The 71004-nt window shown below is 45.7% G+C and overlaps 3 protein-coding genes and 1 long non-coding RNA gene across 4 annotated transcripts; 1 reads left to right on the top strand and 3 right to left on the bottom strand.

Annotated features, from left to right (window-relative positions):
- Positions 1-1181: 1181 nt before the first annotated feature.
- LOC306975961 (dehydrogenase/reductase SDR family member 13-like) lies at positions 1182-20915 on the bottom strand. Its single transcript, XM_079573792.1, has 6 exons — positions 20767-20915; positions 18039-18157; positions 5792-5915; positions 4519-4691; positions 1886-2039; positions 1182-1574 (listed from the first exon to the last, which is right to left on the bottom strand). Exons 1-6 carry the CDS (start codon positions 20891-20893, stop codon positions 1315-1317), a joined length of 957 nt encoding a protein of 318 aa, XP_079429918.1. The 5' UTR covers positions 20894-20915; the 3' UTR covers positions 1182-1314.
- Positions 20916-29157: 8242 nt separating this feature from the next.
- Positions 29158-33252, top strand: hikeshi (heat shock protein nuclear import factor hikeshi). The gene is made up of 2 exons (XM_079574098.1): positions 29158-29641; positions 32914-33252. Exons 1-2 carry the CDS (start codon positions 29309-29311, stop codon positions 33175-33177), a joined length of 597 nt encoding a protein of 198 aa, XP_079430224.1. The 5' UTR covers positions 29158-29308; the 3' UTR covers positions 33178-33252.
- Positions 33253-34791: 1539 nt separating this feature from the next.
- LOC306976406 (protein NLRC3-like) lies at positions 34792-40901 on the bottom strand (the record flags this gene model as incomplete). Its single annotated transcript, XM_079574323.1, has 6 exons — positions 40798-40901; positions 40692-40732; positions 40496-40629; positions 38673-40327; positions 36706-36879; positions 34792-35002 (listed from the first exon to the last, which is right to left on the bottom strand). The coding sequence occupies exons 1-6, from the start codon at positions 40806-40808 to the stop codon at positions 34792-34794; spliced, it is 2226 nt and encodes a 741-aa protein (XP_079430449.1). The 5' UTR covers positions 40809-40901.
- A 51-nt stretch (positions 40902-40952) lies between these two features.
- LOC306976184 lies at positions 40953-47881 on the bottom strand. The gene is made up of 3 exons (XR_013793753.1): positions 47790-47881; positions 41114-41206; positions 40953-41046 (listed from the first exon to the last, which is right to left on the bottom strand). It is a non-coding gene; the product is annotated as an uncharacterized lncRNA (long non-coding RNA).
- Positions 47882-71004: the final 23123 nt, after the last annotated feature.

The raw sequence follows: 71004 nt of genomic DNA on the forward strand, positions 1-71004 counted from the left end.
ACACCTTGTTCTTATATGAAAAGATAAAATGACAGAAAACTTGCCATGTATTTTTTTCTCACATTTATGCCAGTGATCGACAGTTTCAAATTGATATCTGTAAATATACATTTTTCCCTGTTCACATGCAGTGTCTCACCTTAAGAGTTTTAAGGTAAATCTGTTTTGAAATAAAGTAAAACAGCCAAAGGAACCAGAGCAGTGGCCTGACCTCACAAAGAACATGACCTGAAATCAAGATTAGATGATTCTGAACTCATCAACTCACATTTGTTTTATGCTCAAACTGACACATTTAACCCCTTAACTCCCACCTGAACCGAGCACATTTTCTCCAGTTTGGCTTTACCCCAATCCAAAAGCTTCTGGGAAAAAGCTGTGAAAATAGCGACAAAACTGAGACGAAAACAATGATGGAAATGTGACAAAAACGTAAGAAAATTTTGACGAAAAAGTGACAAAAAAGTGACAAAAAAATGGACAAAAATGAGACGACTGCCCAACAAAAAATCTGATGACGTGAGGAAAAAGATCAATTTAGTTTTGTAGGTCTTAGCTTTCAAATGAGGCATTACACTGGCCTACAGGATTTGGGTAAAGCTGAATGCTCTCGGTTCAGGCGGGAGTTAAGAGGTTAAACTCCTCTAGTGACTTTGTGCTTATTTCACACATACTGTAGCAGGTATAGGATCTCTATTTCTCAAAATAATCTTTAGTGCCAGAGGTTTTGTGCTGGAGGCCGGCTTTGGCCCAAAAAATCCGAGAAAAATACTTTTTTCAAAAAAGAAGTCTGTTATTTCATAATAGGGTGGGATTTATTTTGAAGGCTGTGTCTGTGCTTTTATTGTGAAGGTCTTTGTCAGAGTCAGATCCAAAACAGACGAGACTTTTACAAAAGGAACCGGTTTATTCATAAAAACTGTCAATAAATACAAACCATTAAATAATGTGAGAGAAATGTTCGTACAAAAGAGACTCATTCATTTCAAAAATCACACATTTATAAAACCTACAGTAAAAACAGTCCCACAGTTAGAATAAAATAATACCAGGGTTTAAGCAGCAGGTCCTGGAGGAGCCGTCGGTAACGAGGGGGAAGAAACTGGGCGGAGGTTTGGGGATAAATCTGTAAATTATTTCATTTAAATTCATTTAATGCCCTGCAGGAACAAGGCCACACGTGAGGAGCAGGGGGCGCTCTTTCTACAAAGTCCGACCTGCTGCACCCAGGCCCCGCCCCCGGCCCCGCCTCCTCAGGCCAGGCCGCAGAAGCGCTCGCTCTCCTCCCACAGCCCCGCCCCCGGCCCCGCCTCCTCAGGCCAGGCCGCAGAAGCGCTCGCTCTCCTCCCACAGCTTCAGCGCCGCCTTGTCGTCCTTGGCGTGCGGCGCCGGGTCCTGCTCGCCGCAGCAGCAGAAGTATCTCCCGCTCAGCTCCTCCAGCCCCTCCTGCAGGGCGCAGTGCAGCGTGGTCTGAGCGCCCTCTTCTGGGCTCAGGAAGAACACCCGCGAGATGGGCTCCACGATGACCTTCTGCCACAGGGAGATGTTCCTGGCCAGCTCCGTCCGGATGACTCCTGGGAAACATTCGGGTCATGAGGAGGATTCACTCAGAGCTTTAAATGATTAGATGGTTTTATTTCTACTGCCTTAATGTTTCATTTGCCCAGAGGGTGGGGGAAGGGTCACATGGGTGGGGGCGTGTCCTGTGAGTGTGGGCGTGTTCTCACCAGGGTGGGGGAATGTCCTGTGAGCGTGGTCTCACCAGGGTGGGGGAATGTCCTGTGAGTGTGGGCGTGTTCTCACCTGGGTGGAGGTGTGCCCTGTGAGTGTGGGCGTGGGCTCACCTGGGTGGGGGCGTGTCTTGTGAGTGTGGGCGTGGTCTCACCTGGGTGGAGGCAGAAGCAGCTGACGCTCGTCCCTCGGAGGCGGCGGCTCAGTTCTCTGGTGAACAGGACGTTACAGAGTTTGCTGTTGCAGTACGCCGCGAAGAACTGCCAGGAATACGAACCCGTGCCCAGGTCCCGGGTCTGAGACAAGACCTGAGGAGACGAGGAGACAAGTCAGGAGACGAGTGCAAACTATCATAGCCACTTTAGCATAGGGACCTCTGATGCTAACTATCATAGCCACTTTAGCATAGGGACCTCTGATGCTAACTATCATAGCCACTTTAGCATAGCGACCTCTGATGCTAACTATCATAGCCACTTTAGCATAGTGACCTCTGATGCTAACTATCATAGCCACTTTAGCATAGCGACCTCTGATGCTAACTATCATAGCCACTTTAGCATAGGGACCTCTGATGCTAACTATCATAGCCACTTTAGCATAGGGACCTCTGATGCTAACTATCATAGCCACTTTAGCATAGGGACCTCTGGTGCTAACTATCATAGCCACTTTAGCATAGGGACCTCTGGTGCTAACTATCATAGCCACTTTAGCATAGGGACCTCTGATGCTAACTATCATAGCCACTTTAGCATAGGGACCTCTGGTGCTAACTATCATAGCCACTTTAGCATAGGGACCTCTGGTGCTAACTATCATAGCCACTTTAGCATAGGGACCTCTGATGCTAACTATCATAGCCACTTTAGCATAGTGACCTCTGGTGCTAACTATCATAGCCACTTTAGCATAGGGACCTCTGGTGCTAACTATCATAGCCACTTTAGCATAGGGACCTCTGGTGCTAACTATCATAGCCACTTTAGCATAGGGACCTCTGGTGCTAACTATCATAGCCACTTTAGCATAGGGACCTCTGATGCTAACTATCATAGCCACTTTAGCATAGGGACCTCTGATGCTAACTATCATAGCCACTTTAGCATAGCGACCTCTGATGCCAACTATCATAGCCACTTTAGCATAGGGACCTCTGATGCTAACTATCATAGCCACTTTAGCATAGGGACCTCTGGTGCTAACTATCATAGCCACTTTAGCATAGGGACCTCTGGTGCTAACTATCATAGCCACTTTAGCATAGGGACCTCTGATGCTAACTATCATAGCCACTTTAGCATAGGGACCTCTGATGCTAACTATCATAGCCACTTTAGCATAGCGACCTCTGATGCCAACTATCATAGCCACTTTAGCATAGTGACCTCTGATGCTAACTATCATAGCCACTTTAGCATAGGGACCTCTGATGCTAACTATCATAGCCACTTTAGCATAGGGACCTCTGATGCTAACTATCATAGCCACTTTAGCATAGTGACCTCTGGTGCTAACTATCATAGCCACTTTAGCATAGTGACCTCTGGTGCTAACTATCATAGCCACTTTAGCATAGGGACCTCTGGTGCTAACTATCATAGCCACTTTAGCATAGTGACCTCTGATGCTAACTATCATAGCCACTTTAGCATAGGGACCTCTGATGCTAACTATCATAGCCACTTTAGCATAGCGACCTCTGATGCCAACTATCATAGCCACTTTAGCATAGTGACCTCTGATGCTAACTATCATAGCCACTTTAGCATAGGGACCTCTGATGCTAACTATCATAGCCACTTTAGCATAGGGACCTCTGATGCTAACTATCATAGCCACTTTAGCATAGTGACCTCTGGTGCTAACTATCATAGCCACTTTAGCATAGTGACCTCTGGTGCTAACTATCATAGCCACTTTAGCATAGTGACCTCTGGTGCTAACTATCATAGCCACTTTAGCATAGTGACCTCTGGTGCTAACTATCATAGCCACTTTAACATAGCGACCTCTGATGCCAACAATCATAGCCACTTTAGCATAGGGACCTCTGGTGCTAACTATCATAGCCACTTTAGCATAGGGACCTCTGGTGCTAACTATCATAGCCACTTTAGCATAGGGACCTCTGGTGCTAACTATCATAGCCACTTTAGCATAGGGACCTCTGATGCTAACTATCATAGCCACTTTAGCATAGGGACCTCTGATGCTAACTATCATAGCCACTTTAGCATAGGGACCTCTGGTGCTAACTATCATAGCCACTTTAGCATAGGGACCTCTGATGCTAACTATCATAGCCACTTTAGCATAGGGACCTCTGGTGCTAACTATCATAGCCACTTTAGCATAGTGACCTCTGATGCTAACTATCATAGCCACTTTAGCATAGTGACCTCTGATGCTAACTATCATAGCCACTTTAGCATAGGGACCTCTGGTGCTAACTATCATAGCCACTTTAGCATAGGGACCTCTGGTGCTAACTAGCATAGCCACTTTAGCATAGGGACCTCTGGTGCTAACTAGCATAGCCTTATCATAGCCTAGAATAAAATAAATAAATCAATAAATAAAAGAGCAAAAAAACCTTATTATTAAAAACAGTTAAATAATAATTTGTAAAAGGGAAATATATGCGTAAAATACAGGGAAAAAAACAATGAAAATGTGAGCTCTCAGTCGTACGAGGGACAGAGAGCAGAGTGTAAGTGTTCTGGGGTGTGTGTCGGGGGGTGAGTCTGGGGGTGTGTCGGGGGGTGAGTCGGGGGCGAGTCTGACCTGGAAGTCCACGCTCCCCCAGCGATGGGCCATGGACGACACGGTGATGACTCGAGCCGCCGGACTCTCCTTCAGTTTGTCCAGGAGCAAAACCGTCAACAGGAAGTGACCGAGATGATTCACCCCGAACTGGATCCCGAACCCGTCCTCCGTCCGACCGTCCCCCACCAAACCTGGGGGGGGGGGAAACGTCATACTCGTGATTATTTCCCAAATTTTTCCGTATTTTGTTTCCCAATTTTGCCCCTATTTTGTCCACAAATGTCCTCCCTGAGCAAAGTGGGCGGAGTCACCTGAGCGAAGTAGGCGGAGTCACCTGGAGCTACCTGAGCGAAGTGGGCGGAGTCACCTGAGCGAAGTAGGCGGAGTCACCTGGAGCTACCTGAGCGAAGTCACCTGGAGTTACCTGAGCGAAGTGGGCGGAGTCACCTGGAGTTACCTGAGCGAAGTGGGCGGAGTCACCTGGAGTTACCTGAGCGAAGTGGGCGGAGTCATCTGGAGTTATGAGCGAAGTGGGCGGAGTCACCTGGAGCTACCTGAGCAAAGTGGGCGGAGTCACCTGGAGTTATGAGCGAAGTGGGCGGAGTCACCCGGAGCTACCTGAGCAAAGTGGGCGGAGTCACCTGGAGTTACCTGAGCGAAGTGGGCGGAGTCATCTGGAGTTATGAGCGAAGTGGGCGGAGTCACCTGGAGCTACCTGAGCAAAGTGGGCGGAGTCACCTGGAGTTACCTGAGCGAAGTGGGCGGAGTCATCTGGAGTTACCTGAGCGAAGTGGGCGGAGTCATCTGGAGTTATGAGCGAAGTGGGCGGAGTCACCTGGAGCTACCTGAGTGAAGTGGGCGGAGTCACCCGGAGCTACCTGACCGAAGTGGGCGGAGTCACCTGGAGCTACCTGAGCTGAGTGGGCGGAGTCACCTGGAGCTACCTGAGCGAAGTGGGCGGAGTCACCTGGAGCTACCTGAGCTGAGTGGGCGGAGTCACCTGGAGCTACCTGAGCGAAGTGGGCGGAGTCACCTGGAGCTACCTGAGCAAAGTGGGCGGAGTCACCTGGAGCTACCTGAGCGAAGTGGGCGGAGTCACCTGGAGCTACCTGAGCGAAGTGGGCGGAGTCACCTGAGCGAAGTGGGCGGAGTCACCTGGAGCTACCTGAGCGAAGTAGGCGGAGTCACCTGGAGCTACCTGAGCGAAGTAGGCGGAGTCACCTGGAGCTACCTGAGCTGAGTGGGCGGAGTCACCTGGAGCTCCCCGAGCGAAGTGGGCGGAGTCACTCACCTGCGTTGTTGATCAGCAGGTCGATCCGAGGCTCCGTCTTCAGCAGGTTTTCGGCGAAGTCTCGGACCGAGGTGAGACTGGCCAGGTCCAGGCGTCTGTAGACCACGTCCGAGCTCCCCGTTTCCTAGGCAACAAACGCATTTCCATCAGCCACGCCCACAAACACTTTCACGCTGATCAGTGAAGAAATCAACTTTATATTTATAGTTTTTAAAGAGGGGGTGTTCTGCTTTTTTCAGTCCCACAGCACCAGTCTATATCTCACTACAATGACAAACCTTCTGCTGGTCTGTAAATGCAGTAAATTAGAATAACTGCCTTGTATAAAATGTCTCTCTCAAAATGGCTGTAGTGAATGTCTTGAAATAGGCCTCTGTCTCTTTAAGAACCTGTGAGCCTTTAGACACGCCCCCTCCACACGCTGTCTGTGGCATCAGTGGGGAGGGGGTTCTGCTGAGGAGCAGTGGTTGGTTACTCGGCTGGTGACCAAAGCTCGGAGGCGTCTCCAGGAGGTGGGGGCGTTCCTAGGAGGACTCAGGCAAACCTATCCCTAAAATGGCCGCCATCAGAGTTTTTACAGATTACTCAGAAATACGTGAATGTGCCAAGGCAACACTTCAGCCATGTTTTTAATGAGGGAGTGACAGAATAACAGGATGGAAAGCTTGAAAAAGTCCATTTTGCAGAATACCCCCCCTTTAAAAGAACTTCGTGGTTGTATAAGCTACACAGCGGCGGAGTGATCTGCTAGAAAATAGTCCCTCAGGTCAGTTATATTCCAAACAGACATGTATATGGTTAGTCTGGTGTTATAAGTGATTTGCCTCAGGTGCTCTGTGGAGCGGGTCACACGGTTTTTAATGCAGGCTAGCTGATACCTGCACTAGCTTAGCATTAGCCTAGCGCCACGAAACTCTTCAAATATAAGAACTGCTTCAATTACAAAAAAAAATATCTCCAGAAATCAGCAACAGGAAATGAGGCCCTATGTCCGAAATCCTGAAATATCCCTTTAATCACCTAAAAGCTTCTCAAATGGAGCTTGCAGCCTCATTTGAAAGCTAAGACCTACAAAAGTGATCTACACTATTGTCGTGTTTTCATCACTTTATTGTTGCTTTTTTCGTCATGTTTTCATCACTTTTTGGTTTTATTGTTTTCTGTTGTTTTTTGTTGCTTTTTTGCCTTTTCATCATGTTTTCGTCACATTTTTGCCACTTTTTTAAATCTCTTTTTTGTTGTGTTTTTGATGTTTTCTGTTGCTTTTTTGTGTTTTTGTCACACTTTCCTCACTTTTTTGATGCGTTTTCATCACTTTTTGTCCCTTTTCGTCACTTTTTGTAATTTTTCGTCACTTTATCACTTTATCACTTTGTCACTTTCCGTCACTTTTCGTCACGTTTTTCGTCACGTTTTTTGTCACTTTTTCGTCACTTTTTCGTCACTTTTTCGTCACGTTTTTTTGTCACGTTTTTTGTCACGTTTTTTGTTGCATTTTCATCACTTTTCGTCACTTTGTCACTTTTCGTCACATTTTTTTGTCACGTTTTTTGTCACGTTTTTTGTCGCGTTTTTTGTTGCATTTTCATCACTTTTCGTCACTTTTTGTCACTTTTCGTCACGTTTTTCGTCACTTTTTCGTCACGTTTTTTTGTCACTTTTTTGTCACGTTTTTTGTTGCATTTTCATCACTTTTCGTCACGTTTTTTTGTCACTTTTTTGTCACGTTTTTTGTCACGTTTTTTGTCACTTTTTTTGTCACGTTTTTTTGTCACGTTTTTTTGTTGCATTTTCATCACTTTTCGTCACTTTTTGTCACTTTTTTGTCACGTTTAATTTGTGCTATTGCTACTTTTCCGGCACGTTTTTGATGCTTTTTTCAAGACGCTTTTAGATTTGGGTAAAGCCAAACTGGAGAAAACGTGCTCGGTTCAGGTGGGGGTTAAGAGGTTAAGCTTTAACAAAAAAATAAATAAAAAAATCTACAAAACAGCAGCAAAAATGTGCTGGAAAAGCAACACGAAGCTTCCGTCGGTCTGAGCTTTCAAATGCTCCTCCAGACTCTAAACTCAGCCTTTAGATTTGGGTTGTGCCGGGTTTAAGGCGAGGTTAAAGAGGTTAAAGCGCCTCATTGTTGTTTCTAAATCTGTTTGAAAAGCCTGACGCCTCGGCCTCGTTCCGGGAGCCGGATTTTCTGGTTCCTCGGCTCTTTTTTAGCCCGTGTTTTTACCCGTGTTCTGGCTGGCGTGTTCTGGCTGGCGTGTCCTCCTCGTCACACGTGTCGCACGTTTCCCCGACGGTAAAGACACGAACACGTCGCCTTAAAGGAACATTTCTGAAGCTTTTGAATACGTCTTAAAGTCACAGACACAAAGCTTCTCCACGGCAGAGCTCGGCCACAGAAACGCCTCATTTGAAAGCTAAGACCCGCAGAACCTTCCAGAACTTTATGGTTGTGTTGTCGCAGTGTTTGATCACATTTCCACCACTTTCTAAAACCGACACGAGTATTTACTGATATCGAATACTGACGCGAGTACAAGGCACTTTCTTCAGACTGTTTCACACAGATCGGTTTGTAATGAGTTCATTTACTCTTTTACATTTCCTTAAGAGAAGTTACATCAGAAATGAACAGATGACTTTTTATTTTTCATTCAGTATTATTTATTATTCTTATTCCTCTGTCCATCACAGACAGAACAGCTCATGCCTAAAGCTCCTCAGTGCCTGTGCTTTATTCATGTATGTATTTGTATTTAACAATAGTACTGAGATGTTACCATAGACTGTAAAAAATAACGTGCGTCTCCTCCTCACTCCTCCCCGTTTACCAGAATGACCACGGTCGAGGGGGAAGTTATGGCGGATTTACAGACTCCGCCTCCCCAGCTCTGATGAAGCATGTTCCTAAAAAGGGCATAAGGGCGGATCTTCACCGTAGACTCCGCCCTTGTGTGACGTGTAGCTCGCGCTGCTCCAATGCTAACAGACCCTCATTAAGTACCAGATTTCTGAAATTCTTCTTACGAAAACCAGCCTGGTTTCTTTAACTGTGACACAGCGTTATCTCAGGAGGAAGATCGAGCCTAGTCTAGAGTTGAAAACATTGAAACCAGGCGTTAAAGTTGTTTTTAAAGAGGGGGTATTATGCTTTTTTCAGCCACATAGCACCAGTCTATATCACACTACAATGATGACGAGACCGTCTGTTGGTCTGTAAATGCAGTGAATTAGAATAACTGCCTTGTATAAAATTGCTCTTTCAAAATGGTGGTAGCGAATGACTTGAAATAGGCCCCTGTCTCTTTAAGAACCTCTGACCCTTTGCGACACGCCCCCTCCACACGCTGTCTGTGGCATCACAACAACACTGCGCTCGTTGTCTCAACTGTATTGAAACTACGATCGGTGCATTTTACTTTTTATTGTTGGAAAGGAGCTACTGTTTATCACTTTGTGAACAATGGCCACACAGGATATTATTTGGAGACAAACCTTCCACACCGGACGCTTGGAAGGGGCTCTTGCCTGAAAAATAACTGCTGTTTGGAGGCTTCTCTTTGCATCTGCCCTATGGATCTCTAACTATACCCCCATGGACGACACCAGGATCTGCAGGAGCCCAGACCATTCAAAGACGGACATTATCTGTGCAGGTGGACAATGGTTTTTCGAGGTTACCCGTTAGCTTGTTATAATCGACTACAGCTCATTGTTGATGAAAAGTCTGCAATAAACCACAAATGTGTAAAGCCAGGCTCATTGTGTGATCATCGTAAAGGCTGCTTCGAGTAGTTGCTGCTTTATTGACGTTATTTGTGCATAATATGCTGCCTGTTTTCAATGAATGTTGTGAAGGTGAAGGTTGTTAGCTTGTCGCGGCTAATAGTGCCTTAGCTCCGGGAGAAACCACTCGGCTACGACTCACTGTAGATGAAATGTGAGCAATAAACTACGAAATCAACAAGCCAGGCTCCGTGTGTGATCACCATAAAGGCTGCTTCAAGCAGTTGCCTGTTTTAGTGACGTTTTCAATGCATAATATGCTGCTTGTATTCAGTGAATTTTCCCGTTAGCTTGTCGCGGCTAGCTTGTTAGCTCCGGGAGAAAACCACTCGGCTACGACTCACTGTAGATGAAATGTGAGCAATAAACTACGAAATCAACAAGCCAGGCTCCGTGTGTGATCATCGTAAAGGCTGCTTCAAGCAGATGCCTGTTTTAGTGACGTTTTCAATGCATAATATGCTGCTTGTATTCAGTGAATTTTCCCGTTAGCTTGTCGCGGCTAGCTTGTTAGCTCCGGGAGAAAACCACTCGGCTACGACTCACTGTAGATGAAATGTGAGCAATAAACTTCCAAATCAACAAGCCAGGCTCCGTGTGTGATCATTGTTAAACGGTTCTTCATGTGTGTGGTGGTTTTATTGACTTTATGTGTGCATATTTCTCGTTTTCACGTGATGACTCGAGGTTTAGCTTAGCATTAGCTTTCTCCGGAGGCTCTGTGCATCATCAAGGCCCAGCGCAGAACCAGACACTGAAATAAGTGTTCTTGTCACCAGGGCCGTAGCCAGGATTTAAAAAACAGTGAGGTCCGGATAATTCTTTAAACCGGGGGGTCTGGGGGTCCTCCCCCAGGAATTTTTTAAAGAAGGCTGTGGGTGTGAATGTGTAAAGCTGAGGGTTTTGGCTCATTCTGAACATCAGACTCTGGTTTGGACTGCGCTCTGGCCCCGCCCCCTCTGCGTCACCCTCACTGTCAAATCACTGGGAGCTACAAAGGTGAATGCGCTGGTTTAAGCTCATTAAAGCGAAGATCATTTATACGCAGGACAATCTTTGCATGAGACAGAAACAAAGTGAGCAGCAGAGGAGGAGCAATGATGAGGCACAGACGCTTCTCCTTCTCCTCTCGCTCCTCAGATCAGAATGAGGAAAACTCCTGTTGTAAATCGAGGTCACCGTGACGGCGCGTGCACTGGCTCCTCTCTCTTTATGACAGAGAGCATAGAAATTGCATCTCAATCAAACTTTGGCGCGGTTCATGCGCTGCTGTTGTAGTGAGGCTGACGCACAGCCGCGCCCCCGCCCCCGCCGAGTTTTACGCACTCGGGTCCAAAGCGGCTCATGAGGTTCGGTTTCAGAGTGGACACATTTAGGTTCATAACAAGCTCATCCACGTCTGAACTAGAGGCTCTTCCGCCTGTAGAAGCGCGTGTTTACAACATTCATTTGCGCAGGATTCAATGTGTAAAAAAAAAAAACAAAAAAAAAAAGCTAAAATTTTACCGAGGTCCGGACCTCGGTGACCTCAATGGTAGATACGGCCATGCTTGTCACCGGTTTTAATCCTGGGTGTTTCGGTAACAGAAACACTGATGTGTCTTTGTAAAAGTCTGCTGTGGCTCCGGTTCACAACACATGAAGCTAATCCTCCATGATGACTCTGTTTACATCTTAGGGCTGGACACTGAGGGAGGGGGTTCTGCTGAGGGGCAGTGGTTGGTTACTCGGCTGGTGACGAAAGGTTGGAGGCGTATCCTGGAGGTCGGAGGCGTTTCCTGAAGGAATCAGGCGTTTTATCCCTAAAATGGCCGCCATCAGAGTTTTTACAGATTACTCGAAAATACGTGAATGTGCTAAGGCAACACTTCAGGCATGTTTTTAATGAGGGAATGACTTAATAACATGATGTAAAGCTTGAAAAAGTCGATTTTGCATAATAGGCCCCCTTTAACATGTCTAAAGTCCAATGCTTTTCAATGGGGGCCTAGTGGCGATATGGAGGTACTACAGCAATGGCGGCCCCCAGTGCAGTGGTCAAAAAGCAGAGCAGCCAGCGCTAGGGATGCACCGATACCAATACCAGTATCGGGTATCGGGCCGATACCACATGCTTGTACTCATATTCGTACTCATTCATGAGGAACCGATACCATTTGACGTCCGTCCAGCGCAGCTACGAGGCGCAGCTCTCAGCTGAGGAGAGAAGAAGCAACAAACTGGAGAATAGTTTAGTGTAAACACAATAATCCACATAGAGCTGACTTTATTACAGACTGCGCTCTCTAAACCAGAGTCTGAGCTGGATTTAACCAGAGCTTAATGTTGTTAGCGCTGCAGCGTCTGCAGTGTTTACAACATACAGGCTAACGATGCTAACTCGCTGCAGCGTCTGCAGTGTTTACACAGTGGGGGGGTCCGCCCCCTTCACTCTGAAATGAGTACGTGCTAGTGGCAGGCCGTGGTATTGCAGCCAGCAGCCCAAAAAGCCCTTTTTGTCATAGACACTCATGTAAAAGGAGCAGCCTGTAAAATGGTCCACAGGGCATCTGGAGTTTCAGACTGAGGCAAATATATTTCTTTAAAATTACTATTTTTAGGACATGGACTTTTTTTCTTCGAAAAAAAATTGTAAAGCATCAAAAATACATTTTTAAAAGTGTTCTAATGACGTGACGTCACCAGGGCCGCAGACGTGCGCGAGCGTGTGCGTGATGACTCATGAACGAGCAGATTCTCCCTCGTGTGATTTAGCGGCTGAAGTCTGAGCAAAACAAATGAACTGGACTAAAAACAAGGATAAACGCGAAATAACAAACATCTCAAGTAAGTATGAATACTAGCCTACATGTTATTAAACTAATTTCTGAAAATTAAATAATGGCACTAATAACCTGTAACTGTTTTATTAATTAAAAAAATACTAGCAGCATTTAATGTACTTATGTACTTATTTGCCATTATTTGTGTAAGTAGAATGAAACACAAAAAAATGCATGATTTCTGCATCTGTCCTGGATCCAGTACAGTACAGTACAGTACAGTACAGTACAGTACAGTACAGTACAGATAAATGCTATATAAAAAACAATATCTCACATTTTACCAATGAAAATGTAATATAAAACACTTTTGCAGTGCTCATTCTTTGTATTTCAGCCAAACAATTCTAGTTATGATGTTATACAAGCAAATACAGTGAAGTAACAACTCGATTTTTATCAATTCTACCACAATATCAAGACTTCCAGCACTTACGAAACTTCCCAGAAAAGTGACCGAGCGGAAGTTCATGAGCGCGGCTACGTACGTTGGAAGGGCCGCTAAGCGCCCGGTTGTTCCAAGAGCGGCTAAACGAGCTTTTTAAGCCCCGCCCTGACAAACTAACCCCCAAAGTCATCGTAGCATGGCAGCTTATTCGCCTGAAATGGCCTTAAAAAAACATTTTGTGTTTAAAGAACGATGATATTAAGAGATTTGACTTTTTGCGTAATGGCGTCCGCTCCGCTCTGAGGCTTCGTCGGCCGCCGTGCGCTCACGCTGCTTTCACCCACTTGGGCCGTGGGAGCATAGATACAGGTGACGCGTCATACGGGTACTTTGGGCCGCAATGGCGGACGAAACTGGTTTCATGCGCCACTGAGCACCTCTATGTAAAGAGACAGGAGCTGGGACAGCATGCCTTATCCAGTTTATAATAGATCCATGTGTTTACAACATACAGGCTAACGATGCTAACTCGCTGCAGCATCTGCAGTGTTTACAACATACAGGCTAACGTTGCTAACTCGCGGCTAGCAGTTTAGGCCATTCTGACGCCGTTTTATGCCCAGGGGTTTATTCATCTGAAAAACTAACCCAGCGACTAAAAAGTCCTCAGAAAATCCAGATTAAAGACATACAGCATGTTTATATTGAGGGAAAATGAGCTGCAGCAGAACAATGAAAACGCTGTAGCTTCTCGCTAAGTTACTACAAACACACGAGAAAATCTACAGGAGCTGAAGTAAAGGAGAAAAGAGACCATTTAAGTCACACCTCAATACTATTGTTAAATAAAAACACATAAATGAATAAAGCTCAGGCATTGGAGCTTTAAGACATGGGCTTTTCTGTCTATGATGGACAGACATAAATAAATAAATAAAATAAAATTAAAAATGATATTGAATGAGAATAAAATAAATGTCATCAGCACAATTCTAATATAACTGCTCTTAAATGTGTCGCCGGCTTTACTTAAGGAAATGTACATGAGTAAATTAACTAATTACAAACCAATCTGCTGTGAAAAAAGGAAGAATGTTGAAGAAAATGCCTTGTACTCGTATCGGTTTTAGAAAAAGTGGTATCGGTGCCTCCCTAGCCAGCGCCCATTGGATGTTACTTATTACTGCAGATAAATGGTCTCTTTCCTCCTTTACTTCAGCTCCGTGTGGATTTTCTCCTGTGTTTATAGAAACTTATCCAGAAGCTTCAGCATTTTGATTGTTTTGCTCATTTTGGCTCAATATAATAATAATAAGAAATCGGTTTTATACAGCGCTTTTCTGACGGGATTGGGCAGAGCAAAGGGGGTGTGGCCACTAAAAACATGCTGTGTGTTTTATTTTGGATTTTATGGCGCCTTTTTAGTCGCTGGGTTAGTTTTTCAGATGAATAAGAATCACCGGAACTGTTAGCCGTCAGTTAGCGGCTAGTTAGCATCATTAGCAACATTAGCCTGTATGTTGTAAACCCTGCAGACGTTTAGCTCTGGTTTAGGGAGAGTCGTCTGTAATAAAGTCAGCTCTATGTGGAATATCAGATTTGTTTGTTGTTGAATTAAATTGACAAAAGTGACAAAAATCCAGCAAAAAAGCGACAAAAATCCAGCAAAAAAGCGACAAAAGTCCAGCAAAAAAGCGACAAAAATCCAGCAAAAAAGCGAAAAAATCCAGCAAAAAGCGACAAAAATTCAGCAAAAAAGTGAGAAAAATCCAGCAAAAAAGTGAGAAAAATCCAGCAAAAAAGTGAGAAAAATCCAGCAAAAAAGTGAGAAAAATCCAGCAAAAAAGCGAAAAAATCCAGCAAAAAAGCGACAAAAATCCAGCAAAAAGCGACAAAAATCCAGCAAAAAAGTGAGAAAAATCCAGCAAAAAAGTGAGAAAAATCCAGCAAAAAAGCGAAAAAATCCAGCAAAAAAGCGACAAAAATCCAGCAAAAAAGTGACAAAAATCCAGCAAAAAAAAGACAAAAATCCAGCAAAAAGCGACAAAAATCAAGCAAAAAAGTGACAAAAATCCAACAAAAATGTGAGAAAAATCCAGCAAAAAAGTGAGAAAAATCCAGCAAAAAAGTGACAAAAATCCAGCAAAAAAGTGAGAAAAATCCAGCAAAAAAGTGACAAAAATCCAGCAAAAAAAGTGACAAAAATCCAACAAAAAAGTGACAAAAATCCAGCAAAAAAGTGACAAAAATCCAACAAAAAAGTGACAAAAATCCAGCAAAAAAGTGACAAAAATCCAACAAAAAAGTGACAAAAATCCAGCAAAAAAGTGACAAAAATCCAGCAAAAAAGTGACAAAAATCCAGCAAAAAAGTGACAAAAATCCAGCAAAAAAAAGACAAAAATCCAACAAAAAAGTGACAAAAATCCAGCAAAAAAGTGACAAAAATCCAACAAAAAAGTGACAAAAATCCAGCAAAAAAGTGACAAAAATCCAACAAAAAAGTGACAAAACTCCAGCAAAAAAGTGACAAAAATCCAACAAAAAAGTGACAAAAATCCAACAAAAGTGACAAAAATCCAACAAAAAAGTGACAAAAATCCAACAAAAAAGTGACAAAAATCCAGCAAAAAAGTGACAAAAATCCAACAAAAAAGCGACAAAAATCCAGCAAAAAAGTGACAAAAATTTAGCAAAAAAAGTGACAAAAATCCAACAAAAAAGTGACAAAAATCCAGCAAAAAAGTGACAAAAATCCAACAAAAAAGTGACAAAAATCCAGCAAAAAAGTGACAAAAATCCAACAAAAAAGTGACAAAAATCCAGCAAAAAAGTGACAAAAATCCAGCAAAAAAGTGACAAAAATCCAGCAAAAAAGTGACAAAAATCCAGCAAAAAAAAGACAAAAATCCAACAAAAAAGTGACAAAAATCCAACAAAAAAGCGACAAAAATCCAACAAAAAAGTGACAAAAATCCAGCAAAAAAGTGACAAAAATCCAGCAAAAAAGTGACAAAAATCCAGCAAAAAAAAGACAAAAATCCAACAAAAAAGTGACAAAAATCCAACAAAAAAGCGACAAAAATCCAACAAAAAAGTGACAAAAATCCAGCAAAAAAGTGACAAAAATCCAGCAAAAAAGTGACAAAAATCCAGCAAAAAAAAGACAAAAATCCAACAAAAAAGTGACAAAAATCCAACAAAAAAGCGACAAAAATCCAACAAAAAAGTGACAAAAATCCAGCAAAAAAGTGACAAAAATCCAGCAAAAAAGTGACAAAAGTCCAGCAAAAAAAAGACAAAAATCCAACAAAAAAGTGACAAAAATCCAACAAAAAAGCGACAAAAATCCAACAAAAAAGTGACAAAAATCCAGCAAAAAAGTGACAAAAATCCAACAAAAAAGCGACAAAAATCCAGCAAAAAAAAAAAAGACAAAAAAGTGACAAAACACATTAGGGAAATAAAAAGTGACGACAATGGCAAAGAGGAGAGAATGCGTTTGGTTTTGGCGGGTGGTCAGAGGTTAATGAGTACGAGCATGTGGTATCGGCCCGATACCTGACACTGGTATCGGTATCGGTGCTTCCCTAGTTTTCATCACATGTTTCTGTGTCGCTTTTTCATCCTCGTTTTGTCTCCGTTTTGACCCTTTCTTCAGTCATTCTGGTTAAACCTCTCTTCCCGTTTTGCCTGATCTCCTTGTGAATAATAAACCTGTGAACTCGTCTCTGAAATGTGGCCCGGTCTGTTTCTCTCAGAAATGTTTCCTCCGGGCGAAACGTACAGAATGTTCCGACGCAAGTGAAACCACAGAAACTAAAACGTGTCAAAGTTCAGCCTCGTTTTGGAGCCGTCGTTCTCTCTGCACTTTTAATAATATTGATGATTTTCTTTTATTGATAAAGTGATGTAATGATCTGGTTTATGTAACGGAACAAACCGAGTGCAGCGGTTTAAGAGAAACATAATAAACCATTGTGTTGTTTCTGCGGCGTCTTTTCTATTTAAACATATGGACCTAATGCTGGGATTCATGGCTCTTTTCAGGAGCCGAGTCTTTGGGATCTGTTTGTTTCAAAGAGCCGTTCAAAAGACTGGCTCTTTTTAAAGGGGGGGTATTATGCAAAATTGACTTTTTCAAGCTTTCCATCATGTTATTCTGTCATTCCCTCATTAAAAACATGGCTGAAGTGTTGCCTTGGCACATTCACGTATTTGTGAGTAATCTGTAAAAACTCTGATGGCGGCCATTTTAGGGATAAAAACTGATGGCGGCCATTTTAGGGATAGGTTTGCCTGAGTCCTCCTAGGAACGCCCCCACCTCCTGGAGACGCCTCCGAGCTTTGGTCACCAGCCGAGTAACCAACCACTGCTCCTCAGCAGAACCCCCTCCCCACTGATGCCACAGACAGCGTGTGGAGGGGGCGTGTCTAAAGGCTCAGAGGTTCTTAAAGAGACAGAGGCCTATTTCAAGACATTCACTACAGCCATTTTGAGAGAGACATTTTATACAAGGCAGTTATTCTAATTTACTGCATTTACAGACCAACAGAAGGTTTGTCATCATTGTAGTGTGATATAGACTGGTGCTATGGGACTGACAAAAGCAGAACACCCCCTCTTTAAAGCAGAACACCCCCTCTTTAATCTAAAATGTAAAAACTTCTGTTTGTGAATCAGATCTAATAGACAAAACATGCAGAAAAAAATGGGGAAAAAAATTACAAAATATGGACTAAATGTGGTTAAAAGTTGGAACAATTTGAATAAATAAATAAATAAATAAAAATTAGGACAAAATGTGAAAAAAGCTGAGAAAAGTTGTGAAAAAAATATGAAAAAATATTTTAAAAATTGGGGGAAATTGGTTAAAGAGAGGGTATTCTGCTCGGAGGCATCTCCAGGAGGTGGGGGCGTTCCTAGGAGGACTCAGGCAAACCTATCCCTAAAATGGCCGCCATCAGAGTTTTTCCAGATTACTCAGAAATACGTGAATGTGCCAAGGCAACACTTCAGCCATGTTTTTAATGAGGGAGTGACAGAATAACAGGATGGAAAGCTTGAAAAAGTCAATTTTGCATAATACCCCCTCTTAAATAGTTTGGAGAAAAATGTGCAACAGTTGGACTCATTCCAAAAGAGCCGTTCTAAAGAGCCGTTCTAAAGAGCCGTTCTAAAGAGCCGTTCTAAAGAGAGAATCACACGCTTCACCCTCTGTTACCGCCGTGTCCGAGTGACCTCTGACCTGTTGGATTTCCAAGATGGCCGCGTCCGCCGTGCTCTGGTTCCGACAGCCCATAATGACCCGCGCTCCTCGCCGAGCCAGACCCAGCGCCGTGGCTTTACCGATGCCGCTGTTTCCCCCTGGAACAAAACACAACGGCAGCGTTTTAGATCGAGTGAAAATATCAAAAACAGAACCCGACATATTTACATATTCTGTATCTTTAGATTTAGTTTCTCTCCTGAAGGACACGGAGCTTCACCAGACACGTCTCACAGATCCAGGAAACATCTTTACATCTTCATTATCTCACTTTTTAGGAATGTTCGAGTCATTTCTGGTCATTTTCTCTGGTCGTCTCATGAAGTTTTTCTTTCATTTCTTCTTAAACTTCATTGTCACGTTTTCAGAGTTTTCTTGTTGTGTTGCTTTAACGTCACTGACACTACGACACTTTAACCTCTTAACTCCCGCCTGAACCGAGAGGATCTTTTTCCTCACGTCAGATTTTTTTCCCATCATTTTATTCAACTCATTTTTGTCATTTATTTGGGCAATTTTTTGTCATTTTTTTTTGTCATTTTTTGTCATTTTTTTGTAATTTTTGTGTCACATTTTTATCACTTTTTTTTTTTTTTTGGTCACATTTTTTTTCATTTTTTCTTCAACTTTTTCTTCAATTTTTGAACATTTTTTTTGTCACATTTTTGAATTTTTTTTTTTTTTTATCTTCAATTTTTTAATCAAATTTTGTCAATTTTTTTACTTTTTTTGTTGTCATTTTCTCTCAAATTTTTGTCATTTTTTCGTCAATTTCTTGTGACATTTTTGTGACATTTTTCGTCACTTTTTTGTCACATTTCCATCATTGTTTTCGTCTCAGTTTTGTTGCTATTTTCACAGCATTTTTCCAGAAGCTTTTGGATTGGGGTAAAGCCAAACTGGAGAAAATGTGCTCGGTTCAGGTTTGAGAGTTTACAGTGCCTCTCGAAAGTATTCATACACCTTGAACTTTTGCACATTTTGTCATGTTTACAGCCCTAAACATAAAGATTTTATTTTGATTTTTTTACTGAACGTTCACACACAAGTAACAGACAACTGTGAAGTGAAAGCGAAATGATACATGATTCTGTTATTTTTCAAAAAATAGAAAAGTGAAAAGTGGGGCTTGCATAAGTATCATACAGCATTTTCTGAGTGCATTAAATTGCCTTTAAAACATTCCTAATGACTCCAGAATGTTCACTCCTTGGCCTAACGGTTAAATAGAGGCACCGGTGTGTAATCTACTCTCAGTATAATTACAGCTGTTCTTTTAGGCCCTCAGAGCTGTGGTCACTAAACAACATCATGAAGGTCCAGGAGCACCAGAGAGGTCAGGGATAAAGCTGTGGAGAAGTTTAAAGCAGCGTTAAGTTATACAAAGATTTCCCAAAATTTAACCTCTTAACTCCCACCCGAACCGAGCACGTTTTCTCCAGTTTGGCTTTACCCCAATCCAAAAGCTTCTGGAAAAAAGCTGTGAAAATAGCAGCAAAACTGAGACGAAAACAATGATGGAAATGTGAGAAAAAAGTGAGAAAACATTGACCAAAAAAGTGAAGAAAAATTATGAAAAATGGCAAAAATGTCAGAAAAATGTCACAGAAAATTGACAAAAAAATCGGCGAAGAAAATGACAAAAATTTGATAAAAAATTGACAAAAAAATGATTAAAAATTGAAGAAAAAAATGACAAAAATGTGACAAAAAATGTGCAAACAAAATGACAAAATTTGAGAAAAAAATGAGAAAAAATTAAGAAAAAATGGACGAAAAATTGACAAAAAAGTGATAAGAATTTGACAAAAATGAGACGACTGCCCAACAAAAAAAGGGTCAATTTAGTTTTGTAGGTCTTAGCTTTCAAATGAGGCGTTAAACTGGCCTACAGGATTTGGGTAAAGCTGAACTGGAGAAAATGCTCTCGGTTCAGGCGGGAGTTAAAGAGGTTAAACATCTCCCGGAGCAACTGTTCAATCCATCATTCAGAAATGGAAAGAGTAAAGCACCACTGCAGACTTACCAAGACGTGGTCGTCCACCTAAACTAACAAACCGAACAAGGAGACACTGGTCAGAAATACAACCAAGTGCCCCAAGATAACTCTGGAGGAGCTGTGAAGTCCTGCCGCTGAGCTGGAGGAATCTGTACATGGGACAACTATAAGTCGTATCTACACAAATCTGGCCTTCATCTATATATAAATATATATATACACATACTCCATCAATATATCACATTATATATATCACAGTCAGTCTAAAGAGGGAAAACTACTGCATATTTTCACATCACTATGTTCACCTCAGACAGAACAACTTTAAAGCTTTAAATCAGAAACACCACTCAGACTAAACCCTATATATATATATTATAAAGCATCTTAAGTATATCTTAAGTATATGTGAAGTATCTGAAGTATATGTGAAGAATGTATGAAGTATCTAAAGTACATCTAAAGTATATCTAAAGTACATCTAAAGTATATCTAAAGTATATCCGAAGCATCTGAATTATGTAACTATACATAAAGTGCTCCTCACCGGTGATGACCACGGTCTTCCCGGCCATGTCTGAAGTATATAAAGTATATAAAGTATATCTAAAGTATATAAAGTGCTCCTCACCGGTGATGACCACGGTCTTCCCGGCCATGTCTGAAGTATATAAAGTATATATAAAGTATATCTAAAGTGCTCCTCACCGGTGATGACCACGGTCTTCCCGGCCATGGGCAGGTTCCCTCTGCAGCGCGAGCGCCTGAACAGCGTCTTGTTGAGGAGCAGGTAAACCCCGGCGACCGCGGCCACGAGGAGCACGAACTGCAGCATGGTGTCTTCACTGTGAGGGAGAGACGCGCAGCACAGGGATTTATCACCTGAGCCCGGAGCCTGGAGCCTGGAGCCTGGAGCCCCGCCCAGACCGGTCGCTCCGGTCGGGCCTGAAACCGTCGCCGTGTGACGTCACGGAGCAGCTGAGAGGAATGTTCAGACCTGAGGAAACGTCAGCGCTGCAGAATGTTCTTCAGGAGGACGAGGCTGAGGAGGAGCAGAGGTCAGAGGTCACGACAAACATTACATCACACACACACGGAAACCACACTGCAGCCTTTGTTTGATATTTCACCATCAAAGCTCCGCCTTCACCGCCGCGTCTCCTCACCTACAGCGGATTTATTCATTTATTACTTCTGTAATTCAGCTTAAAGTGTGAAACTAATACACAGGGCAGTTAAACCTCTTAACCCCCACCTGAACATGTTTTCTCCAAATCTAAAAGCTTCTTCAAAACAGAGGCAAGAAACGAGACGAAAATGAGGATGGAAATTGACAATAATGACAAAAATCCATCAAAAAAGTGACAAAAATCCAGCAAAAAAAAGACAAAAATCCAGCAAAAAAGTGACAAAAATCCAGCAAAAAAATGACAAAAATCCAGCAAAAAAGTGACAAAAATCCATCAAAAAAGTGACAAAAATCCAGCAAAAAAAAGACAAAAATCCAGCAAAAAAATGACAAAAATCCAGCAAAAAAGTGACAAAAATCCAGCAAAAAAATGACAAAAATCCAGCAAAAAAGTGACAAAAATCCAGCAAAAAAATGACAAAAATCCATCAAAAAAGTGACAAAAATCCAGCAAAAAAGTGACAAAAATCCAGCAAAAAAGTGACAAAAATCCAGCAAAAAAAGTGACAAAAATCCATCAAAAAAGTGACAAAAATCCAGCAAAAAAGTGACAAAAATCCATCAAAAAAGTGACAAAAATCCAGCAAAAAAAAGACAAAAATCCAGCAAAAAAATGACAAAAATCCATCAAAAAAGTGACAAAAATCCAGCAAAAAAAAGTGACAAAAATCCAGCAAAAAAGTGACAAAAATCCAGCAAAAAAGTGACAAAAATCCAGCAAAAAAGTGACAAAAATCCAGCAAAAAAAGTGACAAAAATCCAGCAAAAAAGTGACAAAAATCCAGCAAAAAAGTGACAAAAATCCAGCAAAAAAAGTGACAAAAATCCAGCAAAAAAGTGACAAAAATCCAGCAAAAAAGTGACAAAAATCCAGCAAAAAAGTGACAAAAATCCAACAAAAAAGTGACAAAAATCCTGCAAAAAATGACAAAAATCCAGCAAAAAAATGACAAAAATCCAACAAAAAAAGGACAAAAATCCAGCAAAAAAAGGACAAAAACACATAAGGGAAATTAAAAGTGAGGACAATGGCAAAGAGGAGAGAATGCACTTGGTTTTGGCGAGTGGTAAGAGGTTAAAGCACCTGATTCTTTATTCTTTGCTTTGGCCCAAACTTGTTTCTAGCTCTCACAATGGAGAAACGTACTTGTTCTACTCAGCTCTCAGAAAGAGCTCTCCGGAAACAGGCGGGAAAAGTGAGAAGAATAAACAAAAAACAAATAAAGAGTAAAACAGTGCTATCTTATGTACAATGACGACCAAGGCCTGATGTTTGACCCCTGACCCCTGACCTTAACAAGCAGTTTCTCCACTTCTGGACTGGAGTTACAGCCAGAGCCGCTTTGTTTGTTTGTAATGAACCGAAACCCCCGCCTGAAACCAGCTTATTTAGCCCAGTTCAGCTTTAACCTCTGAACTCCCGCCTGAACCGAGAGGATCTTTTTCCTCACGTCGTCACATTTTCCATCATTTTTTTGTTGGGTATTCAACTCATTTTTGTAACTTTACTGTCATTTTTTTGTCAAATTTTTATCACATTTTTGTACTTTTTTTTGTAATTTTTTGCCACATTTTTGTAATTTTTTCATCATTTTTTAATCAATTTTTTTGTCTTTTTTAGTCAATTTTTTATCACATTTTTGTCAATTTTTGTAATTTTTTTGTCCATTTTTTTATCTAATATTTGTCTTTTTTGGTCATTTTTTTATCACATTTTTGTCATTTTTTCATCCATTTTTTTATCAATTTTTTGTCTTTTTTTAGTCAATTTTTTATCACATTTTTGTCAATTTTTTCGTTAATTTTTTTTATCTAATATGTCTTTTTTGGTAATTTTTTTGCCACATTTTTGTATATTTTTTGTAAATTTTTTGCAATTTTTTCGTCAATTTTTTATAATTCTTTTGTCTTTTTTTTTTGTTACATTTTGGTCATTTGTTGGGTATTCAACTCATTTTTGCAACTTTTTTGTCATTTTTTAAAATTTATTTATTTTTTTGTACATTTTTTATCAATTTTTTTATAATCTTCACAATCTGTCACATTTTTGTATTTTTTTGGTAAAATTTTCATCACATTGTCGTCATATTTTTGTCACTTTTTGGTAAATGTTTTGACAATTTCTTGTGACATTTTTGCCACTTTTCTGTCAATGTTTTCTAACTTTTTTGTCACATTTCCATCATTGTTTTCGTCTCAGTTTTGTTGCTATTTTCACAGCTTTTTGGATTGGGGTAAAGCCAAACATGTGCTCGGTTCAGGTGGGAGTTACGGGGTTAAACCAAATCTAAAAGCTTCTTGAAGAAAGCGTAGCAATAGTGCCGAAAACGAGGATGAAAACGCAACAAAAAAGTGACAATATGTAAACGTGGCGCCGCAGAAATGTGTGATTTGTTGTCCTGAGCTTTCAAATGAGGCGTGACTCTGACCTCCCCAGTGCAGAAGCTTTACAGAGGTTAATAAGAGGTTGAGGTTTGTGCTTTAGGCGAGAGCTGGTTTCTCGAGTCGGTTCATTCTTGTCTGAGAAGCCGGTCCGCTCACTCCTGTCGTTTCTCACCAGTGACTATAAATATCTCTGCAGCTCCTCCTCCTCCTCCTCCTCCTCCTCTTCCTCCTCACGCTGCAGTGACCGCCCCCCCGCCCTGCCCCCGCCCCCCCCGCCCTGCCCCCGCCCCCCCGCCCTGCCCCCGCCCCCCCTTGTGTGGCTCGTCCCTGTGCACGTGAGCAGGTAGATCAGACACCGGCACAAAATAGATTTAACTTCTCAGATTCTCCACTTCAGCTTTACCTCAGCTAAAGCTCCTCCACTGTCGGCCAGAGCAGCGCCTCATTTGAAAGCTAAGGCCCTTTCAGCTCTGTGTCTCCAGGGTCTCTGTCACAGGGGTGGGAGTCTGTGTTTCTGCAGGGGCGCTGCTGACACACCCGTGGGCTTGGGCAGGTGTTTGATGGAAATGGGACAAAAAATGTGAGAAAACATTGACAAAACATTTACAAAAATGTGATAAAAATTGGACTAAAAAAAGACAAAAATGTGATAAAAAAATTACAAAAAAATTTACAAAAAAATGACCAAAAAAATGACAAAAAAATGACAAAAAAGTGACAAAAATGTGACAAAAACTGTGGCAAAAAATGACCATAATGTAACAAAAAAGACAAAAATTTGATAAAAAAAAATACAAAAAAATACAAAAATTTGATAAAAAATTTACAAAAAAATGACAAAAACATGACAAAAATGTGATAAAAAATTTACAAAATGTTTTACAAAGTTACAAAAATGAGCTGAATACCCAGCAAAAAAATGATGGAGAAAAAAAATGTGCTGACGTGAGGAAAAAGATCCTCTCGGTTCAGGCGGGAGTTAAGAGGTTAAAGCTGAACTGGGCTAAAAAAGCTGGTTTCAGGCGGGTTTCGGTTCATTACAAACAAACAAAGCGGAGCCGGTGAATCAAACTGTCGACACATTTGCAGCATCAGCTTTTCACAGGAAACAGTTTCACTTTATCATAGTAGATATCAACCTCTTATTAACCTCTCTAAAGCTTCTGCACTGGGGAGGCCAGAGTCACGCCTCATTTGAAAGCTAAGGCCAACAAATCACACATTTCTGCGGCGCCACGTTTACATATTGTCACTTTTTTGTTGCGTTTTCATCCTCGTTTTCGTCACTATTGTTACACTTTCTTCAAGAAGCTTTTAGATTTGGGTAACCCCGTAACTCCCACCTGAACCGAGCACATGTTCTCCAGTTTGGCTTTACCCCAATCCAAAAAGCTGTGAAAATAGCAACAAAACAGACGAAAACAATGATGGAAATGTGACAAAAAATGTGAGAAAACATTGACAAAACATTTACAAAAATGTGATAAAAATTTGACAAAAAAAGTACAAAAATGTGGCAAAAAATGACCATAATGTAACAAAAAAGACAAAAATTTGATAAAAAATTGACAAAAAATATGGACGGATGGAGCGTGAGGTCGACAGACGGATCGGTGCGGCGTCAGCAGTGATGCGGTCGCTGTATCGGTCTGTCGTGGTGGTCATGTGATCCTCACCTATGGTCATGTGATCCTCACCTATGGTCATGTGATCCTCACCTATGGTCATGTGATCCTCACCTATGGTCATGTGATCCTCACCTATGGTCATGAGATTTGGGTCATGACCGAAAGGACGAGATCGCGAATACAAGCGGCTGAAATGAGTTTCCTTCGCAGGGTGGCTGGAGGAGCTCAGTGACCCGGGAGGAGCTCGGAGTAGAGTCGCTGCTCCTTCACGTGGAACGGAGCAGCTGAGGTGGCTCGGGCATCTGTTCCGGATACCTCCTGGCCGAGGTGTTCCAGGCATGTCCTAGTGGGACAAGGCCTCGTGGACCCAGGACACGGTGGTGGGACTATGTCTCCGAGCTGGCCTGGTGTCGCCTCGGGGTCAGAACAGCTGGAGGAGGTGTCGCCTCGGGGTCAGAACAGCTGGAGGAGGTGTGGCCTCGGGGTCAGAACAGCTGGAGGAGGTGTGGCCTCGGGGTCAGAACAGCTGGAGGAGGTGTGGCCTCGGGGTCAGAACAGCTGCAGGAGGTGTGGCCTCGGGGTCAGAACAGCTGGAGGAGGTGTGGCCTCGGGGTCAGAACAGCTGGAGGAGGTGTGTGTGGATCGGGAAGTTTGGGCGTCTCTGCTGAGACGCTGCCCCCGCGACCCGGCCCCGGATAAAGAGGAAGAAAATGGATGGATGGGACAAAAAATATGACAAAAATGTGACAAAAATATGACAAAAAATAACAAAAATTACAAAGTTACAAAAATGAGCTGAATACCCAGCAAAAAAATGGAGAAAAAAATGTGATGACGTGAGGAAAAAGATCCTCTCGGTTCAGGCGGGAGTTAAGAGGTTAAAGCCGAACTGGGCTAAATATGAATTAAACTGTCGACACATTTGCAGCATCAACTTTTCACAGGAAACAGTTTCACTTTATCAGCACATGCATCAAGAATCATGGTATTTTTTCCACAAATAAGTGTGTATATATATATAATACTACAGGAGGACAAAACAACAACAAAAATGAAAAAGGCCAGAGTCACGCCTCATTTGAAAGCTGAGTCCTAAAAAAAAATAATCTAGGTTTATTTAAATAACACCGACTGATAATTTTTTTGTGCCTTGTTCATTACTCTTTTGTCTCTGTTTTGGGCAGGAGCACAGGGGAGGCTCTGCAGATTCAGGGTTAGTGTCTCTAATTCCTGAACCAATCCACAAACCTGACTTTAGCACCTTCTCTGAGGCACAAATGAAACTCAGGTGAAATCTCAGACTTTCCTGTTTGGTGAGATTTGTTAAAAACTCTCAGAAACTTTAGCACCAGGACATGAACGACACCACCCCCTGCTGGACACCGCCTCTCACTGCTCCACCATCAGCCCGGCGCTTCTTCTGGAAAATTACTCACATTTTATTATCTTTCTTAAAGTGAAAATAACCAAAATATCAATAGGTGGCTCCATGTTTAATGAACAACATGCAAACATTATCAACAGGCCTTTAAACACTGCTTTATTCTGTGTAATTTACGTAATCTGTTTTAAAGCAACTAAATAAAAAACATTATTAAAACAAAAGATTATTTTATGCCCCAAATATATGGATTTATTTAGGATTTGCATATTTGTTTGTAATTATTTATTTCAAACTATATTGTTGCAAAGGACCAAAATGGCTGTACAAATTATGAATAGTTAAATCTATTGAACATTTTCTCCAGTTTGGCTTTACCCCAATCCAAAAGCTTCTGTAAAAAAGCTGCAACAAAACTGAGATGAAAACAATGATGGAAATGTGACAAAAAAGTGAGAAAAAATTTATGAAAAAAGTGGCAAAAATGTCACAAAAACTGATAAAAAAAGTGACAAAAAAATGACAAAAATGTGACAAAAAAATGACAAAAATGTGACAAAAAAATGACAAAAATGTGACAAAAATGTGACAAAAATGTGACAAAAATGTGACAAAAAATGACAAAAAATTGATAAAAAAAATTGACCAAAAAATGACCAAAAAATTGATAAAAAATTGACAAAAAAATGAGAAAAAATTTATGAAAAAAGTGGCAAAAATGTCACAAAAACTGATAAAAAAAGTGACAAAAAAATGACAAAAATGTGACAAAAAAATGACAAAAATGTGACAAAAATGTGACAAAAAAATGACAAAAATGTGACAAAAATGTGACAAAAATGTGACAAAAATGTGACAAAAAAATGACAAAAAATTGATAAAAAAAAATTGACAAAAAAATGACCAAAAAATTGATAAAAAATTGACAAAAAAATGACAAAAAAGTGACAAAAAATGTGACTAAAAAATGACCAAAATCAAACAAAAATGTGACAAAAATGTGACAAAAAATGTGACTAAACAATGACAAAAATCTAACAAAAATGTGACAAAAAATTGACAAAAAATTGACAAAAAAGTGACAAAAAATGTGACTAAAAAATGACCAAAATCTAACAAAAATGTGACAAAAAATTGACAAAAATGTGACAAAAATGTGACAAAAAATGACAAAAAATTGATAAAACATTTATGAAAAATTGACAAAAAAATGACAAAAAATGTGACTAAAAAATGACCAAAATCTAACCAAAAATTGACAAAAAATGGACAAAAAATGACAAAAAAAATTGACATTTTTTTTAAACACTGCTTTATTCTGCGTAATTTACGTAATCTGTTTTAAAGCAACTAAATAAAAAACATTATTAAAACAAAAGATTATTTTATGCCCCAAATATATGGATTTATTTAGGATTTGTATATTTGTTTGTAATTATTTATTTCAAACTATATTGTTGCAAAGGACCAAAATGGCTGTACAAATTATGAATAATTAAATCTATAAATGAATTGAATGCTGATTTCTAGTAAATGTATCCATCAATTAAGCCTTTACTCGGCTTTCATTAAAAAGTACACAAAAAAAAAAAAATTGCACATAATATACCTCTATAATATGCTGTTCTTTGCACATTTCCCTGACCCCCATTATGAGGTCAATAAAGTCCCACCTTCTCTTTTATATGGAGCATTTACTAAATATAAACATAATTATAGAAAAGATGTGACATTAGATCTAATCATTTATGTATGATACATTTCAGATGGAGTTATTTTTGGTCCTTCGCTGTGAACTAGTGAGCACTGCCCAAATTCCTCAGCTGCTCCAGGGTGAAGAACCATCCAGAACCCGGGGAGTTCACACCCTGAGCTGCTGGAACTTTCCACGGCCACAGGTCCAACCTTTAGCCGCAGGAGGAGCTCTGAGACCGGGCATTAAACCCCACAGTCCCCGCTGGGATTGAGGCATTTACAGCGAAGTGAACAAGAAAGTTTGGGAGGCTAACAACAGCTAACGGCTAACGGGCTAAGCTAAAGCGGTGGATGCTAATATTTAAAGCCGACGGAGGTGTTCGGTAAGCGGCTTGACACTTCAAAACCCGGCTAACAGTGCTAACAAGCTAAGCTAAACGAGTGTTTATCTCTGTTCTTTCAGAAAACAGTTCGATTAAATTAAGACATTTTGCTTTTGCAGTTTACTTAAGCGGACAAATCCGCAGCTACAGTGGGAGCTCCAGAACTGACGCCCGGGTGGAGGCTGCTGCTGCTGCTGACGGGGGACTAGCTGCTGGAAGCCCGTTAGCCGCTAGTTAGCAGCTAACGCTAAGCTAAAGCTACAGCGGTGAATCCGAACGTTTAGAGCCCGCGGAAGTGTTCGGTAAGCGGCTTAATACTTTAGAATCCTGGCTAAAATGCTAAGAGGATAAACTGTACATTCTTAAAAGTTCTTAAAGAGAACATTTCGGTTTAATTAATACATTTACTTTTACAGTTTACTCTGGAGTTTGCAGCTACAGCGGGAGTTCCAGAGCTCTCGCCCGGGTGGAGGCTGCTGCTGCCGGGGGGAGACTGGCCGCTGAATGCCCGTTAGCCGCTAGTTAGCAGCTAACGCTAAGCTTAAGCTAAGCGGACTGTGTGGCCGCGTGTGCCCGTGTCTGAGTGAGGATGTTCGGCTGTATCGTGGCGGGAAGGCTGGTGCAGACCGACGCCGTGCCGGTGGCGGGGGATAAGTTCGTGTTTAATTTACCGGACTTTGAGCAGGTGAACCATGTGGTGGTGTTTATGCTGGGCACCGTGCCGTTCCCCGCGGGCATGGGCGGCGCGGTCTACTTCTCCTTCCCGGACCCTGCGAGCGGAGGAGCGGTGTGGCAGCTGCTGGGCTTCATCACCAACGACAAACCCTCCGCCATCTTCAAGATCTCAGGCCTGAAGCCCGGGGAGGGGGGCGCGCATCCCTTCAGCTGCATGGGCCCGGCCGCCTCCGCCACCTCCGCCCAGGTGAGACAGAACCAGAACCAGAACCATAGTTTGTTTTGTTTTTTATTAGGCTACAGCTAATGCACAAGAAATTGACAAAATTTGACGAAATAATGATAAAAAATGTGACAGAATAAGACCAAAAAATGACCAAAATGTGACAAAAAAAATGACCAAAATGTGACAAAAAAATGACCAAAAAAATGACAAAAAAATGACAAAAAATTGACTAAAAAATGACAAAAAATTGACAAAAAATGTGACAAAATGTGACAAAATGTGACAAAAAATGACAAAAATGTGACAAAAAAATGACAAAAAATTGATTAAAAAAATGACCAAAAAATGTGACAAAAAATGGATAAAAAATGACAAAATTGTGGAAAAAAAATGACAAAAATGTGACAAAAAAATGACAAAAAAATGTGACAAAAATGTGACAAAAAATAACAAAAATGTGATTAAAATTTGACCAAAAATTGATAAAAAAATGACGAAAAAATGTGACAAAAAATTGATAAAAAATGGACCAAAAATGACAAAAATTGATAAAAAATTGACGGAAAAATGACAAAATTGTGGAAGAAAAAATGACCAAAATCTAACAAAAATGTGACAAAAAAATTGATAAAAAATTGATGAAAAAATGACAAAATTGTGACAAAAAATGACAAAAAAATGACAAAATTGTGACAAAAAATGACAAAAATGTCACAAAAAATTGACGAAAAAATGACAAAAATGTGATTAAAATTTGACAAAAAAAATACAAAACTTTTGACAAAAAAATTACCAAAAAAAAGACAAAAATGTGACAAAAATGAAAAATAAAAAAGCTACAAAAATGAGTTGAAAACCCAACAAAAAATGATGGAAAAAAATCTGACGTGAGGAAAAAGATCCTCTCGGTTCAGGCGGGAGTTAAGAGGTTAAGGACGATTTATTGTTTCAAAACTCTGTGTTCTCTCTCTCTGATGGACATATCTCCTCTCTCTCTGATGAACATATCTCCTCTCTCTCTCTCTCTGATGAACATATCTCTGTGTTCTCTCTCTCTGATGGACATATCTCTGTGTTCTCTCTCTCTGATGAACATATCTCCTCTCTCTCTCTCTCTAATGGACATATCTCCTCCTCTCCTCCAGGTGGGCGTCTCCGTGGAGCCCTTGTTCTCTCTCTCTGATGAACATATCTCCTCTCTGCTCTCTCTCTGATGGACATATCTCTGTGTTCTCTCTCTCTGATGGACATATCTCTGTGTTCTCTCTCTCTGATGGACATATCTCCTCTCTCTCTCTCTCTGATGGACATATCTCTGTGTTCTCTCTGATGGACATATCTCCTCTCTCTCTCTCTCTCTCTCTGATGGACATATCTCCTCTCTCTCTCTCTCTGATGGACATATCTCTGTGTTCTCTCTGATGGACATATCTCCTCTCTCTCTCTCTCTGATGGACATATCTCTGTGTTCTCTCTGATGGACATATCTCCTCTCTCTCTCTCTCTGATGGACATATCTCCTCTCTCTCTCTCTCTGATGGACATATCTCCTCTCTCTCTCTCTCTGATGGACATATCTCCTCTCTCTCTCTCTCTGATGGACATATCTCCTCTCTCTCTCTCTCTGATGAACATATCTCTGTGTTCTCTCTGATGGACATATCTCCTCTCTCTCTCTCTCTGATGGACATATCTCTGTGTTCTCTCTGATGGACATATCTCCTCTCTCTCTCTCTCTGATGGACATATCTCCTCTCTCTCTCTCTCTGATGGACATATCTCCTCTCTCTCTCTCTCTGATGGACATATCTCCTCTCTCTCTCTCTCTGATGGACATATCTCCTCTCTCTCTCTCTCTGATGAACATATCTCTGTGTTCTCTCTGATGGACATATCTCCTCTCTCTCTCTCTCTGATGAACATATCTCCTCTCTCTCTCTCTCTGATGAACATATCTCCTCTCTGCTCTCTCTCTGATGAACATATCTCCTCTCTGCTCTCTCTCTGATGAACATATCTCCTCTCTGCTCTCTCTCTGATGGACATATCTCTGTGTTCTCTCTCTCTGATGGACATATCTCCTCTCTCTCTCTCTCTGATGGACATATCTCTGTGTTCTCTCTGATGGACATATCTCCTCTCTCTCTCTCTCTGATGGACATATCTCTGTGTTCTCTCTGATGGACATATCTCCTCTCTCTCTCTCTCTGATGGACATATCTCTGTGTTCTCTCTGATGGACATATCTCCTCTCTCTCTCTCTCTGATGGACATATCTCCTCTCTCTCTCTCTCTGATGGACATATCTCCTCTCTGCTCTCTCTCTGATGGACATATCTCCTCTCTCTCTCTCTCTGATGGACATATCTCCTCTCTCTCTCTCTCTGATGGACATATCTCCTCTCTCTCTCTCTCTGATGAACATATCTCTGTGTTCTCTCTGATGGACATATCTCCTCTCTCTCTCTCTCTGATGAACATATCTCCTCTCTGCTCTCTCTCTGATGAACATATCTCCTCTCTGCTCTCTCTCTGATGAACATATCTCCTCTCTGCTCTCTCTCTGATGGACATATCTCTGTGTTCTCTCTCTCTGATGGACATATCTCCTCTCTCTCTCTCTCTGATGGACATATCTCTGTGTTCTCTCTCTCTGATGGACATATCTCCTCTCTCTCTCTCTCTGATGGACATATCTCTGTGTTCTCTCTGATGGACATATCTCCTCTCTCTCTCTCTCTGATGGACGTATCTCCTCTCTCTCTCTCTCTGATGGACATATCTCCTCTCTCTCTCTCTCTGATGGACATATCTCCTCTCTCTCTCTCTCTGATGGACATATCTCCTCTCTCTCTCTCTCTGATGAACATATCTCTGTGTTCTCTCTGATGGACATATCTCCTCTCTCTCTCTCTCTGATGGACGTATCTCCTCTCTCTCTCTCTCTGATGAACATATCTCCTCTCTCTCTCTCTCTGATGAACATATCTCTGTGTTCTCTCTGATGGACATATCTCCTCTCTCTCTCTCTCTGATGGACGTATCTCCTCTCTCTCTCTCTCTGATGGACATATCTCCTCTCTCTCTCTCTCTGATGGACATATCTCCTCTCTCTCTCTCTCTGATGGACATATCTCCTCTCTCTCTCTCTCTGATGAACATATCTCTGTGTTCTCTCTGATGGACATATCTCCTCTCTCTCTCTCTCTGATGAACATATCTCTGTGTTCTCTCTGATGGACTTGTCTCCTCTCTCTCTCTCTCTGATGGACGTATCTCCTCCTCTCCTCCAGGTGGGCGTCTCCGTGGAGCCCCTGGACCAGCTGGCCCAGCAGAGCCCGGTCTCCAGCGCCGCCGTCTCCTCCGTGGACTCCTTCCTCCAGTTCACTCAGAAGACGCTGGACAGCCTGTACAACTTCGCCGCCTCGTTCGCCGTGTCCCAGGCCCAGATGGTTCCCAACCCCTCGGAGACCTTCATCCCGTCCAGCTGCGTCCTCAAGTGGTACGAGAACTTCCAGAGACGCCTGGCGCAGAACCCCAACTTCTGGAAGAGCTGAGCGGGGACGAGCCGCGGAGCCAGAGCTGCCTCACGGGCTCACGAGAGGAGGAGCTGATGGAGGAACCGTGATGATTCTACAAACTCGTGAAGACTCTGAAACTACGGACAAAACGAGCTTCAAAACGGACTCGACGTGTGAAGTGCGAGAAATATGAATAAAAGCGTTTGTATAAAGTGCCATTTTGTCTCGGTGATCCAGGAATCGAACCCGGGACCACTGAGGAACATTTTGTGTCTTTTAAATGAAACAAAGAAGATCAAGTTTGTCGTTTGTGAAATAAAAGAAGCTTTAATTCTTTTTCTCATGTTCAGAAACCACCAGAGTTTGTCACAGTTTAACAGAGTCACAGATCTCCCTTTGACCCCTTAACTCCCACCTGAACCGAGCACATTTTCTACAGCTTTACCCCAATCCTAAAGCTTCTGGAAAAAAGGTGAGAAAATAGCAACAAAACTGATTAAAACAATGATGGAAATGTGACAAAAAAGTGGAAAAGTGAGAAAACATTGACAAAGTGACAAAAAATTGATGAAAAAGTGGCAAAAATATCACAAAAATGTTTTAAAAAATTGACAAAAAATGTCACAAAAAATGACAAAAATTTGATAAAAAATGACAAGAAATTGATGAAAAAATTGATGAAAAAATGACGAAAAAAAAAAAATGTGACAAAAATGAGTTGAAAACCCAACAAAAAATGATGGAAAAATGACAAAAAATGTGACAAAAAAATTACAAAAAATGTATGAAAATGTGACAAAAAAATTAGAAAACATTGAAAAAAAAGTGACGAAAAATTGATGAAAAAGTGGCAAAAATATCACAAAAATGTTTTTAAAAAAATGTGACAAAAAATGACAATTTGATAAAAGATGACAAAAAATTGATGAAAAAATGATGAAGAAAAAAAAAAAATGACAAAAAATACATTGATAAAAAAGTGACAAAAATGAGTTGAAAACCCAACAAAAAAATGATGGAAAAATGACAAAAATGTGACAAAAATTACAAAAATATGACAAAAAATGTATGAAAATGTGACAAAAAATGACCAAAAAAATGTGATAAAAATGTGACAAAAATGAGTTGAAAACCCAACAAAAAAAGTGACAAAAAATAACAAAAATGTGAGAAAAAAATTACAAAAAAATGACTAAAACTTGACAAAAAAGTTACAAAAATGAGTTGAAAACCCAACAAAAAAATGACGGAAAAAAATCTGACGTGAGGAAAAAGATCCTCTCGGTTCAGGCGGGAGTTAAGGGGTTAAGAGGTTCACAGTCACAATAATAAATAATACATTTTATTTGAGGCGTCTCTCAAGACTCACTCGTCACCGTACGACAAAAGACAAAGGAAATAGAAGATTAAAAACACAATCACAGCACAATATAAAGATAAAGCCTAAAACACAGTGTAGTGCATTCACTTATATGGACAGAACATGTTTATACTTCAAAGATTATTTAAAATAAAACTCATACACTAAGGGTGGATTAACTTATAAACTTATAAAAATATGAACATAATGAAGGACGTAACAGTGGTTAATCAGTAGCAGATGAAAAAGACAACGATAATAATAATTGAGAAATAAAAAAAAGCAATTCTTCAGGATTTCGGACATAGGGCTTCATTTCCTTGTCCAGAGTGTTGTTGCTGCAGCTCCTCCAGCCTGTAGGGGGCGCTCTGCAGCTGCTTCAGCTCCTGCACGTGGCGCTTCTGCAGCCTGTTCTCTCTCAGGTCCACTTCTCTGAGCGAGGGGCGGGACCTCAGCGCGGCGAGCAGCGGCGTGATGTCCGTCAGGCCACACCCCCTCAGGCTGCGGCGACAGAGAGAGAGTTAAGGACAACCCATGAAGAAGAGGAGAGGGCGGAGTCAGGAGGAGGAGAGGGCGGAGTCAGGAGGAGGAGGAGTCAGGAGGAGGAGGGGGCGGGGTCAGGAGGAGGAGAGGGCGGAGTCAGGAGGAGGAGAGGGCGGGGTCAGGAGGAGGAGGGGGCGGGGTCAGGAGGAGGAGAGGGCGGAGTCAGGAGGAGGAGGAGGAGAGGGCGGAGTCAGGAGGAGGAGAGGGCGGAGTCAGGAGGATGAGGAGGGGGCGGAGTCAGGGGGAGGAGGAGAGGGCGGAGTCAGGAGGAGGAGGGGGCGGGGTCAGGAGGAGGAGAGGGCGGAGTCAGGAGGAGGAGGGGGCGGGGTCAGGAGGAGGAGGGGGCGGGGTCAGGAGGAGGAGAGGGCGGAGTCAGGAGGAGGAGGAGGAGAGGGCGGAGTCAGGAGGAGGAGAGGGCGGAGTCAGGAGGATGAGGAGGGGGCGGAGTCAGGGGGAGGAGGAGTCAGGAGGAGGAGAGGGCGGAGTCAGGAGGAGGAGGAGAGGGCGGAGTCAGGAGGAGGAGGAGGAGAGGGCGGAGTCAGGAGGAGGAGGAGTCAGGAGGAGGAGAGGGCGGAGTCAGGAGGAGGAGGAGAGGGCGGAGTCAGGAGGAGGAGGAGGAGAGGGCGGGGCCAGGAGGAGGAGAGGGCGGAGTCAGGAGGAGGAGGAGAGGGCGGAGTCAGGAGGAGGAGGAGGAGAGGGCGGAGTCAGGAGGAGGAGGGGGCGGAGTCAGGAGGAGAGGGCGGAGTCAGGAGGAGGAGGGCGGAGTCAGGAGGAGGAGGGCGGGATTAGGAGGAGGAGGGGGCGGAGTCAGGAGGGGAGGGCGGAGTCAGGAGGTGGAGGGCGGAGTCAGGAGAAGAGGGGACAGGGCGGAGTCAGGAGGAGGGGGCGGAGTCAGGAGGAGGAGAGGGCGGGGTCAGGAGGAGTCAGGAGGAGGAGGAGAGGGCGGGGTCAGGAGGAGGAGGGCGGAGTCAGGAGGACAGGGCGGAGTCAGGAGGAGGAGGAGAGGGCGGAGTCAGGAGGAGAGGGCGGAGTCAGGAGGAGGAGGAGAGGGCGGAGTCAGGAGGAGGAGGAGGAGGAGAGGGCGGAGTCAGGAGGAGGAGGAGTCAGGAGGAGGAGGAGAGGGCGGAGTCAGGAGGGGGCGGAGTCAGGAGGAGGAGAGGGCGGAGTCAGGAGGAGGAGGAGTCAGGAGGAGAGGGGGCGGAGTCAGGAGAGGGCGGAGTCAGGAGGAGGAGAGGGCGGAGTCAGGAGGAGGGGGCGGGGTCAGGAGGAGGAGGAGGAGGGGGCGGGGTCAGGAGGAGAGGGCGGAGTCAGGAGGGGAGGGGACAGGGCGGAGTCAGGAGGAGGAGAGGGCGGGGTCAGGAGGAGAGGGGACAGGGCGGAGTCAGGAGGAGGAGAGGGCGGAGTCAGGTTGAGGAGGGCGGAGTCAGGAGGAGGAGAGGGCGGAGTCAGGAGGAGAGGGCGGAGTCAGGAGGAGGAGGAGGAGAGGGCGGAGTCAGGAGGAGAGGGCGGAGTCAGGAGGAGGAGGAGGAGAGGGCGGAGTCAGGAGGAGGAGAGGGCGGAGTCAGGAGGAGGAGAGGGCGGGGTCAGGAGGAGGAGAGGGCGGAGTCAGGAGGAGGAGGGCGGAGTCAGGAGGAGGAGGGCGGAGCCGGCGCAGCACTGACCTGAGCGTCTCCAGTCCACAGTGCGGACTCTGCAGGGCCTCACTCAGATCCTCCAGGTCCGAGTCCAGGACCCGGTTCTGACTCAGGTCCAGGACCCGGAGGTGGGACGGACTCGAGGAGAGGGCGGAGCAAACCACGGCGAAGTGGGCGGAGTCTAACTGCAGGTCGCTCAGACTGAGGAGAGAGAGATTTAGATTCATGTTTTGTTTCTTTCCAGTAAAGGAAGTGATTTTTTTTTCATTTTTTTTTTCAAATGTTTTCAAAAACATCTCATTGAGAGTTTTACATAAATTACAACATCTTGAACAACATAATTGATAAAGTCCATAAGGTCCAAAGCTGTTTTCACATTATGAAGGGACTGTAGGGGGGTTTCAAGTTAAACAAAACAAATATTTAGATTCTTCTTCACACAAACAATAATGTTTTTACTCGAGTCTTTGTCGAGTCAAGGAAGGAAAGTCTTCACTCAGTCACAGTTAGGCCTGTTTCACGCCGCACGCCGAGCTCAGAGCCGAGCGCCCTTTGCAGCAGAACCACCTCGCGGCGAGCGGCGTGTGTTCATACGCCACGGAGCGGGCGAAGCGTCAGAGAAGTACTGGACTCAAAACAACGTCTCGTGGTTCATTCTAAAGCAACGCTAGAATAATTATAAGATAGAAATACAACTGATCTGTCTCCTTAACGTGCAAAATGTGTTTTAAGCACAATAAAAAAAAGAATGAAAAAAAGTAGGCATGGAAAATTATGTTATTAATACGCTTAAAGTTAGATTTAAGCGTATTTTCCTGGCGCCGCCTCGTCGCCGTCGCCGTGCCGTCGCCGTGCCGTCTCTACACACAAGAGCTTTCCCATCTGAACAACTGGGCGCGACTTGAAGCGCGGCGAATGCTGGCGCCGGCTGGTTCGCTCGTCAATTCGTTGAGGAATCCGCGTGCGATGTGAAACAGGCGTTAGGGACGGATTCTGTTTTATATGGTATTTGCTAATGATTATTATTATCCTGCTCTTCACAGCGTCAGCAGAAGCTCCGTTGATTTGAATGGGATTTCCCAACGTTCTCCCGGTCATTATTTCCTGATAAAGCACGTCAGAGTTGGTGTTTTCATATCACTCTGCACGTACGTAGTAGCGACACTTTCTGTCCCGTCACTGAGAGAGAAGTCGGGGAATCGTGAGTCTGACTTTCAACTTACCCAGAGATTCACCACCTCCTCCAACTGCACCTTCAGCTAAGTAGCTAGGCTAGCTGCTAGCCGTGCTGCTTCTAGCCTAGCCAAACGATGCAGAGCAACGCGCAAACTTTTGGGAACTATTTGTCGCGGAAGTCATTAAATAAACCTTTCGACCTTCATTTAAGTGTACGAAGTTTATGTTGTGTGTGTTCAGTTGCAAATGGCCGAATAATAAGCGGATCATGTATAGAACGCTGGTCATTATTGGGAAAATAAGCAGCTTCAGGGTGAAACAAAGTTCGCCCTGAAGGTGCTTATTTTCCCGATAATGACCAGCGTTCTATACATTATCCGCTTATTATGATATTGTAAATTCTGAAAAGTTCCTTCGGAAGATTGAAGAGGCCCAAAGTGAAGAGGCCAAAGTGAAGAGGCCCAAAAAGTTTAAACTGAAAGCTTTGTATCTCTTTCACAGATTGTTTTGCAGAGCGTCACAGAAGCACAGGCTCTAAGTTTCACTGTAATATAACTTTCCCTTGTCCTCATTATTCTACTTTTATTTTACTGAGGTCAAAACCTCACATTACTCGTCTGAAGAGAAATTTTACAATTAATTACAATAAAATATTGGCAATAATGAAACACGATTACAATTCTGTAGGTTCACTTAGAGCTTCTGCTTCTTCTGACAATGCTCCATCTGAAAGGACATTCTGAGGAACCTCTGGTCTGAGAGCGACCTGCTGAACCCTGTATGATGTGTCTTCATGTTCCTGTGGTGACCTCACTCACATGCCCCGTGTGCAGTTGCGGACGGCGGGCAGCAGCCTCCTCCGGCCCTCGTTGGAGCTGTTGAACTTCCTGAGGTCCAGCTCCTCCAGGACCTGCTCCGACATCTGCAGCATGTGTCCCAGGGCTGAGCACACGATCCCGGAGAGCCTCCTGGAGCCGTCCCAGGAGCAGAGAAGGTCCGTGTCCCCGAGCACCTCCTGCAGCTCCTGGAGGAACGTCTGCTCCTTCATCTCGCTCAGACAGTGGTAGATGCTGACGCTCCGGTCTGGAGGCAGGACCTCCGTGTTCATGAACCTCAGCCTGTAGATCACTTTGTCCACGCTCGAGCCGTCTGTGGGAGGGAGCAGCGCCCCCAGCAGGCGACGCGTGGCCGGGACACACAGGCCGTGGAGGAAGCGCACGAGCAGGTCCAGGTGACCGCTCGGGCTCTGGAAGGACTTCTCCAGGGCTTTGCGGAGAAGAACGTGGAGAGAGGCGCGCTCGTCCCAGTCTCCCAGGAAGTCCCGCAGCTCCTCGCTGTGACCGCGGCTGAAGCACACGTGAAGGTGCAGCGCCGCCAGGAACTCCTGCACGCTCAGGTGGAGGAAGCTGTACACGGAGCGCTGGAAGATCACGCTCTCTCTCATGAAGACCGTGGAGCAGAGGCCAGACTGAACCGAGGCCTCAGTGAGGTCCAGACCCACCTCCTCCAGGTCCTCTCTGTAGAACGAGATGTTTCCTCTGAGCAGCTGCTGCAGAGCCAGCCTGGCGAGCTTCAGGAGGAGCTCACTCTCGCCTGACGTCAGCTCTGAGGTCTCTCTGCTCAGACCTCCGTACTTCCTCCTCCTCTGCGTCTGCACCAGCAGGAAGAGCGCGTACAGCTCGGTGAGCGTCTGGGGCAGCGGGCCGGTCTGACCGCTCTGCCCGCTCTTCAGCTCGTGCTCCAGGACGGAGGAGAAGATCCAACAGAACACGGGGAGCTGGGCCATGACACTGACGCTGCAGGAGCTTCTGAGGTGGGCGAGGACGCGGTGGAGCTGCTGAGGGTCTGAGAACCTCCTCCTGAAGAACATCTTCTTCTGCAGCTCAGTGAAGAAGCCCCTGACCTCCGTGACCCTGTGCACGCACCGCGCTGGCAGCTGATTGGCCACCGCTGGGCGGGAGGTGATCCATATCAGGGCGTGAGGAAGGAGGTCTCCTCTGAGGAGGTTCACCAGCAGCACACTGACCTCTGACCCCTGTGTGACCTCAGAGACGAGCTCACAGCTGAAGTCCAGAGGCAGGCGGCTCTCGTCCAGGCCGTCGAAGACCAGCAGGAGCTTACAGACGGACAGAGCGTGAGGAGGCAGCGTCCTCAGCGCGGGATGGAACACGTGGATCAGCTCCATCAGGCTGTAGCGCCTCCTGGTGGAGAGCAGGTTCATCTCTCTGAAGGACAGAGGAACCACCAGCTGCAGCTCCTGGTTCTCCGAGCCCTGGGCCCAGTCCAGGCAGAACTTCAGCACCGAGAAGGTCTTCCCCACGCCGGCCACGCCCAGCGTCAGCACCAGCCGCAGAGGGGGCGGGGCCTGGCGTGCAGGGGGCGGGGCTTCCTCCTCAGGTGTGAACAGGTCGTGGAGTTTCAGCGTCGGCTCCGGGAGGTTCCTCTTCGTGAACTGAGTCTCCAAACGCTGCAGCTGTGGAAGAAAAGGATCAGCCTGAAGGAGAGGTCTGTAAGGCTCAGGGGCGGGGCCAGGGGCGGGGCTAGAGGCCAGGGGCGGGGTTAGAGGGAGGTGACGGGGGCGGGGCCAGGGGCGGGGCTAGAGGGCAGGGGCGGGGTCAGACGGCAGGGGCAGAGCTCTCACCTCAGTGCTGCCCCCTCTGGTCTCGGTGATGAACAGCTCTGAGTAAACACTGTGGAGCTGAGCCCTGACTCCGATCTCCTCCAGACCTTCGCTCACAGACTCACAGCGGGCCAGCAGGTGGCGCTGATGCTCCTCTGAAACGGGACAGAGGTTCTTACGATGCAACGGAGCATGAGCGTTCTTCTGGAGGACTTACCTCTGATGCTGGACCAGTCGCTCAGACCGCAGGACATCGGTCTGTGAAGTTAAACACAAGTGTCACATGACGAACATGACGGTGGATCAACCAAGAGGACGCTCACCTGAAGAACATCTCCTGCTCTTGGGAACAATCTCTCTTCAAAGACTTTAAGCTGTTGTTCGATCTGTTTCCAAATCAAAACCAGAACATTCTAAATTCCTCAAACGTTAGGAAACACAAACAGAACAAGAACGATCCTCCTGAAGAGCCTCACCCAGTCAGAGGCTCCTGGGAGAAGTTCAGAGGTTGCTGTTTGGACCAGCTGCTCTTTAAGGACACGGCGATGGAGCCTGAAGACACCGCCCTGAGCCTGAGGAGAGACGTCACCGTGAGCATCAGGATGAGGATCAGGTGCATGTGTGTGATGACAGACTCACAGGGCAGGTTTATGTGAGAAGTTTATGAAGATGTCTTTGGACCAGTCGCTCTTCAGAGACTCGCAGCTCGGACCTGGAGACATCGCTCTCCGTCTGTCCCCAAAACTACAACAAAAGACTTAACAGTCAGCAGAGTGTGGGACATCAGGAGGAGAGTGTGGGACATCAGGAGGAGCAAAGTGTGGGACATCAGGAGGAGCAGAGTGTGTGACATCAGGAGCAGAGTGTGGGACATCAGGAGGAGCAGAGTGTGGGACATCAGGAGCAGAGTGTGGGACATCAGGAGGAGCAGAGTGTGTGACATCAGGAGCAGAGTGTGTGACATCAGGAGCAGAGTGTGGGACATCAGGAGGAGCAGAGTGTGGGACATCAGGAGCAGAGTGTGGGACATCAGGAGGAGCAGAGTGTGGGACATCAGGAGGAGCAGAGTGTGGGACATCAGGAGCAGAGTGTGGGACATCAGGAGGAGCAGAGTGTGTGACATCAGGAGCAGAGTGTGGGACATCAGGAGGAGCAGAGTGTGGGACATCAGGAGCAGAGTGTGGGACATCAGGAGGAGCAGAGTGTGGGACATCAGGAGGAGCAGAGTGTGGGACATCAGGAGCAGAGTGTGGGACATCAGGAGGAGCAGAGTGTGGGACATCAGGAGGAGCAGAGTGTGTGACATCAGGAGGAGCAGAGTGTGTGACATCAGGAGCAGAGTGTGTGACATCAGGAGCAGAGTGTGGGACATCAGGAGGAGCAGAGTGTGTGACATCAGGAGGAGCAGAGTGTGTGACATCAGGAGGAGCAGAGTGTGTGACATCAGGAGGAGCAGAGTGTGTGACATCAGGAGCAGAGTGTGGGACATCAGGAGGAGCAGAGTGTGTGACATCAGGAGCAGAGTGTGTGACATCAGGAGCAGAGTGTGGGACATCAGGAGGAGCAGAGTGTGGGACATCAGGAGGAGCAGAGTGTGGGACATCAGGAGCAGAGTGTGGGACATCAGGAGCAGAGTGTGGGACATCAGGAGCAGAGTGTGTGACATCAGGAGCAGAGTGTGGGACATCAGGAGCAGAGTGTGGGACATCAGGAGGAGCAGAGTGTGGGACATCAGGAGGAGCAGAGTGTGGGACATCAGGAGGAGCAGAGTGTGTGACATCAGGAGGAGCAGAGTGTGTGACATCAGGAGCAGAGTGTGTGACATCAGGAGCAGAGTGTGGGACATCAGGAGCAGAGTGTGGGACATCAGGAGCAGAGTGTGGGACATCAGGAGGAGCAGAGTGTGGGACATCAGGAGGAGCAGAGTGTGTGACATCAGGAGGAGCAGAGTGTGTGACATCAGGAGGAGCAGAGTGTGTGACATCAGGAGCAGAGTGTGGGACATCAGGAGCAGAGTGTGGGACATCAGGAGGAGCAGAGTGTGGGACATCAGGAGCAGAGTGTGGGACATCAGGAGCAGAGTGTGGGACATCAGGAGCAGAGTGTGTGACATCAGGAGCAGAGTGTGGGACATCAGGAGCAGAGTGTGGGACATCAGGAGGAGCAGAGTGTGGGACATCAGGAGGAGCAGAGTGTGGGACATCAGGAGGAGCAGAGTGTGGGACATCAGGAGCAGAGTGTGTGACATCAGGAGCAGAGTGTGTGACATCAGGAGCAGAGTGTGGGACATCAGGAGGAGCAGAGTGTGGGACATCAGGAGGAGCAGAGTGTGGGACATCAGGAGCAGAGTGTGGGACATCAGGAGGAGCAGAGTGTGGGACATCAGGAGGAGCAGAGTGTGGGACATCAGGAGGAGCAGAGTGTGGGACATCAGGAGGAGCAGAGTGTGGGACATCAGGAGGAGCAGAGTGTGTGACATCAGGAGCAGAGTGTGGGACATCAGGAGGAGCAGAGTGTGGGACATCAGGAGCAGAGTGTGGGACATCAGGAGGAGCAGAGTGTGGGACATCAGGAGGAGCAGAGTGTGGGACATCAGGAGGAGCAGAGTGTGTGACATCAGGAGCAGAGTGTGGGACATCAGGAGGAGCAGAGTGTGGGACATCAGGAGGAGCAGAGTGTGGGACTTCAGGAGGAGCAGAGTGTGTGACATCAGGAGCAGAGTGTGGGACATCAGGAGGAGCAGAGTGTGGGACATCAGGAGGAGCAGAGTGTGGGACATCAGGAGGAGCAGAGTGTGGGACATCAGGAGCAGAGTGTGGGACTTCAGGAGGAGCAGAGTGTTCGTCTAGTAAAAAAATCTGAAAAAGGCTCCGTTAACACTTTTGTGGTTCCGGATTGTTAGGGGCAACCTTGTTTTTTTGTTAATATAAGATGTTGGGAACATATTTCATTAATATGCCAATCACTTGTCGCCTTGGGGGGCGCTGAGGGACAAAATTTACCCCCAAAATACTTTTTCTGTGCATAAATCCTGTTTATTAACCTCTTAACTCCCGCCTGAACCGAGAGCATTTTCTCCAGTTCAGCTTTACCCAAATCCTGTAGGCCAGTGTAACGCCTCATTTGAAAGACCTACAAAACTAAATTGTCATTTAGTTTTTTTCACCCATTTTTGTCAAATTTTCGTGACTTTTTTGTCATTTTTTTGTCAAATTCTTATCACTTTTTCGTCCATTTTTTCTCACTTTTTGTCAAATTTTTTCTCACTTTTTGTCAAATTTTTGTAAATTTTTTGTCACTTTTTTGTCAATGTTTTCTCACTTTTGTCACATTTTCATCCTTGTTTTCATCTCAGTTTTGTTGCTATTTTCACACCTTTTTTCCAGAAGCTTTTGGATTGGGGTAAAGCTGGAGAAAATGTGCTCGGTTCAGGTGGGAGTTAAGGGGTTAATATTGCCTGCAGTTCACAAACCATCCACCAGGGGGTGCTGCAGCGCCCTCAGCACCCTGGGTTCCCACGGCCTTGTTGACAATATCTCACTTCACAGGAAATCTTAGGTTTATAGATTTAAAAATAAACAAATTATGTCAGTTTTTTCCATGGATCTATTATAAACTGGATAAGGCATGCTGTCCCAGCTCCTATCTCTTTACATAGAGGTGCTCAGTGGCGCATGAAACCAGTTTCGTCCGCCATTGCGGCCCAAAGTACCCGTATGACGCGTCACCTGTATCTATGCTCCCACGGCCCAAGTGGGTGAAAGCAGCGTGAGCGCGCACGGCTGCCGACGAAGCTTCAGAGCGGAGCGGACGCCATTACGCAAAAAGTCAAATCTCTTAATATCATCGTTCTTTAAACACAAAATGTTTTTTTAAGGCCATTTCAGGCGAATAAGCTACCATGCTACGATGACTTTGGGGGTTAGTTTGTCAGTGCGGGGCTTAAAAAGCTCGTTTAGCCGCTCTTTGAACAACCGGGCGCTTAGCGGCCCTTCGGACGTACGTAGCCGCGCTCATGAACTTCCGCTCGGTCACTTTTCTGGGAAGTTTCGTAAGTGCTGGAAGTCTTGATATTGTGATAGAATTGATAAAAATCGAGTTGTTACTTCACTGTATTTGCTAGTATAACATCATAACTAGAATTGTTTGGCTGAAATACAAAGAATGAGCACTGCAAAAGTGTTTTATATTACATTTTCATTGGTAAAATGTGATAAATTGTTTTTTACATAGCATTTATCTGTACTGTACTGTACTGTACTGTACTGTACTGTACTGTACTGTACTGTACTGTACTGTACTGTACTGTACTGTACTGTGCTGTACTGTACTGTACTGTACTGTACTGTACTGTTCTGGATCCAGGACAGATGCAGAAATCATGCATTTTTTTGTGTTTCATTCTACTTACACAAATAATGGTGTACATAAGTACATAAGTACATTAAATGCTGCTAGTATTTTTTTAATTAATAAAACAGTTACAGGTTATTAGTGCCATTATTTAATTTTCAGAAATGAGTTTAATAACATGTAGACTAGTTGTTTCTTATTAACCATAATCCAATGCTATAAACACATGCTATATTCATCACACATTTCGTATTTAGTTTTTGGCTAAACTTACTTGAGATGTTTGTTATTTCGCGTTTATCCTTGTTTTTAGTCCAGTTCATTTGTTTTGCTCAGACTTCAGCCGCTAAATCACACGAGGGAGAATCTGCTCGTTCATGAGTCGTCACGCACACGCTCGCGCACGTCTGCGGCCCTGGTGACGTCACGTCATTAGAAAACTTTTAAAAATGTATTTTTGATGCTTTACAATTTTTTTACGAAGAAAAAAAGTCCATGCCCTAAAAATAGTAATTTTAAAGAAATATATTTGCCTCAGTCTGAAACTCCAGATGCCTGTGGACCATTTTACAGGCTGCTCCTTTTACATGAGTGTCTATGACAAAAAGGGCTTTTTGGGCTGCTGGCTGCAATACCACGGCCTGCCACTAGCACGTACTCATTTCAGAGTGAAGGGGGCGGACCCCCCCACTGGTTTTTTCACAGTGGAAACAAGATGGCTGCCTTAACAAGATGGCTGCCATAACTGAACTGGCTGATAGTCAGTTCAATTGTTGTATCTTCAAAACGATGCCAGATTTTCTGAAATAATTTACACAGTATATACACTATATCAACCTAATGAAGTATGCGACATTCCCTCTTCATCAGTTAATGCATCAATAAATTACATTAAATTTAATCTGTGAATGTTACTGAAATGGCTCATTTCCATCCATGTGCTGTTGTCACTTAAAATGAAATATCCATCCATCCATTTTCTTCCGCTTTATCCGGGGCCGGGTCGCGGGGGCAGCAGTCTCAGCAGAGACGCCCCAGAGCAGCTGAAGGTCCCGGTTCGTTGAAGCCATCAGAACAACATCATCCGCAAACAGCAGAGATGAGACTCTGAGGCTCCCAAACCGGACGCCCTCCGGCCCCTGGCTGCGCCTAGAGACTCTGTCCATAAAAGTAATGAACAGAACCGGTGACAAAGGGCAGCCCTGAGGAGACCAACACGCACCGGGAACAGGTCTGACTTACTGCCGGCAATGAACCAAGCTCCTGCTGCTCATACAGGGAACGGACAGCCCTTAGCAGAGGGCCCCGGACCCCATACTCCCGGAGCACCCCCCACAGGGCACCACGAGGGCCCCGGACCCCATACTCCCGGAGCACCCCCCACAGGGCACCACGAGGGCCCCGGACCCCATACTCCCGGAGCACCCCCCACAGGGCACCAAGAGGGCCCCGGACCCCATACTCCCGGAGCACCCCCCACAGGGCACCACGAGGGCCCCGGACCCCATACTCCCGGAGCACCCCCCACAGGGCACCAAGAGGGCCCCGGACCCCATACTCCCGGAGCACCCCCCACAGGGCACCACGAGGGCCCCGGACCCCATACTCCTGGAGCACCCCCCACAGGGCACCACGAGGGCCCCGGACCCCATACTCCCGGAGCACCCCCACAGGGCACCACGAGGGCCCCGGACCCCATACTCCCGGAGCACCCCCATAGGGCACCACGAGGGCCCCGGACCCCATACTCCCGGAGCACCCCCCACAGGGCACCACGAGGGCCCCGGACCCCATACTCCTGGAGCACCCCCACAGGGCACCACGAGGGACCCGGTCGAACGCTTTCTCCAAGTCCACAAAACACATGTGGACTGGTTGGGCGAACTCCCACGAACCCTCGAGTACCCGATGAAGGGTATAGAGCTGGTCCAGTGTGCCACGACCAGGACGGAAACCGCATTGTTCCTCCTGGATCCGAGGTTCAACTATCGGCCGGAAATGAAATATCTTCAACATGAAATTAGATTTTCTCATGAAATTTGCACTGTATGTGTAGTTTGACATGACATCACGTCACAGGAAATGTTTGCTTTATAGGTTTAAAATTAAACCGTTTTTTCATAGTGGAAACAAGATGGCCGCTGTGACTGAACTGGCTGATACTCAGTTCAATTCTTGTTTAATATTGCAGATACTTCATTTTATCTGACAGACAGTGCATGACTTAAGGTGCGACTTTTTGTTAAACATTCTCTTCTTATTTCTCCAATAAAAAACAAACGAAGGCGACACGCGATTGGCATATTCATGAAATATGTTCCCAACATCTTATATTTAAAGGGGGGTATTCTGCAAAATGGACTTTTTCCAGCTTTCCATCATGTTATTATGTCACTCCCTCATTAAAAACATGGCTGAAGTGTTGCCTTGGCACATTCACGTATTTCTGAGTAATCTGTAAAAACTCTGATGGCGGCCATTTTAGGGATAGGTTTACCTGAGTCCTCCTAGGAACGCCCCCACCTCCTGGAGACGCCTCCGAGCCGAGTAACCAACCACTGCTCCTCAGCAGAGCCCCCTCCCCCCCCCCTCCCCACTGATGCCACAGACAGCGTGTGGAGGGGGCGTGTCTAAAGGCTCAGAGGTTCTTAAAGAGACAGAGGCCTATTTCAAGACATTCACTACAGCCATTTTGAGAGAGACATTTTATACAAGGCAGTTATTCTAATTTACTGCATTTACAGACCAACAGAAGGTTTGTCATCATTGTAGTGTGATATAGACTGGTGCTATGGGACTGACAAAAGCAGAACACCCCCTCTTTAAAGCAGAACACCCCCTCTTTAAAGCAGAACACCCCCTCTTTAAAATAAAAACAAGGTTGCCGACCCTTAACATTCTGGAACCACAAAAGATACAATTTCAGGTTTTCGTAGTAGACGATGCGTGGTGATGGTCTCACCGAGTCAGAAGCTCCTGCGAGGACGTCGGAGGATCGTGTTTGGACCAGTCGCTCTTCAGAGACTGGCAGCTGCGCGAACGGGACCAGCGCCTGAGCACAAAACATGTACAACAGCAGAGACTCATGAACAACTGCTGCAGGACGAGTGCAGGGCATCAGGGTTTGTGATCTCACTATAAGCTCCGCCTCCAGGGTTCACTCACCTCCTCAGATCCAAGGACCTCCTCCTCCAGGCCGCCCGTCGCCGTCTGTGGAAACACTCAGGTTACTTCTCTGACAGGACGTGGGGCCAGGAGGGGGCGCTGTGTGCTCTCACCTCTGACTGGACCGGTCTTTCTCTGACTGTGAACTGCTGCACGAGTCACTGCTGTCCGACGTCTCCATGGAAACCACAGCGTCCGGAGGAAACCTGCGCAAAAACGGAAGCTCACAAACGCGCTCGGACTTCGCTCTGGCTTCGCTCGGACTTCGCTCTGGCTTCGCTCGGACTTCGCTCTGGCTTCGCTCGGACTTCGCTCTGGCTTCGCTCGGACTTCGCTCGGACTTCGCTCTGACTTCGCTCTGACTTCGCTCGGACTTCGCTCGGACTTCGCTCGGACTTCGCTCGGACTTCGCTCGGACTTCGCTCTGGCTTCGCTCGGACTTCGCTCGGACTTCGCTCGGACTTCGCTCGGACTTCGCTCGGACTTCGCTCTGGCTTCGCTCGGACTTCGCTCTGGCTTCGCTCGGACTTCGCTCTGGCTTCGCTCTGGCTTCGCTCGGACTTCGCTCGGGCTTCGCTCGGACTTCGCTCGGACTTCGCTCGGACTTCGCTCTGACTTCGCTCTGACTTCGCTCGGACTTCGCTCTGACTTCGCTCGGACTTCGCTCGGACTTCGCTCTGGCTTCGCTCGGACTTCGCTCGGACTTCGCTCGGACTTCGCTCGGACTTCGCTCGGGCTTCGCTCTGGCTTCGCTCTGGCTTCGCTCGGACTTCGCTCGGACTTCGCTCGGACTTCGCTCGGACTTCGCTCGGACTTCGCTCTGGCTTCGCTCGGACTTCGCTCGGACTTCGCTCGGACTTCGCTCGGACTTCGCTCGGACTTCGCTCGGACTTCGCTCTGACTTCGCTCGGACTTCGCTCGGACTTCGCTCGGACTTCGCTCTGGCTTCGCTCGGACTTCGCTCGGACTTCGCTCGGACTTCGCTCTGACTTCGCTCTGACTTCGCTCTGACTTCGCTCGGACTTCGCTCGGACTTCGCTCGGACTTCGCTCTGACTTCGCTCTGACTTCGCTCTGACTTCGCTCGGACTTCGCTCTGACTTCGCTCTGGCTTCGCTCTGGCTTCGCTCTGGCTTCGCTCGGACTTCGCTCTGGCTTCGCTCTGGCTTCGCTCGGACTTCGCTCGGACTTCGCTCGGACTTCGCTCGGACTTCGCTCGGACTTCGCTCGGACTTCGCTCTGGCTTCGCTCTGGCTTCGCTCTGGCTTCGCTCTGGCTTCGCTCGGACTTCGCTCTGGCTTCGCTCTGGCTTCGCTCTGACTTCGCTCTGACTTCGCTCGGACTTCGCTCTGGCTTCGCTCGGACTTCGCTCGGGCTTCGCTCTGACTTCGCTCTGACTTCGCTCTGGCTTCGCTCTGACTTCGCTCGGACTTCGCTCGGACTTCGCTCGGACTTCGCTCTGACTTCGCTCTGACTTCGCTCTGGCTTCGCTCTGGCTTCGCTCGGACTTCGCTCTGGCTTCGCTCTGGCTTCGCTCTGGCTTCGCTCTGGCTTCGCTCGGACTTCGCTCGGACTTCGCTCGGACTTCGCTCTGGCTTCGCTCGGACTTCGCTCTGGCTTCGCTCTGGCTTCGCTCTGGCTTCGCTCTGGCTTCGCTCTGACTTCGCTCTGACTTCGCTCTGGCTTCGCTCTGGCTTCGCTCTGGCTTCGCTCTGGCTTCGCTCGGACTTCGCTCTGACTTCGCTCGGACTTCGCTCTGGCTTCGCTCGGACTTCGCTCTGGCTTCGCTCTGGCTTCGCTCGGACTTCGCTCTGGCTTCGCTCGGACTTCGCTCTGACTTCGCTCTGGCTTCGCTCTGGCTTCGCTCGGACTTCGCTCTGGCTTCGCTCGGACTTCGCTCTGACTTCGCTCGGACTTCGCTCTGGCTTCGCTCTGGCTTCGCTCGGACTTCGCTCTGGCTTCGCTCGGACTTCGCTCTGACTTCGCTCTGGCTTCGCTCTGGCTTCGCTCGGACTTTGCTCTGGCTTCGCTCGGACTTCGCTCTGACTTCGCTCTGGCTTCGCTCGGACTTCGCTCTGGCTTCGCTCTGGCTTCGCTCGGACTTCGCTCTGGCTTCGCTCTGGCTTCGCTCGGACTTCGCTCTGGCTTCGCTCGGACTTCGCTCGGACTTCGCTCGGACTTCGCTCGGACTTCGCTCTGGCTTCGCTCGGACTTCGCTCGGACTTCGCTCGGACTTCGCTCGGACTTCGCTCGGACTTCGCTCTGGCTTCGCTCGGACTTCGCTCTGGCTTCGCTCGGACTTCGCTCTGGCTTCGCTCTGGCTTCGCTCGGGCTTCGCTCGGGCTTCGCTCGGACTTCGCTCGGACTTCGCTCGGACTTCGCTCGGACTTCGCTCTGGCTTCGCTCGGACTTCGCTCGGACTTCGCTCGGACTTCGCTCGGACTTCGCTCTGACTTCGCTCGGACTTCGCTCTGACTTCGCTCTGACTTCGCTCGGACTTCGCTCTGGCTTCGCTCGGACTTCGCTCGGACTTCGCTCGGACTTCGCTCTGACTTCGCTCTGACTTCGCTCGGACTTCGCTCGGACTTCGCTCGGACTTCGCTCTGACTTCGCTCTGACTTCGCTCGGACTTCGCTCGGACTTCGCTCTGGCTTCGCTCTGGCTTCGCTCTGGCTTCGCTCTGGCTTCGCTCGGACTTCGCTCTGGCTTCGCTCTGGCTTCGCTCGGGCTTCGCTCGGGCTTCGCTCGGACTTCGCTCGGACTTCGCTCGGACTTCGCTCGGACTTCGCTCGGACTTCGCTCTGGCTTCGCTCTGGCTTCGCTCTGGCTTCGCTCTGGCTTCGCTCTGGCTTCGCTCTGGCTTCGCTCTGACTTCGCTCTGACTTCGCTCGGACTTCGCTCTGGCTTCGCTCGGACTTCGCTCGGACTTCGCTCGGGCTTCGCTCTGACTTCGCTCTGACTTCGCTCTGGCTTCGCTCTGACTTCGCTCGGACTTCGCTCGGACTTCGCTCTGACTTCGCTCTGACTTCGCTCTGGCTTCGCTCTGGCTTCGCTCGGACTTCGCTCTGGCTTCGCTCTGGCTTCGCTCTGGCTTCGCTCTGGCTTCGCTCGGACTTCGCTCGGACTTCGCTCGGACTTCGCTCTGGCTTCGCTCGGACTTCGCTCTGGCTTCGCTCTGGCTTCGCTCTGGCTTCGCTCTGACTTCGCTCTGACTTCGCTCTGGCTTCGCTCTGGCTTCGCTCTGGCTTCGCTCGGACTTCGCTCTGACTTCGCTCGGACTTCGCTCTGGCTTCGCTCGGACTTCGCTCTGGCTTCGCTCTGGCTTCGCTCGGACTTCGCTCTGGCTTCGCTCGGACTTCGCTCTGACTTCGCTCTGGCTTCGCTCTGGCTTCGCTCGGACTTCGCTCTGGCTTCGCTCTGGCTTCGCTCGGACTTCGCTCTGACTTCGCTCGGACTTCGCTCTGGCTTCGCTCTGGCTTCGCTCGGACTTCGCTCTGGCTTCGCTCGGACTTCGCTCTGACTTCGCTCTGGCTTCGCTCGGGCTTCGCTCTGACTTCGCTCTGACTTCGCTCTGACTTCGCTCTGACTTCGCTCGGGCTTCGCTCTGACTTCGCTCTGACTTCGCTCTGACTTCGCTCTGACTTCGCTCTGGCTTCGCTCGGACTTCGCTCTGGCTTCGCTCTGGCTTCGCTCGGACTTCGCTCTGGCTTCGCTCGGACTTCGCTCTGGCTTCGCTCTGGCTTCGCTCGGGCTTCGCTCTGACTTCGCTCTGACTTCGCTCTGACTTCGCTCTGACTTCGCTCGGGCTTCGCTCTGACTTCGCTCTGACTTCGCTCTGACTTCGCTCTGACTTCGCTCTGACTTCGCTCTGGCTTCGCTCTGACTTCGCTCTGACTTCGCTCAGACTTCGCTCAGACTTCGCTCGGACTTCGCTCGGACTTCGCTCTGACTTCGCTCTGGCTTCGCTCGGGCTTCGCTCGGGCTTCGCTCTGACTTAGCTCTGACTTAGCTCTGACTTAGCTCTGACTTCGCTCGGACTTCGCTCGGACTTCGCTCGGACTTCGCTCGGACTTCGCTCGGACTTCGCTCGGGCTTCGCTCGGGCTTCGCTCGGGCTTCGCTCTGGCTTCGCTCTGGCTTCGCTCTGGCTTCGCTCGGACTTCGCTCGGACTTCGCTCTGACTTCGCTCTGACTTCGCTCTGACTTCGCTCGGACTTCGCTCGGACTTCGCTCGGACTTCGCTCGGACTTCGCTCGGACTTCGCTCGGACTTCGCTCGGACTTCGCTCGGACTTCGCTCGGGCTTCGCTCGGGCTTCGCTCGGACTTCGCTCTGACTTCGCTCTGACTTCGCTCTGACTTCGCTCTGACTTCGCTCGGACTTCGCTCGGACTTCGCTCGGGCTTCGCTCGGGCTTCGCTCGGGCTTCGCTCGGGCTTCGCTCGGGCTTCGCTCGGGCTTCGCTCGGGCTTCGCTCGGGCTTCGCTCGGGCTTCGCTCGGACTTCGCTCGGACTTCGCTCGGGCTTCGCTCTGGCTTCGCTCTGGCTTCGCTCGGACTTCGCTCGGGCTTCGCTCTGATTATCTAAACGTGTAATATAGCGGCGTTTATCGGCCCTCACCACCTGCCCTGCCCAAAGGGGGCGCCATCGCATCCTTTACCTCCCTCAGTCTTAGATCACATGACATCACTGCTTCAGCCTTAATGGGTTTTTTCAGGATCTTAGTTTTTTTCATTTGAAATGCAATATTATTTTTCTTCTCTTAGGGGGCGCTAACGAGCCCTCTGTGTGCCTGACACAGTGAGGGACTTAGCTCGGACTTAGCTCGGGCTTAGCTCGGGCTTAGCTCGGGCTTAGCTCGGGCTTCGCTCGGGCGTCGCTCGGACTTCGCTCGGGCGTCGCTCGGACTTAGCTCGGACTTAGCTCGGACTTAGCTCGGACTTCGCTCGGACTTCGCTCTGGCTTCGCTCGGGCTTCGCTCGGGCTTCGCTCGGGCTTCGCTCTGGCTTCGCTCTGGCTTCGCTCTGGCTTCGCTCGGACTTCGCTCGGACTTCGCTCGGACTTCGCTCGGACTTCGCTCGGACTTCGCTCGGACTTCGCTCTGGCTTCGCTCGGGCTTCGCTCGGGCTTCGCTCTGACTTAGCTCTGACTTAGCTCTGACTTAGCTCTGACTTAGCTCTGACTTAGCTCTGACTTAGCTCTGACTTAGCTCTGACTTAGCTCTGACTTAGCTCTGACTTAGCTCTGACTTAGCTCTGACTTCGCTCTGACTTCGCTCGGGCTTCGCTCTGACTTCGCTCGGGCTTCGCTCGGGCTTCGCTCGGGCTTCGCTCGGGCTTCGCTCGGGCTTCGCTCGGGCTTCGCTCGGGCTTCGCTCGGGCTTCGCTCTGGCTTCGCTCGGGCTTCGCTCGGGCTTCGCTCGGGCTTCGCTCGGGCTTCGCTCGGGCTTCGCTCGGGCTTCGCTCGGGCTTCGCTCGGGCTTCGCTCGGGCTTCGCTCGGGCTTCGCTCGGGCTTCGCTCGGGCTTCGCTCGGGCTTCGCTCGGACTTCGCTCTGACTTCGCTCTGACTTCGCTCTGACTTCGCTCTGACTTAGCTCTGACTTAGCTCTGACTTAGCTCTGACTTAGCTCTGACTTAGCTCTGACTTAGCTCTGACTTAGCTCGGACTTAGCTCGGACTTAGCTCGGACTTAGCTCGGACTTAGCTCTGACTTAGCTCTGACTTAGCTCTGACTTAGCTCTGACTTCGCTCGGACTTCGCTCGGACTTCGCTCGGACTTCGCTCGGGCTTCGCTCTGGCTTCGCTCTGGCTTCGCTCGGACTTCGCTCTGGCTTCGCTCTGGCTTCGCTCGGACTTCGCTCGGGCTTCGCTCTGATTATCTAAACGTGTAATATAGCGGCGTTTATCGGCCCTCACCACCTGCCCTGCCCAAAGGGGGCGCCATCGCATCCTTTACCTCCCTCAGTCTTAGATCACATGACATCACTGCTTCAGCCTTAATGGGTTTTTTCAGGATCTTAGTTTTTTTCATTTGAAATGCAATATTATTTTTCTTCTCTTAGGGGGCGCTAACGAGCCCTCTGTGTGCCTGACACAGTGAGGGAGTTTTACAATAATGCTGAGTTTTAACTGACCTCATAGAGAAAACAGTATCAGGTATTATCACTCTATATGTTACGTGTTATTCCAGAACTTCTGAGAACTTCTCACTTCAGATCATTTCTCCAGGTTTTCAGAAACAGAAACAGAAAGAACATTTTCCCATTAGAATAAAATGGGACGTTCTGGTCATCGCTACGGCAACACCGGGAAAAATGTGATTGACTTTTTAAAAAACGAAACGACCAAATTTTGAGCCATTTTAATTTTAATTGACCTTCTTCCTCTCCATATCATTCCTATATAGGGGGCGCTGTAGCACCAATTTGAATGTTGGTTTATTGGGTTAGTGCACGTTAATGAGCACATCACACTGGACTTTAATTTGCCTCCTTTGCCCACGCTCGCGCTCTCATTCATCCGACTGCGGTAAAGTGGAATATCAAAGCTTGTATTACAGTTCCCTAGATTCTCAATACACGCTGGTCATCTGTCCGTGCCGTCACGTGACACTGCCGTGGTAGAAACAGGAAGTTTTAACCACCGCGCGCACACACACAAACGCGCGCGCAATTCTATTTCCCTTAATTAATAAACGCACATCATTAGCTACAAAAGAGTGATGATCACAATCTGTACGACGAGGACATCTGCTGTTACCGTGAGCGTGGGCCACTTTACCGCAGTTTCACCCGGGCCTATTGTACATGTTTTTAGTGACGTCAGCATCCTTTCCTTTTCACACGGGCCCATAATGGCCCAGCCGCCACTTTTACTCTGTTACAGCGCTTTGTCATTCGATCTGTGAACGCGCTCTAGAAATAAACTTTACTTTTAGATGTTTTAGTTTAGGACAAAGTTTTTCTTTGGGCCAGTTCTGTCTCGCGATATTTCAAAATGATGATAATCCAACAGGAAAACAAAGCTCCACTTGTGCCATAAACTACAGTGTTTCTGTAAAGTGCTCATGTCTTACCTCATGGTGCAGGTCCTGACGAGGAGCGCGAGGAGCGCGTTTGAGAGACTAGAACTAACGCTTATACTGAGAAACCGCCTCAGGAAGGTCCGCCCCGGAAGGGGAGGGGCGCGGTCATTATTTCTAGTTTTAATATAGACCTACATCATTGATCCGCTCTGACTCTGACCCTGACTGCGCGGGTCTGACTGAGCGGGTCTGAGGAAGGGGCAGCCCGGGCTCAGCCTCACCGTCGGACTCCGGACTCCGGTTCATCCATGTCCGCGCGCGTCAGTCCCGTCTGCGGCTCCGCGCCTGGAAACAGATCATTCCAGACTCAGACCAGGCTCAGACCAGGCTCAGACCAGACTCAGACCAGGCTCAGACCAGGCTCAGAGCCAGAGGACCGTCCCCGCAGACCGAGGGGGGGCGGGCGGGGGGAGAGAGGGACAGACCGGGGGCTCGGACGCACAAAGGCCAGTTATAACAATGAGTTTTAACTTTCGGTTTCGATTTGAATGTGCCTGCGCGCGCAGCCCTGACACCACGTGATTTCCAGTAAAAAACCCTCTGCCCAGAAGAGCAGCTTCACAACATGATATATGTTAATCCTGTCAGATCAGCCCGACTCTGGAGGCAGAGGAATGAGCTGCTGTGTCCTTGGGCAAGACACTTCCACAGTTTGACTGTTTGACCCCCCCCTGTAATGTCTGTGTTCGATTATACGACACAGAAGTGGAGTCTCGGAGCTGCTTCGTGTGTATTTTACTGAACTAACCTGTCACTTTAGATCTGACAAACTGTGACTGAAACTATTAAAGTTCTGTATCGTCCCTATGATGGAGCTCCTGACGCTTTTCAGAACAAACTCATGATTTTAAAGCAAATGTTTTGCCGATTTGCAGGTTGTAGTTTGGCAAAGGCGGCGGATACGAGAGTAATGAAGCTCTTCAATCCGTTCTGGCTCGACTCCCAAATATCCAGAGATGAAAAGCCTTGGAATGTCCCCGAGAGCAGAGCTGATGCTTCACTCATTACTGACGTCACCAAACGCCAGTGGAAATCAGATCCAGTCGTTTCAAAGGAGTTCCCCCTCACGCCTGACACCGGAGCTCAACTGTGAAGCTCCTCATGAGACACCGGAGCTCAACTGTGACGGTCCTCATGAGGCGCCGCCTGAAGCTGAAACTGAAGCGATAAAACTCTGGTCTCTTAGTTTGAACCTTGGCACAGCGGAGACGAGAGCAGCTCCTGGAGTTTCCATCCTCACGTCTGTGAGTCTAAACATCACAGAGACGCCCGACATGAGGAGAACCCGAGAACCAGTGAGAAACGTGTACAAAGTGTGGGAGGGGATTTTACTGCCTTAATAGCCGTAAATAGTAGTTGTTAAAGGAACAGGCCAGCGTTCTTATATACTGAGATATGTTCTTACCTTAGACGAGTTAGGACCTGTCTGATCTTCAGTCACGTAAACACAGCGCAGACGGCGTTAGCATTTAGCCTCTCCCTCTCTCCTCTATAGCTCCAAAACAGGTCAAGATAGAAGCTTTCTAAGGGGATAAAAGGGGAACTATATTGTAAGGCGTAATAATACCAGGAGTAGTTCGAAATCAGCGCAGTAATCTTCACTTTACTGCGCGGATGCAGTAAGTCTGAATCCATGACTTCCCTGAAGGAAGTCATGGATTCAGACTTCTGCTGCATGTAAGAGTCATATCATATTCTGAAACTCAATAATATGGTAAAAACAACTAATATAGGAGAAATTATTACTACAAAAAAACAAACACACACTGATTGATTGAAGAAACATCCATATCTATGATCCGCTGTAGAGTCATGTTTGTCCCGGTTCCTCTGAGTCGTGGTGGGTCAGGGTGGACCATGACACATGTGGACAGGACTGCAAATGAGATAATCAATCATTTATATACAGGATTTTTCACACTTATACGAAGGAATCCTTGAGTTTCAGTCTTTTATTGTTACACCAGCTGAAGTATAACGTTCTAACACAGAAGCTCCGTGACTTCCTTCTTCACTTCTCAGTCAGGCCTTTTTACTGGAAATAAAGAGCTCAGTATTTAGACTCGCGGTGTCTGACCTACAGTGTAGCTCTGCAGCCAATCAGATCGCAGAGACTCAGAGTGGGCGGGGCTCAAACGTGACCAAACGCCAAGACTTTAAGAGGTGAACACTGGAAATGAAGTTTGGTGAACCTGCAGAGCTGCCTCACATTGTTGTTCTGTTTTCTGACACATGTTTCAGTGTCAGCGTTAAAGTCCTGGTGTCAGATGTAACGGTGCAGCTGTTGTTGTTTCTGATCTGGACTTTGTGGACTTTGTGTCACAGTGATTTTGTGCTGAAAAGGGAAGTGAGTCAAACACATGTTCAGGGGCGGACTGGGCCTGAGAGACGGCCCTGGACTCCGACCAGTGTGGCCCAAATCAGTGTCAACGCGCACTCCACAAAGACATGTTTTAACAAGCGCATTTTCAAGTTCACCTTTACCCGAATCTAAATGTCACCGCGTTTTTTGCCACGTTTCTGTTGGTTTTTCATTTGGTTTTTTCGTTGCTTTGTTGTGCTGTTTTCATCCACGTTTTTGTCACTATTTTGATGCTTTTCTTTTAAGCTTTTAGATTTGAGTAAAGCTTGGTTAAAGCGAGGGGTAAGAGGTTTAACCCCTTAACTCCCGCCTGAACAGAGCACGTTTTCTCCAGTTTGGCTTTACCCCAATCCAAAAGCTTCTGGACAAAAGCTGTGAAAATAGCAACAAAACTGAGACGAAAACAAGGATGGAAATGTGACAAAAAACTGTGAAAACATTGACAAGAACTTGACGAAAAAATTACAAAAAAATTACAAGAATTTGACAAAAATTTGACAAAAAAAAAAAAAAAAAATGGACCAAATAATTACAAAAAAATTACAAAAAAATTACAAAAAAATTACAAAAAATGTGATGAAAATGTGATAAAAATTTGACCAAAAAATGACAAAAATGTGATAAAAAAATTGACACAAAAAAAAAAATTGACAAAAAAATTGACAAAAAATGACAAAAAAAATGACAAAAATTTGATAAAAATTTGACAAAAAATGACAAAAAAGTTACAAAAATGAGTTGAATACCAAACAAAAAAATGCTGAAAAAAAAAAATCTGTTGACGTGAGGAAAAAGCTCCTCTCGGTTCAGGCGGGAGTTACGAGGTCACGAACCTCTGAGCCTTTAGACACGCCCCCTCCACACGCTGTCTGTGGCATCAGTGGGGAGGGGGTTCTGCTGAGGAGCAGTGGTTGGTCACTCGGCTGGTGACCAAAGCTCGGAGGCGTCTCCAGGAGGTGGGGGCGTTCCTAGGAGGACTCAGGCAAACCTATCCCTAAAATGGCCGCCATCAGAGTTTTTACAGATTACTCAGAAATACGTGAATGTGCCAAGGCAACACTTCAGCCATGTTTTTAATGAGGGAGTGACAGAATAACAGGATGGAAAGCTGGAAAAAGTACATTTTGCATAACACCCCCCCTTTAAATGAACACTCCCTGGAACTATGCAAAGGAGATGGAAATCAGTCAGAGCCGGTTTGAGTCACCAGAGCTCAGATCCACACAGACAGAAGATGATGATGTTTCAGTGTAAGTGTTAAAGTCCTGGTATCAGATCAAATGTAATTAGCTTTAGCTGTTTCTGATCTGGACTTTGTGGACTTTGTGTCACAGTGATAAAAAGGGAAGAGAGTCGATTGAATTCAAAGCAGAAAGCAGGAGAATGATGTGTGGAAGATCTGCACGTGCACAGGTTCCTCTCCAGAGCTTCTTTCTTTCCCTGGAACTATGCAAAGGGGATGGAAATCAGGCAGAGCCGGGTTGATTCACCAGAGCTCCAGGGGCGGACCGGCCACGTGTCCGTTCTGGAAGAGCACAGAAGGGCCACGCCTCAGCCGAGCTTTACCCAAATCCAAAAGCTAAACAGAAAAGAATCAAAATAGCGACAAAAAGAGGATGAAGACGTGAGAAAAACACAAAAAACACAACAAAAAATGATAGAAAAAATAATTAAAAATTCAACAAAAATTCAACAAAATGTGACAAAAATTCAACAAAAAAATGACAAAAATTCAACAAAAAAGTGACAAAAATTCAACAAAAAAGTGACAAAAATTCAACAAAAAAGTGACAAAAATTCAACAAAAAAAATGACAAAAATTCAACAAAAATTCAACAAAAATTCAACAAAAATTCAACAAAAATTCAACAAAAAATGACAAAAATTCAACAAAAAAATGACAAAAATTCAACAAAAAAGTGACAAAAATTCAACAAAAAAGTGACAAAAATTCAACAAAAAAGTGACAAAAATTCAACAAAAAAAATGACAAAAATTCAACAAAAATTCAACAAAAAATCAACAAAAATTCAACAAAAATTCAACAAAAAATGACAAAAATTCAACAAAAAATGACAAAAATTCAACAAAAAATCAGCAAAAATGTGACAAAAAATCAACAAAAAGGAAAAAGAAAAAGGAAAAAATAACATACAAAAGGTGACACAGCAACAGCGCGAGGAAAAAGGTCAGTTTTGTGGGTCTTAGCTTTCAAATGAGGTGTTACACAGGCCTATATAATGGCCAATGTGGACAGAGTGCATTTGGTTAAGGCGGGGGGTAAGAGGTTAAAACATGTATTTGTGAAAGTGTCACATTTACGCTCATTTGGACCGGGCTGGTCAGAGTCCAGGGCTGTTCAGTCCCAGTCCGGCCCTGCAGAGCTCAGATCCACACGGACAGAAGATGACGCCACAACCTCAGAGCGACCAGAGCGAACAGGAGGCGGCCAAGCGTCGTCAGCCACACTTTTACGCCGTTTCAATTCAATAAACTACGGTTTTTCAAATAGTTCTTGTATCGTTGCTGTGTTTGTCGACTCGTGCGGATCTGCTTTTTTAAATCCTCCGTGGTTTTGTCCCATCACCACTTTGTCCTTTTGTAAACCAGGAGACAAACCAGATCCGCCTCCAGGCACCTGACAGGAAAGTCCCTGTGGGGAAATTCTGCCTGTGTGACCGTTGGCGACTTCAGACTGTGGTTACGTCCTCACCTGGACCGATGGAGTCTGGACGAGGAGGGGGTTCAGGAGGGGGTGTGAATGTTAAGTCTGTATTGATTTCAAACTTTCAGGGTGAAAGTTTATATGTTACGTGACAAATTAAGCTCAAAACCTGAAAATGTAAATGTTTTGTTTCGGGGATGTTTCAGGATGTTTGACATAGGGCCTCATGTCCTCGTTATCCAGAGTGTTGCTGATTTATGGAGGTATTTTTTCTTGTAATTCATGCAGTTCTTCTGTTTGAAGAGTTTCGTGGTGCTAGGCTAGTGCTAGGCTAGCACATTTCTATGGTATCAGCTAGCCTGCATTAAAAACAGTGTGACCCGAGGCAAATCACTTATTACACCAGACTAACCATATACATGTCTGTGTCCATAGAATCATTTAAAAGAACTTATATTTGAGCAGCTTCAGCTTCGTGGTTTTCCAAACATGATTCTATCGACACAGACGTGTTTTTGTTTGTTTGTTTGTTTGTTTGTATACTTTATTGTCCCCGTGGGGAAATGTGTCCTCTGCATTTAACCCATCCTTCGATGCCGCTGGGGCGACCCCGTAAGGAGCAGTGGTCGACGGCCGTGCCGCGCCCGGGGACCCGTCTCCATGATGTGGAGCCAGGCTGATGGTCAGAATCACCTGGCTGGAGGATTCACCTATTGTACATGTTTTTAGTGGTAGGAGAAACCTACGCAGACACGGGGAGAACATGCAAACTCCACACAGAAAGACCCCGTCCTGGTGGGAATTGAACCCGGGACCTTCTTGCTGTGAAGCGAGAGCAGTAACCGCTGTGCCACCGTGTCGTCAACCACATTTAAATGATCCTCGACCAGTTACAGACTGAAATGAGGCTGACTCTCATTTGAGTCGACAGTTTAGGAAATCAGAGAAAAATATCATTTGCATCATCATTTGGAACACAGTGTCACATTTTTCTCAGTATAATGTATAAATAAAGAGCAGAGTTCTCAGCATTGTCAAAAAACCTTTTTTTTTTCTGATAAAACCTTTGTCAGACACAGAGAGGGCACATTAGCGCATTCCAAAAATCCTCAAACTAAGACCCGAGGGAAAAAACTTAAAAAACAAACAAACATAAAGGCAGTAGCAACACCGTAAATTTAGATTGAGGGAGACAAAAGGGGCGGGGCGGCACAAGGGTTAAAAGCAGCAGCGGAGCCTGAGTGGTCCAGCTGAGTCACGTGATTTCCCAGAAACAGAGCTTCTCATCACAGGCACCAACTGAACAGTGTTTCTCTCAGACTGAGCCCGACTGCAGACTGAGGAGAGGAAGAGGAAGTGTCTCTGTTCCAGCATGTGATCCTGTGTAAGTTCACTTTTTGTTTGATCAGACACACATTTTGAGTTGTGTGTTTTCTAGTCATTTTTAGTTTTCTTTTTAGGATATATTCTCCAATATGCTAAATGAATCCTAATGTGTTTATTTAGTTTGGTTCTTCTGTCATTGCGCCCGTTAACCCCTTAACTCCCGCCTGAACCGAGCACAGTTTCTCCACTTTGGCTTTACCCCAATCCAAAAGCTTCTGGAAAAAAGTAGCTTTAGTCAAAGATTTATTCCCTATAACAATTACAATTTCTAAACACAGGTTATCTGAATGCTAAAGTCCCGAACAATAGACACGGTGCTCAAACGGGGCGTCCCAGGAAACGGCCCCATCTAACTGCACCGTCTAACGGCCCCATCTAACTGCGCTCTTACAAATATATATCAGAAACAATGTGACGTTCACGAGGAGACAGATGAGTGGAGCTCGGTCCTTCCTGTTGCCTTATACGGAGTTATTTTTCACATCTAGGCGGCTGCATACGTATATGAAAAAAAAAACACCTAACCCCAAAAAAATTATCGCTAATGTTAATATATAGAGAAATTGTCCACGATTTGTATATCATAATTATGTGATCATGTGACTACAATTTGAACAAGCCCATTGGATTCCTAGACACCCAAAACATGGGGTTAGAACCAACATGACTTGTCTAGGATGAATAATAAAGGAGTAATGGGCATTTTAAGGATCTCGCCACCCTCTTGGACGCCATCTTGAAAATTAGACCTTTCCAGTGGTCAGATTTTGGTAGACTTTTAGTATGTTAATAAGCACACCTGATACTACAGAAAACCATTGAAAAACCTTTTGTAGCAATTTGGGGTCAAACCATATATGCAGCCGGCTATAATCCAAAAGCTTCTGGAAAAAAGGTGTTGTGGGCGATTTCACAGGAAATATTAAAGGTCCTATATCCTGCTATTTTAGCCATTCCAAAGTGAAGTACAGGCATGATATGATATATTGTACCTCTACCATTATGGAGCATCATTTTTGTGATAAATATAAGTGTTTTCTGGAGGTATTTTTCAAACCCGGAAGACACAACGCTTCGATTCAGTTAACTCCGCCCCCTCTGTCAGTTAACTCCGCCCCCTCTGTCAGTTAACTCCGCCCCCTCTCTCCGCACATACTTTACCGTAATATAAATAAACAGCAATAAGTGAAGTTACTTCACGATGCAGTTATACGGAGTTGACATCTGCAACACAGCTTCATAAATGGCTAACACACATGCTAATATGCTAACACACATGCTAGTATGCTAACACACATGCTAATATGCTAACACACATGCTAATATGCTAACACACACATGCTAATATGCTAACACACAAGCTAATATGCTAACACACATGCTAATATGCTAACACACAAGCTAATATGCTAACACACATGCTAATATGCTAACACACAAGCTAATATGCTAACACACAAGCTAATATGCTAAAACACATGCTAATATGCTAACACACATGCTAATATGCTAACACACACATGCTAATATGCTAACACACACATGCTAATATGCTAACACACAAGCTAACACACATGCTAATATGCTAACACACATGCTAACCCGCGTTTGGATTGACTCACCGCTCTGGTCCATCGCTGTTTACATTATGAGACTCGCGTTGGTTATAAAAGTTAATCCACTTTGATTCAGGTGAAGGTTCACAAACATCCATCAGTGACAGTCACAGAAAAACAATATTTTGGTGAAAGTCGCTGAATCCAGGAGAAAAAAACAGCTGAGTGGCCTCTTCCTGAAAAAGGTTGAATAAACTCCTCGTCCTCGTAGCCAAACGCGCTTCTTTTTCTCCGTGACATGATCGTTAGGTGAGAATAAAGAACAGGTGTGTCCAGTTATAACGAGCTCCATCTTCAGCTGCAGCGCAAACATGACTGATCTGTTCAGACGCTCAGGGATGTGTTTGTTTTGGCCACAGCTGACCTGGAAGCACCTCTGCACATCCTTTTATTTTTTGAATTATTATTATTATTATTTTTTTTTTCTCTTTGTTTCTCTCTTACGACAGAAATAATAAAAAAGCTGTTTTACAAATTAAAATCCGTCCGTAAGCATAGAATTAAGACATTACATTACAGACGTCGAGCACTTCCGTTCCGCTGTTACGACACAACTGAACACTCAGTCGTTCACCAGGAGAGGGCGGAGCCTCAGAGAGCAGGAGGGCGGAGCCTCAGAGAGCAGGAGGGCGGAGCCTCAGAGAGCAGGAGGGCGGAGCCTCAGAGAGCAGGAGGGCGGAGCCTCAGAGAGCAGGATTCAGGAGGATTACTGAGAGCTGCGTGAATGAAGCCACAAACCACTCTGGGGGTGTTTTTGATAAGGAAATAGCAAAACAACATGGCTAAAAGCTCCAAGAAGTCGATTTTGCATGATATAGGACTTTTAAAACTAAATTTACATAAAGTCTGTCTCCATAAGATCATTTTAAACACATTTAAACAGTTAAGTTTAAATATTAAAGTATCAAAAAGGTCTCGCCAGCGTGTTCGTTGATCCCAAGGTCTGAGGAGAAACCGCCAGAATTCAGTAGCTTTAGTCAAAGAAGATTTATTTCCAATAACAATTACAATTTCTAAACACTTCAGCTTTACCCAAAACTACAAAACTCATCTAAACGGATCATTTTCCTCGTGTTCGTGTCGCGCTGTCGGAGCTTTTTTGACTTTTCAAAAAGCGTCACATTTTTGTAACTTTTCCATCACCTTTTTTTTGTGTCTTTCATCTTTGTTTTCGTCTCATTTTCATCACTATTTCTTTCTTCAAGAAGCTTTGATAGATTTGGGTAAAGCCGCACTGTAGAAAATGTGTTCAGTTAAGGCGGGTGTAAAGAGGATAAAACCGCCACGTGGATGACAACTATAGAGCTTTGAAACCATGACGTCACGAAAGCTGCCGGCGCCATCTTCCAAGGTGTTATGACAAATTTAGTTAGTTAAGTTGGTAACCACACTGGCGTCCTGTCTTGGGTCCCCTGCTGGGCCTTTGACTAAACCAGGTAGAGAGACCGGCCTTTCCTGGACCCCAGACGAGGCCCTCGCACCTTTAGACAAAGGTCCCAAATGGCCCATCTCCCCAACAGCACAAAAATCTCCTTCTGCCTCCAAACGCCACCATGATTTCATTACCCTGCAAAGTGCCTTTTGGTGGCTGCATTAACATCTCCAACTGTATTACCATTTCTCTGTGTTTCTGGGCTTCCCTTTGTTGTGCATGACCCCTGTCCTGCTGCTCTGTCTGTGGTGCTCACCTATAAAGATGATGCCAGGGCTAAGCAGAGCAGAGCTTACCATGACCCCGCGTTATGTGTAACCCTCTCCGCATGCGTAATAAACTTCACATGTTGACTAGACAAACTTCTCTTAAGCTTTATTAAGCAAGAAAATCCACAACAAAGGTCACTCACCCCAGCGCTAACATGGGGCTAACAGCCACGAGTAAACATACGGCAGCTATATCAGCTTTTTCAGCGATGGTGTGGATTTCTTGTGTTGGGTGCTACGTTAACTCACAGTTAGGCCGTCAGGCTGTGAGAACGGGCTCTCATTTTATATACATTTTCTACCTGGAAACAACGTAAGAGGCGCCGTGTTGGACTGACCAAAGGGACACAACTAGCCTGAACTGCAGCAATGAGATGGGCGGATATAATTGCCCAACATACCCATAGACGTCTTCAAATAATGGCTCACACATTTTTGCACCGGTAAGTTCTGGTTCAGATGTGTATTTGATATTTAAGCCCGAGCGGCCTGCCGTCGCAAGGGCCTATTGTAATCGCAATCACAGCGCAGTGTGCGCAGCGCAAAGCGCTGTCCCCATGTCAACCGTAAACTCACCGTGTAAAACAGTGACAGCCCACACCGGAGGGCTGTCACTGTGGGGGTATATAGTGCGAATGGGGGTATATAGTGTGAATGGGGGTATATAGTGTGAATGGGGGTATATAGTGTGAATGGGGGTATATAGTGTGAATGGGGGTATATAGTGTGAATGGGGGTATATAGTGGATGACGGCAATAGAGGCGCTAAAGGAGGCACGGCCCGCGAGGGCCGTTCGATGCCGCTTGCGGCTTTAATTAGGTCTTGTTTTAGCCCTTGTTTTGCACGTGTCAACAGCTGCTAAGGCTCGTTAGCTTCAGGCTACATCTAATACATATTTATTTCCTCAATCTATCGCCTCTAATTTTCGTTTGTGCTGTTTTGTGCAGTAAAAATCTTCGTTTGTGCTGTTACCGTTTTTGAGATATTGATTGTTTTATTGGTCAGATCTGAGGTCACCTGCTCGTTATAAAGTTCTAAAACGGGTACAAATGGTGTCACCGCCTCCTCTACATCTGTGCTGTTTTGTGCTGGTTCAGTTTTTAAACTATTACAAACTTTAGAGGCTTAAGGCGTCACCCTCGTCCTCCTCTGAGGCGCGCACGTGTCAGAGGCGCACGGCAACACACACTGCAAAAAACAATCATTAATATCTCAAAAACCCTAACAGCACAAACGAAGATTTTTACTGCACAAAACAGCACAAACGATTGACATATTTTTCATTTAAATTTGAGTATGATGGGGGGCCAGGTTCACTCTAATACAAAAAGCACGTTTATGCAAAAAATAGAAACCTAAAGGATTACACAGGTAACCCATGGGACTGCACGTGGCTTAGTTTACAGTGACTTCACTCTGGCTCAAGCAAATAAGCAAGAATCTTCACAAAAATGCTCGTTTTGTGCCGTGGCCAAGGAAGATGGCGCCGGAGACCCCAAAGCCATTGCGCTGTGACGTAGGTTTCAAAGCTCTATTCACTGTGTTCCGGAGACTCGCGTGGGCGTCGCCATGAATTGGTCCCGCCCCTTTTCTCCTATGTGTTAACCTGGGGCTGGAGAATCCACATAAAATCAGTCACTACAGGAAAACAAAGCCGTTTTCAGGCCGACAGAGAAACGCTGCAGAGTCGACATGTCGGTGCAAACGAACATCGGACATTTTACACAAATCAATCGACTAAACATCAGATTTGAGCGGAGAATATTTCCCCTCGTTCTCCGTTTACAAAGCAAACCGTGGCAAAAGTGGGCGGGGCGGAATGAGGTGAATAGTTACCACATCATTGAATAGGCTGCGCTCAGGTGACATTAAAGAGCCTATAGTTTAAACTGAGGCAGTGACTGTTTTTATGCACATTTCTTCTCTTAGTTTGTTTCATTTCTCTGTAATTCCTGAGGCCGATTCACATGAAACAAAAACTCTCCCAAAGCTCGAAGTCGTCTCTTCAGCTCAGATGAACTATGGGCTCATTATTTCCTCATAAAGTGGAGACGATATTCACAAACATGAGCGAGATGTTGGTCAATACAATATGAATAATGTTTAATAATGATCAGAGAAACTTTTGGAGATTTGCTTTTCTCTCCTGTAGAGTCGGATCAGCTCTGACTGAAATGTCAGTGTATAAAGTATATAAAGTATATAAAGTATATAAAGTATAAAAGTATTGCATGGACTTGCGCCGCCTCCATTGCAGGATTTCATCAAATCAAAGTCTGTTTGTGGGATCACGGGCACCAGGGCATCAGCTCCAGGAGACTGTGAGGTTCCACACAGGAGAACCTCCTCTGGACAGACTGTGAGGCTCCACACTGGAGAACCTCCTCTGGACAGACTGTGCTCTGGAAGAGTCTCCCTTTATCCATCAGAGAGACTTTTAAAGCCCGTTTTAAACTGTGGCTAAAGGAAAACCAGGCCTGTGACACTTTTAGTTGTTACTGCATGTGTTGTTGTCACATTATGTTCATTGTAAATTGTAAATTGTAAATTGTGTGTGTGTTTCCTGCCTCGGGACGACAGATGGAAACTAGCATCCCCGCTATAATCTGGCATATTTACAGCTCATGTGCAGCTGTTCATCAACATGCACTGTCTCTATCAAATAAATAAATAAATAAAATAAAAACATATATTTTTTATTTGTACCTGCACTGCCTCAGGTTGAGATTATGGGCTGTTTAGACTTTTCTGAAATCACATTATCGCCCTGACAAACTGTCAGTGTAATAAATGTGTAATTATACCCCACATACTGCTGCCCCCTGGTGGAGAACTGAGGACAAAACACACAGAAAAACATCTGCTTCTTCCATTTAGACACATTTCCTACAAACAAATCCTTTTGTCTGATCCAAACCTTTGTCCTTCTGTGATTATAAAACAATGACCTGACTCAGTGGCTGCAGGGGAATGAAAACACCTTAGTCTGATCATAAACTGCAGGTGTTTGGGAAAAGGAGTGGATTCAGTATTCTAACTAAGTGGTTCTCAACCTGGGGGTCGGGACCTCCAAGGGGGTCGCCAGATCATGTAGATAAAATGTATCTTTTTGTATCTTTTTATCTTGTATTTTAGCGTGTATTATAATATTTTATTGTCGCATGTGTTGCTGTTTTACCAGAGGGCCATTATATGTTCGTAATTTGATTATAATTTTTTTAGCTGTTTGTTTTTTTCTTTGTTTTTTAAGAATTATGTGGTTAATGTTCCGATTCCTCACAGTGTGACCCGGGCGGGGGGTCACGAACCCCTTTAACTGTTATAATGGGGGTCGTGGCTCTAAAAGGTTGAGAACCACTGCTCTAACTCATTAACCATTCATATCTTTCCTCTGTTCAGCCTGCAGGTGGCGCTCTGACACAGACTGATGGGTTCTGACCAAAGTAGACCCAGTTCTCCAGTTCTCAGGTGAGAAATGTCCCTGTGGTTTTCTTTAAACGTGTTAAAGTAGGTCAGTAAGAACCATCAGAGGAGTTGTTCTTCAGAGACAACAGTTAAAAGTCAGACTGAACTGTGTCCACCACCTCAGACTGAGGTTCTAATACTGCAGTCTCCCATCTTTATGAATGGCTCTTTGTCTAATGTTCTTTCACCTTTATATTAAAATACTTGTATCTTTACATACAGCTCTGTGAGGGCTACACAAAACAACTAGATTTATCAGATCGGCCTGAGCTGAAGTTGATGCTCTGCTCACTCTGTGGCCAAAGGGAGTCTCTCAGGAGATGCAGAAAACAGACACACTGGCCCTCATTTATCAAACTTGCATACGGTGAAATCAGAGCGTATGTGGGGTTTACGAAAAATTACCGCCAGTTTTGGCATTTATCAATCTGAGCACCGTACACTCGGCGTACGGTGCGCTCAGATCCTACACCAGGTCAGGAGGTGGTGCACATGATACACCAGTTTTAACTAAACACTAAACAGCGCTGGGAAACAGCTTTAACAGCATGAATTGCACTGCCACGCCGCATATCATCCACACTGATGATTTAAACATGAAACAAGGCTACAGCGTTAATGTTTATGGGCAGACTTGATTCAATGTTGCGCTGCATCGACCTGCTCCTCCAGCCACGGGTCGAGCTCAGGCTCAGCCCGGACACTAGAACCTGGACTGCGGGGATATTTTCTTTTTTAACAAAAATCACCGCTGCTGCTGCACAAACTTTGTGTGGCTGCCCCGCCTCACATGCCGCTGCCGTCGGGACACCGGGACTCACCTGGGTCTTCGCGAGGCCCTGCTCCGTGTTCTGGCCGGTTTGAGCGTCAAGTCTGTGGACCGGATTCCGTGGCGCGAGCGACCCGGGTGTCAAATAAATCCCTCGACAGCTCCACAGCTTTCTTGGGTCCGGACGGGTTCGTAAGGTCCGGGAGTGGCGTGCGCAGGGTCTGCTGACCGCGCGCTCTCCTCAGGGGGAGGATCGTCCCGTCGTCGGGCTGTCTTCGGTCCGGACGGGTTCGTTAGGTTCCGGTTGGCTGTCAGCTCTACGCACCTGTTCCCTCCCGGAGGAAAGCTCTGCTCAGGCCTAAAGACGTGCAGTTCTGCCCCGGCTCCAGCGCTGAGTCCGCGGAGCTGCTTTTCTCTGGTTCAGATCATGGTCCAGAGTCTGCTCAGACTGCAGCGTTACAGCCACGCTCTCTTCTTTTTATAACACTTTATTTTGTTTCATGTGGTTTAATTTTATACCCTTTTTTATATGCTACTTAGGCCTACAGCGTATTTAATAAACGTTTTTTTAATTATTATTAATCTTTTCAGTGAATGTGATCTTGGATTGGCTATAAGGTTATTGTGGGTTTCTAATAGATTCTTACATTTTTCTCATGCGCAAAAATATCATATTTGTCGTGTTAAAAACAATTCTTAATCATTTCCTGGTTGGAGAAATGTTCCTTTTTTGCCGTGTTTCGAGCGTGCTGTAAAACCCGTGGGTGAGGCCTCCTGATTATGAATATTTTTGGGCGTTTCATTCAAATGACGCTGGGATTTCTCCGTGACATTTACCATCAGCTGCTTCTGCGTACGGAAAGATCTGAGCGTAAAGCACGGGTTCATAAATGCCACGCGCACTCTGCTGTCCAGCTCTGTGTTCTCCCCTCCTCCCGCCCACAGCAGGAAATGCAACCAGGTGGATCACATGATCCAATCAAGGACATGGTGTTGCCTCTTGACACACACAAAAGAGCAGAGACAGAGAGCAGTTGGAGCTGCTCAAATACTTACACTAAAAGGACTGAATTGCAGTAAACCAGCCTTTCTAGAGACTGTGGAGGACAGCCGGTAAGGGCAAAATACTCTGTTTTGGTTTCTGTTGTGATTTGTTTGTCTGAAAACGGTTATGGTGAAAACAGGGGTTTAAGTTAGAACTGATTAGAAATGCTAAAATACTAAGAACCTTGTTCGATTAAAAAATACTAAAGTTGTGGTTAAAATGTTAAAAGAACTACCATTTCATGATATTTACGTTTTGTTTGTATCTGGTTTTTCAGCTGCTGACAAGAGTCACAGCTTCAAATAAAGAGAAAGAAAAGGAAAAAAGATGTCTGTGTCTTGGAGTGAAATCCTGTTGGTTTATACCCCACATTAGAAAGGAAGCCTCTCAAGTTGGGCGCTGCGAAAAAACTTGACACGCACTCTGGCGTATATTGCAAATACACCTACACATACACCGTTTTTGTACGCAATGTTGATAAATGAGGGCCAGTGGGAGGAAAATATATGTGAGCACTTTGAAATTTCTCACATTTCTGTTTATATTAGACATAAAATGTGGTCTAAAAATCACAAGAATGATAAAAAGTGTCTGCTTAAACTAAAACACACAAACATTTACATTTGATAATGTTTTTATTGGACATGTAAACATTCCCAGGACAGTGAGGAATAAGTAAGTACATCCCTGGATCTCACTGAACTGCAGTTTTGTAGAGAGGAATCGTTCGAGATTCATCCTGAAGAGTGTCTGACCTGCAACAGGAAAGAAGGATCAGCAGATATTTAATACAGGGGTTCACTCACTTATTCCATGTGAATATAATTATGTTTATGGCAAAATGATGAAAAGTTAAAAGAGGGCGGATACTTTTGCCACACTAGAATTTCAGAAGGTTCCATCTGAGAAACAGTGGAAGAAA

Source organism: Gobius niger (genome assembly GCF_951799975.1).
Source record: "Gobius niger genome assembly, chromosome: 16".
NCBI classification, from domain to species: domain Eukaryota; kingdom Metazoa; phylum Chordata; class Actinopteri; order Gobiiformes; family Gobiidae; genus Gobius; species Gobius niger.

Bases quoted from the DNA above. Each gene is read 5' to 3' on its own strand.
- hikeshi (XM_079574098.1), top strand. From the start codon at position 29,309: ATGTTCGGCTGTATCGTGGCGGGAAGGCTGGTGCAGACCGACGCCGTG. The intron at 29,642-32,913 runs GTGAGACAGAAC...CCTCTCCTCCAG, and splicing joins CCTCCGCCACCTCCGCCCAG to GTGGGCGTCTCCGTGGAGCC.
- LOC306975961 (XM_079573792.1), bottom strand. From the start codon at position 20,893: ATGCTGCAGTTCGTGCTCCTCGTGGCCGCGGTCGCCGGGGTTTACCTG. The intron at 4,692-5,791 runs GTGAGTGACTCC...CCCCCCCCCCAG, and splicing joins CCTGCTGATCAACAACGCAG to GTTTGGTGGGGGACGGTCGG. The intron at 1,575-1,885 runs GTGAGACCACGC...AATGTTTCCCAG, and splicing joins CTGCTTCTGCCTCCACCCAG to GAGTCATCCGGACGGAGCTG.